Source organism: Marmota marmota, unplaced genomic scaffold (assembly GCF_001458135.2).
Source record: "Marmota marmota marmota unplaced genomic scaffold, marMar, whole genome shotgun sequence".
NCBI lineage: Eukaryota > Metazoa > Chordata > Mammalia > Rodentia > Sciuridae > Marmota > Marmota marmota.
This window is the reverse complement of record NW_026000108.1, coordinates 31,211,633-31,283,721: the sequence shown is the minus strand read 5'-3', so window position 1 is coordinate 31,283,721 and position 72,089 is coordinate 31,211,633. Positions and strand designations below refer to the sequence as shown.

Here is a 72,089-nt window from a genome sequence, read left to right as displayed (position 1 = left end):
AATTAATTAACAAATATAAAACAATCTGAGAATAAGATACAGGTGCCCAATGTTGTGGAATAGAGCAGTGTTTCTCAGTGTGTGGTCCGGGAGTCCCTGGGGCTCCCCAAGACTCTGAGGAAAACATGAGATCAAAAATCATATTCCTAATAATACAAAGATCTTTCCTGTCTATTTCACTTGTGTTCTTCACAAGTATACAGGGCTCAAAATTTGTTGAAATAGTTGAATATTCCACATTGCAACTAGCTTTAAAAAAAAACCATTAATATCAGCTTTTGGAATATCAAAGAGAAATACCCACAGATATCTGAGAATTATACCTCTCTTTGTTCTAACCGGATGTATGTTTGAAGATGGATTTTCTTTATATATCGAATCTAAAACAACAAATTGCAAATGGTATCATATTAACTACTGAGGTAGATATGAAATCCAACCACCATCTATTAAGTTAGAAATTAAAGCTAGTGCAAAAATATAAAACCCTTCTTACTTTTTTTTTTTCAGGAAAATAGTTGCTTGTATTCAAGAATGTGCTACTTATGTTAACATTTAATGGGTTTGTGATTGCTGTAAATGAAATAATAAATAGTTTATAATATATCCCGTGAAATTTTAATAAAATTCACAACTCACATCAACAAAAACTCTTTGCTTTGCAATGATTTTTAAGAGTATAAAATGGTCCTCAAAACAAAAAGTTTGAGAACAGCAGATACAAAACAAATTAGATTAAATTCAACTCACTGAGGACTTCATGAAAATAGATTCTAGACCCTGGCCCTCTAGAGCTGCAATAGAAGACTGAGAATTTGTATTTTATAATACAAATCCCCCCAGAATTCTGACTGTCATTGGTAGAAATAATAAATATGATAAAACTTTGGGAAATGCAGTATCAAAATGCACTGCCATTGTCAGAAAAGTCTTTGGTCATTAAACAAACATTTAGCAACACTGCAGTCATCCCTTGAAAGACCATTCCAGCCTCCAAGTATATCAGAATCTGCAGATGCTCAAATCTCTTATATAAAATGGCAAGGCATTTGCATATAACCTATGCACATCTCCCCGTATACTTTAAATCAACTGAAGATAAGATTATTTATAATGCCCAATACAATGTAAATGCTATATACATAGTTGTTAAACTATTGTTTCAGGAATAATGACCAAAAAAAAAAAAAAAAAGAATCTATCCATGCTCAATATAGAAGCCATTCTTTCTGAGTATTTCTGAATATCCAGAATCCATGTACATATAATCCAGGAAATGTAGGGCTCTCTATGACGTGGTCCAGATGCTACTGGAAACATTGGGCAGACACCAAGAAACGAGATGCAGCTCCCATCCTGAAATTCTCAAATCATTGGGAGAGATGGACAGGACAGAGAAGAGGACACACAGTAATGGGCCTGGGGTACAGGAAAGAGTGCTGTTGGACACAGGGGCAGAGAAGCCCACACAGAAGAGCTGGCCTCCGACCACAGGGAGGCTTCGAAAAACAAAGGAGAAAAGGTGATGAGGACCCAGGTGCGATGGCCGGGATGCCTGTGTGATGGGCAGCACTTTGACTGGCCTGGCTGGCGGGAAGGCCCGCTGGAGAGCAGAGCAAGGTCGGGTCAGGCAGGCTGGAGAGGAGTCCCCTAGAGCTTGGGGGAGACAAGATGAAAAGTCCTGCTTAGGGTATAACTCTGGAGACTCACCAAAGGTAGCAGGCCCTCAGGCTGAAGGATGGGAAGCCTGCTCCTTGGTAATTAGAATAAAATGATTTTGGAAGCCAGGGGCCAGGCAGGACAATAGCAAAAATGCTCAGGCCCCCTGGTGTAAAATAAATTAGATAACCTGCTAAAAATCAGACAGTGGGATAAAATAAATTTAATCAACTCTCCCTGAACTTCCTATGCCCTTTTCTTAGGGGATTTCATGCATCCTTTTATAGGAGCAGCTCTTGAAATTCTGGGGTCATGGACGCTTTTGAGAATCTGATGAAAACTTTAGATATTCTCATCAAGGGATAGAAATGAATTAAAGCAAAAAATTGTGTGGCTAGGCAGGATTTTGTTCACTTTTGTATTGCCTTACCTTATATTCTCTCTCTCTCTCTCTCTCTCTCTCTCTCTCTCTCTCTCTCTCTCTTCTTGTCCTTCTTCTTTCTGAAAGAGGTGTCATCTAATAAAAGAAGGGGGGGGCGATAAAAAAGGTGATTTTAGCAGAATTAAGCACTGGTGTCCTGTAAGAGGCAGAACATTAGCTGCAGAAACTTTGGAGGTAGAAATTTCCCTCTGAATTCCAAGAAGCCTCTTTCCAGGAAACCAAAAGGAACCAATGCAGAGGAGGAAAGAGGGACCGAGTCCAAATTTGGTGGAAAATGAGGGGGAGAGATAAACCAGATTATGTAGATTTTGATGGATGACTCAATGGAGAAAATAAAGATCTATGCTCAATGAGTAGGAGTGATTGCCTAGCAGGAAGGCTTTCTGGAAATGGACTGTACCTTCATACCCATCAGGTAGCCATATCAAGGGCAGCTTTGACTTCACTTATCTCAGTTCTTCATGAGCCCTCATCTTCCACAGCACTTGGGCCAGTCTTCCCCCAAGCCAGGACTGCTGGTCACAGTTGTGTAGGCTGCTCACTGAACGAGGTTCTAGGTGGAAGACACAGTAGACACTGAAACAGCCTGTCCTGAGCTTGCCAAGCTCTGAGGGCTGACACAGGGTGGAGTGCACACAGAACAAGTGCCATTTTCTAATTTTCACAAAGGTACTCTTCAGGCTATCAGCGCTCTACCACCTGCCGAATGCCCTGTTCTTTCTCCTCTCCTGCCTCCTCCTCTTCTCTTCACCACAGGGGCCATGGCAGAGAGTTGTGCTTGTGAGTGTCCACACTTACCGTGTAGGCCGGACTCCCCTCCCCCTCCTGTCCTTTCACGGCTCTGCCCTCTGTCTCCCTCCTCCCTGTCCACAGCCTCTGACACAGTGACTGCACTTCCTCAGAGAAACTAGACTGAGGCTGAAGGAGAACAATTACTACAAATGTGTTTCTACCAATCGCAGAAAGAAGAAAACAGACCTAGAGAGAACACAGCCCAAACCTCAAGCTCAAAGGACAGCCCTTGAGGTACCTGAGGATCAACCAGTCAAAACCACAGGAGGGCTCTGCCCTCCCCACAGCTGGCGCGGAGCAGGCTTGGCGGGCTTCCAGAGGGCACACCTGCTGCCGCCAGGTTCCCGCCAAGTCCTTCCTCCAGGAGGGGCCCCCAGCTCATTGTAGCTTCCTTCACCCTCAGCCTTTGGAGGAGCCAACTTTGAGAGTGTGGGAAACGTAAGCATCACTCCCCCCAAGGCCAGCGAGGCTGACCTTCCTGCAGTAGATACCCTCCCCACAGGGAATGGGCTCCTGTCACCATGGCCCCTCTCTGCACCTCATGGTGGGTCTGCTCCTTCTACTCTGCTGCCTGAGAGGACAGGCTGAGGTGCAGAGCTCCATCTGGAACTCCAGGAAGGAGCAGCAAACCTCTACCTTAGTGCTCTTAGGGTCCCAGCTGAACCCTGGAGTTGGGTTGACATAAGTCAGGGGAACGGGAGAAAAGCATTATCTACTTCATGCAAGGTGCATGTGGCACACTGAGTTGAACAAAGAGTACTAAGTTGTGAGGCAGCAACTAAATGACATGGGAAGGCCTAAAAGGTGACATAACAGGGACTTAGACGAGTTGCCTTTGCTCAAAGCCCTGACTGCTAGGCCTGCAGATGCCTGGCGGGTGACTGAAAGCAGGATAAAGCCTGGCATCTCTGCCTTCATTTTGAATTTGTCTTCAGGTCCTGTCAGCTGTGCACCTGGGCCATTTAGCCATTTAAGGAATGCTTATTGAAGTACCGTAAAAGGTTTATTAGCCCCAAATTTATCTAACCGTTAGGTAAATCATGAACACTGAGGAAAGATCTAGAGCATACTTTTTCAGACCCCTGGAGTGGTGTCCAGAAGTCTTCATTCATTGTCCTACACCTTCCAGGACCAGCAGGAGCAACTGAAACCAAGTTGTGAGATAAAACTAGATTCCCCACTTCTGCTGGTTGATGGGGTTTGGGCAGCTGCAGGCCTCACCAACTTCCTTCTGGGTTCTTGTCTCGCAAATGTGAAGAATAAAATTCGTGGACAATAACGAAAGGGAAGAGGAGTGAACAGAGTAAGATCTTTTGGAGAAGAGACAGAACTCCCACCATTTGGGAGGAGACTGATAGTGTTACAGGGCTGGGGACTTTCGGGAAATTGAGGCAGTGTGAAGAACCCCCCAATTCTTGCAATCAAGTCAGAAAGATTTCACACGTGTCACTCAGAGCAACAGGCATGAGTTTACTGAAAAGGAAAAGGGGTCACTCTGCAGAGAGAGAACGGGTCCTCTCAGAGAAGAGAAGGACAGTGTGCTTCTCCTGCACTCCAGTTTTATTGGGGATCCCAGATAAGTTTTCAGAGGGTCTCACCAAGGTCTACTTCTTGACTTTGACTGATAGCAGGGTGACATCAGACTTTTAAGTGCCCCAAAATTCTAGGCCCGTGCTGACCAGTTCTAATTGGATTCTTAACCGTACATTCTTACAGAGTTTATGGTTAGGAGGAATTATCCTTATCTCCCTGAGTCCCAGGAGCTGGTCTGTGAAAAGGATCACAAAAGTCCCCCCTTCAGGGTACCTTGGGTTCGTCTGATTAACATTATTTGAGGCCTGCATTTCTCCTGCTGATAACAGGTAGTTTGCTGAGGAATTTGGCATATCCTGTCCACTTAAGACAGGCAGGGCTGCAGGTAAATTGCTTCTTGAAAAAGAAATCATGTGAGGGTTAGCATAGTGGGCCTGTTATTTAAAATGATTCCCTTAACCTCCTGTTCTGTTCCAACCACTTACATTTGTCTGTCCCCACCACAAGCATGTCCTGGGAACGGAATTGCCGCCTTCCAGGATCACAGGTCTAATAGATAACATTCTGCATCTTGGGAAAGCCCCCTCAAGAGAAGCTCAAGATAAGGACTTCTTAAGCCACCTCACAGAACCAGACCACAGTATGACCAAGACTGCTGACTTGGCAGCCATCTCCCCCCTGCCCTGCTTCTCCCTCTGTTTAAACCTAAAGCTTCTGTCAACAGTGCAAGCTAGGGGGATGCTGAACCCACGCTGACTTCCCATATTGATTAAATTTTCCTTTCCTGCTTGGTCTTTGGGATGAGTGGTTGGACCTGGTTTGTTGGGTCCATGGGAGTCAGGTCTTGGGCTCTGGTAACAAGAGAATTACTTAAACAAGACCTAAATGGAATTCTCTGTTTCAACTTCTTGACCTTGAGAACAAGGATGTTGCATCTATCGATTGGGAATTTTATTTCCAGCTTTTAAGAAATTGCACTCGGGTCAGGGTGATCATCTCATGTGTGCTGTTTTTAAAAGCCTTTAATTTGAACAATCAATATGCTAGAGGGATATATTTTGGTGGCATATCCTGAGTCTCTTCAGAGACCAGGGACCCAGGGTACAGAAATATGTGCCTGGCACAGCACCCAGTACTTATAGCCTTTAATTCTCAGAACTACTTCCTGAAGTATTGCTGTCTCCAGTTCATAGATGAGAAAACAAGCTCCAAAATATTATAAAGCTTGCTTGGGGTCCATGTTCCCACTCACTCCTCCACCAACCCATCAGAGTGAACCATTCTGGGTCATGTTCTACTGCAGCTGTCCTTCACGGAAAGGGCCTCTGGGAGTCCATTTCAAAGAGTCACACTCGACAGGGTATTTTATAAGAAAAGGAATGGGCAGATTTTTGTTGTTAGATTAGATACAGAAAAAAAAAGAATGTCTGCTTAAAGGTCAAGCAGATGCGTTCTGACAGTCTGCTGGAAGAGGAGGAGGAGCCTGGTTTCCCAGAACAAGTCTTGATCCCATTATTGCCTGTCAGAAAATGGCTCAGGCATTTTATCAGGAGCACTGATTTTCTTCCCAGAATGAGGTTGAAAAATTACATTATATACAAAAAAAAAGGTCTGTCCCAAGACTAGGCCTAGGACAATTTTTCCTTTCAGTGCTATCATGGTGGACATCACCTGTGATTGATGAGTTACCTGGCTGTTGCAATTTAATTAGGTAATTAGGCCAATCATGGTGTCACAACAGTCACCGCAGGACAGAGAAAGTAGAGAATCCTCTATTGGTACTTACTGAATGTTGATTCAGTGACTCGAATGAACTTTCCTAAACAGAAAAGTGAGTGAATGAGATCACTGCTCAAAGTACAACCCACAGTCCAGGTGGGTTCTGCAAACTGGGACTGGGACCACAGAAGGTAAGCACAGAAACAGAGTACAATGCATTCAGAAAGTTTCGTAGCAATTAAACAATGTCTATGAAATCTATGACAATTTTTTTTTAAGAGAGGAGAGAGAAAGAGAGAGAGAGAGAGAGAGAGAATTTTAATATTTATTTATTTTTTTTAGTTCTCAGCGGACACAACATCTTTCTTTGTATGTGGTGCTGAGGATCTAACCCAGGCCACACACATGCCAGGGGAGTGCGCTACCACTTGAGCCACATCCCCAGCCCCTCTAATGACAATTTAAAAAAAAAAATCACTTTTTTTTAAACTAAAGTTTTTTTCTTTTTTTGGTATTGTGGATCGAACGGAGGGGGCACTTTGCCACTGAATTACATCCCCAGTCATAAATAAATACACATATTACACACACACATTATTTATGATATCTATATATAGATATATAGATATATAATTTTGAAACAGAATTTCACTAAATTGCCTAGCCTGGCCCTGAATTATTGGTCCTTCTACCTTCTGCTTAGCTGGGATTACCAGAGGGCACCACCAGACCAGGTCTTTGGTTTTTGTTTTGAGAGGGAGTCTCACTAAGCTGCCCAGGCTGGCCTTGAACTTGCTTGAACTTGGCGATTCTTCTGCCTCAGCCCACCCCCAAGCCCTCCAGCAGCTGTGATTACAGGCCTGCCACAGAACCTGGCACAGAACTTTTATATGTCCTTGTTTAGTCTGGTTTCCTCCTCCACCCCGGCCTCCCGTTTTCTTCTATTAATTCTTCGTTTTCTTATTCTCCTTTTCAGAATTCGTTGTGTTTTTCACGTATTGATCGCCATGGCTGGAGATCAAGAGGAAAAAGGTCCTTCGCTGTAGCCGATTAATCGGGCGATCACAAAGCCATTGGAAAGGCCAGACTTTGTCTCACGAGAAGAAGTTCCATTTCTAAGAAAACAGCCTCATAGAAAGCGCCCAGCATCGCTACACAACCCTCCGCGGTCCAGCCCAGGACAGCCCCCCTTAGAGGCCGGCCTGGGCGCAGGGCGGGCGGTCCGCGGTCCAGGGCTCCTGGGCTCGCTCACCTGGCCCCACCCCACCCGAGCTGCAGCAGCGGGGAGTATCAGAGAGACGTTGGCATCAAAGCAGAGCCAGATCGAGGCTCTGTGTTGTGGCAGGATGGGGTGTTCTTCCCCCCGGCCCCCCTTTCCTTCCTCCCCAGGGCCCCCTCCCAGCCCTTCCTGGAAGGAAGTCTGGTGAACTGGAGCCGTTCTGAGCGGTGTCAGCAAGAGAGGGGGCAGTTTCCCCGCTGTTTTGCTGGAGGGCATGAGCCTCCTGCAGGGCGAAGGGAATCTGAGACCGCCCTTCAGCGCCCCAGCCCGAGGGAGCGGAGCGAGGGAGCGGCCCACGAGGTGGAAGAGGAGGAACCGAAGAGAGAGAAGAGAGCAAGGTCATCCAGCTCGTCAAGAACCTCAGTGACTTGGCCAGAAGCTCAAGCAACCTCTGGACTCCACATCTATCAAACCGAGGTTTTTCTTCCTGGGACTGGATGTTCCCGGAAGGCTGTTCCAGTTTATGTAATGAACCAGGTGGTCAGGAGCCCAGGCTGGGGGCTAGATGGCCTGGATAGAGTCTTGATTCTGCCCCAGGCTAAGCTCCTGACCTTTTAAGTTTCCTCATCTGTAAAATGGGAAATGTAAAATCTTGATCTTGCCCAATTGCAGGAAGTACACACACACACACACACACACACACACACATATTTATGTATATATGTATATATATATATATATATATATATATATATATATATATACACATACATGTGTATATATATCATGATGATGAATATCTGTGGTTATTACTATGGCTCTAAACATATGTATAGATATAGACATGTATATGCATTATATATACACATGTATAAGCACACATACACAGGGCACACTTTCCACGTCAAAGTTCAATAGAAGCCATAGATGCAATTAACACACACGATACACACACTGCCATTACACAACAGTGTACATACTCCATTACACAACAAGGTAGGAGTATGTCCATTTATTAACACGCTGACATTGAAAGCTGTTCACAATGTAATAAGTGAAGAAAACAGAAGCAAGTCAAATTGCAGCACAAGATCCTATTTCTGTGAAAATACACACACGTGTGGATGAGAAAAGATCTGAAAGAGTGTAGAAAAAAAATGAGGTTAACAATGGTATTTGAAGTGAGTTTTAGTATTGTCTTTTTTGAGTGTCATTGCCTTTTTCATTTTTGGAAAAATCAGCGTGCAACTTGGATGGACAGATAGAGAAAACATCTGTATAAATAATCTTTGAGCTGGGTATGGTGGTGCACATCTGTAATCACAGCAACTCCAGAGGCAGAGGAAGGAGGATGGCAGGTTCAAGGTCAGCCTGGGCTACTTAGACCCTGTCTCAAAAAAAAAAAGGGCTGGAGATGTAGAGATGTTGGTGGTAAAGCGCCCCTGGTTTCAATTAAAAAAAGAAGAAAAAGAAGAAGATTCATTGTCCATTATGTTCCTTCACATTTTTCTAACAAGAATAGGCTGCTTTGGGGCAAAGTGGTAGGGAGCATCCCCCAGGTTCCCTGGAACCCTTGAAGTCCCAGCCTGAGTTGCTGCAGGCTCACAGTTCTGTGTTGAGCTTGTTAATAACAGACAAGGCAGTGCTGCTGGCTAGCATGTCCTTGTCCTGCTTCTCTTCTCTTGCTGGCTCCATGTGCTGGTCTTTGCATCTGACATTTCCATCCTCTTTTTTTAATCACCTGCCAATGCCCTTAACATTTTAAGCAAAGAGTAGACGTTTAAACTTCCATTATTGAAAGCTGAATTAAAAAGTCTCAGAGTCCAAAGCTCCAGGGTAGAGACCAGAAGGACCCAGGCCTGCAGGGAAGGCAAGAGCACCTGGGATCCAGGCCTGGCCTCAAGCCCAGCTTTGCCTGCATCCAGCTGAGTGGCCTGGGGCAATTAGAGAGTCAGCTTCTTCATCTGTAAAGTGACGAGGTTTAGGCTAAATCCTCCCTGACATACCTTCCAACTTAAAAAATGTGAATCTAGTAAATAACAGATAAGCAAAAGGAAATGTTCTGGCTGTGTTGATTTAGATACTAAATTCTTGATGGAAATATCTACATTAACAGAAGGAGAGAAGAAAGTGAGTATGGTTTTGCCTGCAGTGTCCAGAGAATTGGGGTAAATGTGGCTGAGGGCCTGGGTTTATAGATACTTTTTTTTCTTTCAGATTTTTACATTTGTTGAACAGAGATATAATCCATATCTGTTTAACTCAATGAGTTCTATCTTAGTCCATTGGGACAACTATAACATGGTATTTTAGACTGGGGGATTTAGAAGTAGTTATTTCTCACAGTTCTGGAGGCTGAGAAGTCCAAGATCAAGTTTCCAGCAGACTCAGTGTCTGATGAGGTCCTGATCCTCATAGATGTGCTTTCCTGCTGCATCCTCACGTGGTAGGAAGGGCAAGGAGACTCCTTTACTGCCTTTCCATAAGGATGCTAATCCCATTCTCCTGAAAGTCACATCCTTTAGTACTGTCATGTTTGGGACCTAACATGATTTGGAGAAACACCTTCATTCAGATCATAGCAAGTGCTTAGCAGACAACCCCATAGTAATGGCTTCAATTTTTCTCTAAGTGTTCCCATGATTAAAAATAATAGTGACCTCCAGGGCTGGGAATAGGTCAGTAACTTTTGGTCAGTAACTGCATCTGATTGGCTGAGCCGTATTATATTCCTATTATGTGCTGATTTAGATACTAAATGTCCTAGACTGTATTTCTTCCTCCACAGTCATCCTGAGCCTCAAATGAAAGCATGGTGGAGTGGAGAAAGAGGAATTTGGAGTCAAGAGATCTAAGTACAAGTCTTGATTCTCCAAGCATCTGTTACACGCATGTAGACAAGTCCGTTTGCCTTCCTGCATCTCAGCTTCCTGGTCTGGAAATTAGCTTGGGCTAATTTTAATAATAATAAACCACAACATTGTGGTAACATCATGGGAGACAGCATACACAAAGTACCGAAGGACCTGTAGCATGCTGGCCAAATATTGGCAATCATTACAATAAAACAGGGAAAAGCACTTTGTAAATTCTTGAAGTGCCATATAATGTGTGGGGATGATGATCATGAAGGTTATTCATGTATGAAATATGGTTCAGTGTGTACAATGGGCACAGCATAGTTTCAGATGCTGGAGCCATTAAAGATGGATAAGAGGGGTGCCTGGCTGCATAAAGAAGTAATGGAAGGAGGTGAAAGGGGAAGGGAAATGTATTACAGGAGTGCACAGATATGGTGATTTATCTGGGGCTCTCTGGAAACTTTTTAGAAAGGTATCTCCTATCCAGATCCTCAGGAACTCTTAAATGCCCTGAGACAAGAGGATCACCATGCAACAGCTACCCTCGGGTCACTTCTGGTGACTCACTTGAATTACACACTGTCAATTGCAATCAGTGTGAAAGTTCTACAGCGTATTGGAGTGCCTTGTTATGTTCTTTTTAAATATCACCGCCATGGGGGGGCAAGTGCATCTAGCTGTTTTGAGGGGTGCGCACTAGCGCCCTGTGACCTTGCTACTTCCCAAGCCCAGGCTGCCACGTGCTTGCACAGCCTGCAGATTCTTGCATTTTCTCTGCAATGCCCATCAGACAAGCTCTTGACTCTGAGCCCTATCTAGACCCTATTCTAGTCATTTCCTTCCTTTTGTTCAGAATCTGCTGGAAACCGCTTGGCTGTGTGAGCCCTCAGCCTTTGTGAATCCTGTCAGTTTTCTCTTCTGGGATATTTGCTAATCCAGCTGCTGAAGCAGCCCTCAGTCTGGGTAGGAGGTCAATAGACAGGATAGAATCCCCAGTGAAGGCTGCGCAATATCAAATACCAATCAGTGTGGAAACTGTCCCTTCCTGCCAAGAAGGAAGAATTGAAGCTTCTTTCTTTCTTTTTCTTTTCTTTTCTTTTTTTTTCTGAATCACTGAGCCCCATCACCGCCCCCTTTTTATTTTTTATTTTGAGACTGGATCTCACTAAGTTGCTTAGGACCTCAAAAAGCTGCCGAGGCTGGTTTTGAACTTGCGATCCTCCTGCCTCCCTCCCAAGCAACTGGGATTGCCGATGTGCACCGTCACACCTGACACTTGCTTCTTTTTCACAGGGATTATGTTAAAACCAGGCCATGGATGGGCTGTGTGAACCTCAACCAGGCTGTTGCTCTGTTAGGCCTCCCTCTCCTACTCAATACCAAATATTTTCTCTTCTTCCTTATTTATTATTTTATTCCTATTACCCATCATTCATCCCTGTTGATCTTTGCTTGTTTTTATGGTTACTGGCTGTACACTCAAGCCTAACTAGATCCTGAACCTCATGAGAGCAGGGATTTAGGCAATTAGCATAGTTTGAAGCAAAGAGGGTCCCGGTGCAGCAGGACACACAAGCACCAGGCTCTGTATACCCCAGTCATAAAGGTAAGCAGGGGTCATTCTCTCCAGTAATGACCTCTCTGCTTTTTCTAAATCAATCTCACAGAAAACCAAAGAGCTTGGAAACGCTGAACAAATAAAGAAGAGAATGGAGATCTGTTGCCACTTACAATAAGGAACTGAGCCTCTGTCAATCCCTCCTGTCACCAAAATTCACCTGACTGTGCTAAGAAGCAGTACTGGAAATGATGATGTATAAGAAACATGGATTCAACAGCAATTTATGAAAAGTGGACAAGTGAAAATCTCAAGTCCCTTTCTACTTATGATTCTTAGAGAAAAGAGCATCAAAAAAAAAAAAAAAAAAGGACCATAGGAAGAGCAAAGTGGTCCAGATCTGCCACCAACCCTTGAGGCTTTGGACAAGTCAGTTAACAGTCTCAAGACCCCAAGTGTCATCATCCATGAAACTGCAGGATCCTCCTAGCTCTGAGGAGCTGAAGATAACAATTGAATATTTGGCACCATTTATTAAGCACTTACTGTGTACCAGACATAATATAGCATCTACCTAAACTAGCTCTTTAAAGCTCCCTACTCTGATAATATTCTCTCCATTTTACACCAGAGGAAAGTGTCTAGAGTTTAATTAGCTTACACAAGGTTGAAAGGTCAATCTCACCATCTTGACTAAATTAGCAAGTATAATGAACACTAAATTAGTTAATAGTTTATATTATATATAATTTTTAACTAGTCAAGTTTAATTATACCAAAATCAGTAAAATTGGGACATTTCAAAAAGTAGTTGTAAAAGAATTCTCTCTCTCTCTCTCTCTCCCTCCCCCTACACACACACACACACACACACACACACACACACACACATATATGTATCTAAGTCAGTGTGTGACAGAGTTGGGATTCAAATTCAGACCATTAGATGGTAGAACCTGAATTTTAAAAAATGTTTTAAGTTATGAACTTCATTATACACTTAAAAATATATAAAATATATAAGAATGCTTTTGAGTAGTAAATAATAACAGAAAAAGTTGATGAACACCAATTACTGACTTCTCAAACTCAAGAAGTAGAACATTACCAATACCTGTCACAAGATTGGTGACCATGCCCATCACACTAACCCCACCCCAGAGAAGGTAACTACTCATTTGAATGCTGGACTTTTAATTGTTCCTGGACTTTTAAAACCTTTTTTAACCCTAAATATTATGCTTTAAGATTTGTTCACATTTGAACGTCACATAAACGGAATAAGACTAATGTATTATTTTTGCCACTTGCTTTTTTGTCCACAATATTATCTGTACTCATTCACATTGATTATGTATAGGTGTATTTTATTCATTTTCATTGTTACAAAGTTTGTGCAAAGACACCAAAATTCACTTAGCTATTCTGAATTAATTTTAGTTTATGGCATTACATCATTCCTAGTTTTTGCTATTATCTATAATGTTACAAAGAACATTCTCACCCATATCTCCCAGGAAATCTATGTAAGGGTATCTCTAGAGCATGAAATTCTGGGTCAGAGGTATAGAATAGTAAGTACTACTAAGTAACACTTAAATGTTATACCAATTTAAGCTCCCACAAGTAGTTTAATAAGAGTTCCTATTATGTCATATCCTTATTGATGCTTGGTATTGTCATACTTATTATTTCTTTTCCCAATATGGTCATTTGAAAATGATTAAACACATTGTGTGTGTGTGTGTGTGTGTGTTGTATTTGGGATTAAATCCAAGGGTGGGCTCTACCTCTGAGCTACATCATTAGTCCTTTTTATTTTTGAGACAGGGTCTCACTAAGTTATCCAAGCTAGGCTAGAACTTGCAATCCTCCTGCCTCAGCCTCCTGAGTCACTGGGATTATAGGAGTGCACCACCACATCCAGTTTAAACATAGTTTTTATTGTTCATTGGTCATGCATATTTTCTCTTCTTAGAAATATCCGTCTTAAAATTGGGCTTTTTTCTTGTTGATTTGTAGTCATTCTTTATATATTATGGATAACAACAGAGCTTCTTGAGTATAATTGTGTCATTAGAAGACGAAATTTTTGAACATTGCTATTCCGGAACATCTTTCACAATTATTATTATTAACAATACTTATAGAGTACCTATGTTTTAAGAAAAAGAATTTGAGACTGAAAGACATACAGCTCAGATTTTTTTTTTACCTCTAAATACATCTATTCTTTTGCTTATTCAGAATAGACTTAATCAACTCCTTCCTCCTTTTTCTTCCAAGAAAATAGTTGTAAAGAGTGATGATATTTCTTGGGTTTTGTGGCACAGGAAAGAGCAGTTACCCACACTGTTAACCCCAACACTTTCAATAGGGCTTAGTAATCCCTTAATGCCAAATCATATAGAAGACTTTTAATATGTATCGAGTGTATCACTCAGGAAGAAACCAAATTTGTTCTAGGTGGTTCAAATGAAGAGATCTGAATGAAAGCCCTACTTGTTGAGGTCTCCATTAAGGAGCTGTATCAGGGATGTTGCTGCATCAAAAACAAGCACCAGCTGGAGGTGTGGAATAGAAGCTGCCCAGCAGCAGCTGGAGTTGCAGAGAGACACATTGCCAAATCAGCACCAGAGCAGGAGAGGTGTAGGGAAAAACACTCCGCCATTCTTTGCTCCTATTTACCCACTTCTGGCCAGAGTGTCCCCTTAGCTATACCATGTGGATGCCAGGAAGAGATCCTGGGTCACTCAGTCCACAGGGTGAGCCTCTCAGGCACACAGGAGGGCAGCAAAGAGTGAACAAGGGAAATGGGGAGTGGAACAGCAAGCCAAAACCAGCCAAGACAACGGGATAGAACCACCTGAGACACTATTGTGAGAAGAATGACAAAAGGAAGGTCACACAGGAAGGCTGGCAAGCGCCATCCGTCACCCCGCCCTACAGTGTGCCCATCGTGCTAAATTAGCAAGTGTAATGAACACTAAATATAATTAATCATATAATTTTTAGCTGGCCGAGTTTAATTATACCAAAATTAGATAGCAAAACTGGGATCTTCAGTTTCTTACCAACAGAAAGAGAATCTCTACCTTGTCAGCCTGTTATGAACTCTGCATGAGGTGACTCTATAGAGCATCTAACACAGGGCTCAGAGCCAACAGGCATCAGAACATAATTTGTTGATATTTTTATTATCCTATGGGCCATCTCACTGTTAACAATGTTACAATAGAACTTGCTTCTGCTGGGTTTCCATCATGTGGCCCACAATTGGCCAGTTCTAGAAAGTTCCAACCTCATCTAGAATATTCAGCTTCTATTTCAGCATAGGAATCTAACAAAGACATAACACTCCTGGCTGCATGATAGTTTACAGATATAAAGTACTTTCACAATTGTTATTATTAACAATACTTATAGAGTACTTATGTTTTAAGAAAAAGAATTTGAGACTGAAAGACATACAGCTCAGATTTTTTTTTTTTACTCTAAATACATCATAATTGTCTGGCTTTATATCTATCATTAAGTTCCATGTCAGGACATATTTTAGAGTCTATCAAAAAGTTAATGCTGACTTTAGGCTTAATCAAGTTCTCTTCATGAACTCATATCACAAGTCATTTCCATGGCTCATTTTATCTTTTATTGAAAAAAAAAACAAACTGTTGAGATCTTGGCCAGTGATTGTTTCTTTGTTTTATCAGGAGAGATATAGTCTCAGGACAAATAAGTCTCAACCCAAAATACTGCATTCTCGGTTCTGGGGACACTCATGAATCCCCTGTCCCTTCTGTCATATCGTTACCCTGCAGATGTGCCAAACTGGAATCCTTCCATTGTGTCTCATTCTAGATAAAAGGACTTTCCTGGGCATGAAATTCTTGAAAGGAAAGAACCACACCCCCTCTTCTCCTCTGTTGCTCCCTCAAAGAAATTAAATGAAACCTGAGGGGTGGGGAAGTGAGATAAGAAAAAGCAAATATTTCCCAAGCTTTTTAAAGCATTAAATTATGGTGTATTTATCTCTGCCAATTCACACACCATCAATGTATGAATTTATACTGAAAAGCCAATGGTTGGAATAGGGGCCCTTGCAAATGATGGCGCTCTGTGACTTAGATGGCTCTTATTCTCACTACCAGAAAAAAAAGAAATAAAAGGGGACCAGACTTGGAATATGTATTGAAAGATAATGCTTTAGAGCTAGGCCTGTAGCTTGTCTAGGATGCGTGGGGCCCTAGGTTCAATTGCCAGCACTGCAGAAGTTAAAAATAATGTTTTAAATGCAGGCCCCTTGACTGGTGGGGCTGGAGCCTCAAGCAATGTGAGATAGGATGTGGCAAAGTCATTCAGTCAGGCTGCTCTGGGAGGAAGTGGGTTTTGAGCAAAGCTTTGGAGTCCACACAGACCTGATCGAGACTCCTGGTACTGCCACTCACCTGCAGTGTGGCTTAGATTTGTTTCATTAATATGCTGAGCCTCTGTTTCCTTGTATAAGAGGAGATTCATTATAATGTGAGCCATCTACACTCATGTGGTGTGATCATGATATTCAAATGTTAAACACAGCACCCAGCACATCCAAAGCAATCCAGAAACTTGAACTATTAGGATGCTCCCGGTTTTCTCATCACTCAGTCTAATTCCATGACACAAGATTCTACTGCCCCCATTTAACCAGTCAGTTATAAAGTAAGATATAATGGCATTGCTATGGATAGTATATTTATGTTCCCCCCAAATCCATGTGTGGAAGCCCAATCCCCAATGTGATAGCATTAGGAGGTGGATCCTTAGTGCTCTTATAAGAAGAGACAGGAAAGATGATCTCTCTCCTCTCCTTGTGGGAACACAGCAAGAAGATCACCATCTGCAAACCAGGAATATGGGCCTCACCAGAACCCAGCCATACTGGCACCTGATCTTGGACTCCCCACCTCCAAACTATAAGACAAAAACTTCTGTAGTTTAAGTCACACCACATGTGGTATTTCATGAGAGCAGCCCTGACTGAATGAGACAAGGATGAGTTTCTTGACCACTCAGATCAATTCTTTAATGTAAACAAGAGCATATTCAATTTTCTGATTTGGAATAGTAAAGAATAGACATAACAATAGTCTACAGAAAGGTACCACAAGTATTGAAGTGCAAGAAACATATGCCTTCATGCAGACCAGCAAAAATAAATATATGCTCATGTAGAACATACATTAACCTGGATTCCACCCAAATGAACTGTTTTCACCTCTCACCCCTTCGAGCTGGTGAGAGTCTGCTTCCTTCTCATAACTACTTTATAGTACAAAAGCCCAAATTCTGTGTTTCTCCAGTTCAATTCAACACAACTGTATTTAGCTCCTGTTCCTTCCCTGTGCTAGGCCTTGGGGACACAGAGATGATAGGAGGTGGCACTGCCTTCAAGAACATGTAACCCAGCAGGGACGACAGACACTGCCTGGCTCAACTTCTATCAGGTTCCCACTGAGGAGGGTTCAAGCCTAGAGTCTTCTCCAAGCAGTAGGCGCAGGCCTGGTCTGTGTGTCCTAGCCTAGATAACAGCAAAGCCATTTGTGCCCTCCCTAGCCTGCCTTTCCTCCTCTGCTGGAGGAACCACACAAAGGTGATGCAGAGGCAAGGATAAGCCGCAGGACTAGAGGGATGAGACATGGGTTGAAGGCAGATCCTTAATCCCAAAGAATCGAGGCGACCCTCCCACCAGAGACTAAGACGCAGGTCCCAGGCCTTTTACTGCATGTGGGTGAGAAGAGAGAGAGAGGGGAGAGAGAGGAGGAGAAAGCAGTGTGGGGTGAGAACAGATTTGATTTTCAACTCTGATTATAGCTATACAGAATTGGCCAAATAAGGCAACTGAATGCTATGCCAGCGTGACTATAATAATAGTCACTCACCCAGCTGCTGCCTTACCTGTTATGTGTAATAGCCTGTGGCACCATAATAATGAGCACATAAATAAGTACTACCCTAAATGTGGTTCAGGTGACTCTCAGTTTTATTTGATTGAGGCAGAAAACGACATATCTGGGTAGAGTAAATTATATATCTTCACAATTTATTCAAGTTACATAGAATTCTATTAAAAGTTTTAACAGATAAACAACATCATGCTTTTAAGCTATTAGATAGAATAGGGGTTTAGGGGTGTGTGTGTGTGTGTGTTCATCCCTATTTATTTAGTATTATCCCCAGTAACTCTTAACAAAGAGTAATTACCTGAGCAATTTCTTCACAGCTGTGCTTGGGATTTATTGGTTTTGATTTTTCATTCAAGAATTTATATTCATGAAATAGTAAAAGCTATGAATTCTACCTTTTCTCCTTGCACACACCTGTACAGGCACTTTCTCAATTATTCAGAATTAGATCCTAAAATTCATAAAGCATATTGTCATGCCAGGCAGTTTAGAGTTGGAAAACAAGTTTGTCAAATGAACCACCAAGCAGAACTTCATGCCTGCCTACTTTCACAAGACCTTCAGCCACTCAGAGCCACCATGTCAGAAGTGACAGGCAAAGAGCAGAGGTCCCTGAAGTGAGCATGAGCTCTCACTCCTGTTCCACGTCCTGCTGCCATTGTCTGAAGCAGTGTGATTCCCTGCCCGAAGCATTTCCCTTCCAAGGGACCTGGGGAACGGACGACTGAGGAAAACTTAGTGCACAACTGGGATTCTTTGGGTGGAAGGTAAGATGCCATATAAGAAATGCTTTTTTACAATTACAATGAAATACGGTGGTAACTGTGGAAAATCATTAGGCAAGTAGGGAAATATGTTTATGGAACCGTATTCTATATACAACCCTAAATAACAGGTAAGTGGAAAATGGATTGCAAGAATCAGTTAATGGTCATTTTAAAATTCGATTACCTAGGAAAATCCAGCAGGCAAGTGGTTTTGACAGAACTACTGATTCAGGTTATAGTGTTAAAAATAACACTATAAACATATGGCGAAGCCCCATGAGGTTATTTCATTCATACAGCAGTTTGTAAGTAAGTAGGAAAAGACTTCCCAAGTGTGAAAACTAATTATATACAAGAGCTGCATGGTTTGTTATTATTTAAATAAAGTGTGTCTTTAATTATGGAATGCTTGGAAAACTCACTTCATTGTCCAAAATTATGAAGGACATTTTAGTTTTTTTAATTGAAGATGAACTATCCATTACAGCTTCCCAAGGGGTTTGTTTCTCTGATCATATTGTGTGAGGTGTTCTTTGTAGTTAGTGAAAACATCCACTGGCCCAGTCTCAACAGCTGTATCCAACAGGAAGGGCTGCTGGGGGGTGCCTGGAATCAGCACCGACCTTCCCATCTTGCCTGCTTCCCCCCTTCCCATCGTTCTTTGGCATGTGTTCCTGAATGTTGGGTGAAGTGTCCTGGGGATTAGAAGATCTTGCACTCGATGGAGAAGAGCCTCCTTCTGTTTCGTCGCCTGGCCTGGTTGACGGCAGTCCGGACAGCACACTCAAACACCTGCTGCACTCCCCGGTTGCTGAGGGCTGAGCACTCCAGGTAGCCCTTGGCTCGCACATCCTGGGCCAGTTTCTTCCCTTCTATGGCATTGATGCAGGAGGCCCTGTGGGGCCCCACTTCCCGCTGGTCGGTCTGGGTGGCTACCACCAGCACTGGGGTACAGGGCAGGTTGCTCCTGATTTCACCAATCCATTTGTTCTTCAAGTTCAGGAACGAGTTATGGTTGGCCACGGAATAGCACATCAGCACCACGTCGGCCTGCTGGTAGGACAGGGGGCGGATGCTTCTGAAGGCATCGTTGCCAGCAGTGTCCCAGAGGCCCAGGCTGATCTGGATGCCATCCATGAAGACGTCCACACCCGTGTTCTCGTACACCGTGGGCTTATAGGCCTCAGGGAAGGTCTCGGAGGTGAAACGCACCAACAGGGAGGTTTTCCCCACAGCACTGTCACCCACCAACACGCACTTGATAGAACTGAGCATCTTCCCAGACTGGAGTCCCGTGCCCAAACCCTGAATCCGCAGGAAAGTAGCCCTCAGTGGGCTACCGCAGCGAATGCCATTCAGCAAGGGGACCAAAGACCAGGTGGGCTTGTGTTCTCAGGGTGTCTGGCAGCAATCTGCAGATGTTATTTCTCCCCGTCCATCCACGAGAGAGGCACCATCTACGTGGAAAACTTCCCAAGCCTAGTCTCCAACTAGAACAGAAAGAGAAGGAGGGAAATTGAGTCTTTTTGTGTGTTATGATGACCGGGAGCTTTCTGAATGGCAAGCTGATGGAATGGGGGGGGGGCTCATCTCAGGGCAACTTCCCAACCCCACCGTCCAACCCCACCATCCAACCCCACTTCCCCCTCAGCTAAGTCAGATAAGACCTGTTCTCCCTCTACACTGGCACCCACAAGGCCTCCTGATCAAGAAGCAGAAGCTGATTGTATCTTTAACATCAGCCTAGTGATGGAAGCCCAAGCAACTGCTCTGAGCACCACATGTAAAAGCCTCAGTAGCAACCTGGTGTGTGAATGCCGCGCTCCCAAGCGGGTGGCTGCTCCGCGCAGTGACCAAGGCAAGCACGCTCTCCCCGGCTTCGGTTTCTGGTGGATTCCAGACCCTTTGGGAACTGCAAGAAAGAGAACTGTGATGAGCAATGGACGCTAAGTGCATTTGTTTCATTGGTTAATCATCCAGTCCTTGGCTAGGTGGGAGTTCAAGCTGAGGCAAGAAAAAATAAATCACTAGAAGCCGGGTGTGGTGGCGTACACCTGTAATCCCAGCAGTTCCGGAGGCTGAGGCAGGAGTATTGCAAGTTCAAAGCCAGCCTCAGCAATTTAGTGAGGCCCTAAGCAACTTAGCAAGACCCTGTCCCCCCACCTCCACCCCCCAAAAAGGGTGGGGGGTGAGGATGTGGTTCAGTAGTTAAGTGCCCTGGGTTCAATCCCCAGTATCCACCCCCCCGCCCAAAAATCACTAGAAATCTAACAATTTGCTGTAGTTTTCCCCTTGAGACTTTCCCCAAAACTGGCTGCAGAGGGAATAAAATGTCACTGGAGTTTTCTGCACCAGAAATCAGGCTCCATTATCTCCACAAGGACATGGCTTTTTTAGCATGTTGCCTGAACTCTGAGCCTCAGTTTACACGTCTGTAAGAATGTGATAAATTTAGGAACCATTTTTCAGAGATGTTGTGAGAATTAAATTAGTTCTTTCTTCAACATTCTCATGTTTTCAGATTTCTACAGACTTTTCCCCACACATACACTCCAATCTTTCTGGATGGCCATTAGGAATTCTATGACGTCCCTGGTTAAACAAAATTACTTTATTTAGTGCCTGTCAAACAGGGCTGCAAAAGTGAAGGACACAATCTGAATTTTATGAAAGGACCAAATAAACTCTCATTTGCTTGCAGGTGAGAGAGCTCCTAGCAATGAGCTCAGTCTTGGAGACAGTGTCCCATCTGCCAGGCACATTATCACAAGGCCAGACCAGCATTTCAGACACAGGAAAGGTCTCACAGATCAAAATTCAGAGATAAGGTTGTTGTTGCAGTCTGGCCTTACAACCCTCCCCATCAGTCATCTTCACAGCAAGACAATATTCAAAAATCACTCCTCGAAACCCTGAAGTTCCCTTCCAAAATACTTTTATCCTTGTCAATTCAGTTTCTATCTATTTAATTATACATAATAGAATTTGCAAATGAGTTAGTCAATACATAATACACGTGATTTTCCTGAATTCATGTTTTTTTAAACTATTCATTTGAAATGTCAACTCTTGAATGGCCACAGCATAGGAGCTAGGATACCACATGTTCAGCTGGGCCCTTTCTGAAGACGTTCATGGGTGGCTTTTATGCACAGTGGTCCTGAATACCCATTTGCCACCAGACTTTTGAGGTATGGGTTCCAAGGTCTCAGACGTTAGCTCCTTAGACCTCAGAACAACTTAAATATACACATGTGACTTAGTCCAGAGCCAAGACATCTTTAGGGGCTGCGGATGTGGCTCAGTGGTACAGTGCTTGCCTAGCATGTGTGAGGCCCTGGGTTCTGTGACCAGCACTGAAAGGGGGGAGGGGGGACGCATTTTAAATTTTCCTTTGACCCCAATGCAGCAGACTGGAATTTTTTTTTTAAAACGTGCACGTGTCAAACTTCTGGTTATTTAAATAAAATCTTCTTAATAGATTAATTAAGCTAAAGCCAGATTTCCTGAGTGACTACCTGTGAAAGGATGTTAAGGAGGCATAATATTAATTATAGGGGCTTAAAAGTCAAGTAGCCTTGGAATTGAACCTGAGCTGCCACGTGTGTGGCAACCTCAGAAGAGTTTCCTAGCCTCGGTTTCCTCTTCTGTAAAAGCAGTGCAGAAATATCCACATCACAGGGTTGTCGAGAGTATTCAGCATGCCTAAAGGTATAATAAAATCTTAGTGCAGCATATCATGCAAACACCTGTGTGTACATAGTAAACACACAGCAAACGCTAAGTGTCATTATTAGTAACATTGTTAAATAATGATTACTAAATGTAAACAATTACTAATTAAAATGTGAAACTTGAAGCAGCACTAGAAATGCTTCTCCAGCAAAGGGTGCTCGGTGTACCTTCTTCCCAGACCTGGCTACAAAAGAGAGAGAAGTTTCTTCTTATAGCATACAAATAAAATACTATGGGAACCAAGAGATTCCTGTCTGAGCTTTGCCACCCAGAGACTCCAAAGCACCAAACGGGAAAAAGGGCTCTGTTCAGTCAAAGGGCCTTCACACATTAGCCTAGTGACACCGAGTGGCACACCGAGTCAGTTTTGAAGGCCTCAGTTTCCCACACTGTTAAGTCCTTTAGATGACATTAGCTTTCTTGGAGGTTCTATTAAGACTGAAGCCACAGAAGCCTTCCACGGTGACCATGAGAACTTAAGCCACTGCATTATTGGTTGCAGTAAGATGAATGCTAAACCTTGATGACCAGCACAGCCTTCAGCAGATGGCCAAACACGGAGCTGGGGGTCAGGGAGGACATTGCAGCTCACACTCAACACCCTACAGAGGCTTGGAATCTGCTCTTCAGAGCGTTATGAGTACCCTCAGGTGAGCCACTGCAGACCACACCATCAGTGTGAGGTCAAGGGGCTGGATCGAAGTGAACTCTCTCCTCAAGGGAGCAATTGTGCCTTCAGTAAGTGGTTTCTGGTGGTGTCTCACAAGCAGTCGCCTGGCAGAGCCCAGCCGTACCTCTCTCCACATGGCACTTATTGGGTGTGGATAGCATTAGAGTAGTACACAGAGTGGCCCTTTAGGCTGTTCGTCTCGGGGCTCCAGTCAGACTGGAATTAACGAACCTTGGACCCAAGCACCTCTGAGCCCTAAGGACTGGATTCTTGTTGCCCTTTCTCCTTTTTCCACCGTTTTCACAGAAAGGACACCTTCATCAGGCTAGATGGTTCAGACAGACACGGAAGGGGGGCTTTCCATTGCCAAACCAAGGCACGGGGCCCTCTGTCCACTCTGGCAAAGGGACAAAGACAGGCCAGAGGAAGGGCTTAGGGAATGAAGGGTCCCAGTCCACTTCCTCTGAGAACTATCCAGGAGGAAACTCTGACCTCACGTTAGCCTCAGTTCTCATCCTGTGCTGACAGACTCCACCCTTCCCCACAGCCACTCTGTGCTATTCACCAGAAAACCCCTGCACCCCATTCACCCCCAACTTCCACCCCTTCTCCAAAGTCTTCCTCTACCATCGTACTCCACTACGCCAGATGCCCCCACTGTGTCCCCATAATTCCCTGTGTGCCTTGGCATCAAAATCATCGCACTTGGGCTGGGGGTGTAGTTCAGAGACAGATCACTTGCCGAGTATGTGTGAAGTCCTAGGTTCAACCCCAGTACCTCATTTTTTAAAAAAGCATCAAAAACATCACACTCTGCTGAAACGGTTGGTCTTCTCCTGTTTAATTCTCACTTGTAAAACTGGAATAAGATCTGCCTACTCTTCACAGGGAGTTTGTTTTAGGAGAATTATAGAGCAAAATATATCATAGTTCAAAGTGAAAGTATGATTATTGCTACCATTATTACAGGTTTTAGGGTAACTGGTCGTCCATGGCGGTGGGGTTATTTTTGTTTTTGGGTTTTTTGTTTGTTTGTTTTTGTTTGCTTGTTTCAGCACTAAGGACTGAACTCAGGGCCTAAAGCATGCCAGATAAGAGCTCCACCACCAAGCCACATCTCCAGGCCCCTCGGGTATCCTTTTCAAAAAACATGAACCCACAGCAGCCATTAACCAAGGATGGCCTGTCAATTACAGAGAATACATCTAAATGGCACCTTCTTCAAAGAGCTTTGAACAAAGGACCCACGCTGACAGTAGCCAATTCATTCATTAAGGAAATTGATTCTGCAAGGAATCTAATCATCTTAGGTGACCAGGCAGTCAGCATGCTGTTCAGCAACTCATCTCCACCCTGTGTCCTTCATCGGTGGCCCACCACAGCCGAGCAGGGCCACTAAAGCTGCATCAGGCCTTGCCTGGAATGGGTGAACCCACAGGGAGCCCTTGGACCAGCAAGGGGTCTGGGTGCTTGGTTTTCATTTCTTTTCTTGAGAGAAAGGGAAGCGATTCAAAATGCCTTAAGCAGCTTAACAGAAAAAATAGTTTACTGTCTCTTAGATCAATGCCTGCTGGTGAGCCAGGGGGCTGCTGCCTGATGGCAAGGTTATCCCTAATTCAACAAGTGGGAAGGCAAGACAAGTGGCAGAAAGGAGTCTCGCCCGTCTACAATGTTGACATGAAACGCTGAGCTAGCAAAGTGTTCTTTTCTATGTTCTTTATAACAATAAAACTTTATCTAAGAAATCCCAGCTGCTTGGGAGGTCTGAGGCAGAAAGATCACAAGTTCCAGGCCAGCCTCAACAACTTAGTGAAACCTACACAACTTTGTGAGACCCTGTCTCAAAATAAAAAATAAAAAAAGACTGGGGATGTGGCTCGGTGGTGAAGTGTGCCTGGGTTCAACCCACAAGACTTTTCTTTAATCTTAATCTGACAGTAATGTTGATGTATTTATAAGTGAAATGAATATGATGGTGGGATGTGTTTGATATTATTAGAGAAAACAACAGCAGTAAGGGCAAAAGATGAATAAGATTGGGAAAGTGTGGAGCCCTGTTGAATTTGAGTGATGGGCACCCAGGAGCATGTTAGTCTGGTCTCTATTTTTGTGTATATTCAACACTTCTCATGTGAAAGGGGGTGGGGGTCTTTTATTTTCTATAACATTTTGTCCATGTTGGAGTTTTATTCTCACTCTCGAGTTGCAGAGAAAATGCAGACAAGTATTAGCAAAAGGAAAAGTAGATTTTATGCCATAGTGATTTCTTCAAGTATTTGAAGGAATGTCCTTAAGATTGAATGACAAGTGACAAAAGAATTGCCAGTGCATGTCTGACAGCCTGCCTCCTGGGGGAAGGCTATGGAGGACAAGACACAGCCACGGTTAAGAATCATAAAGGAAAACCTGGTGCTTCAAGTATACCCTACTTGCATTTCAATAAGAATTCACATTTATTCTCAGGGAGGAAGGACTAACCCCAGAATGTATTCTAGCCAAAGACGCTCTGAAAGTTACTTTGCAATTACCCAAACTCCTAACTTCCTAACTGTTCACTAATTCCCTTTGGCTTTTCTGCCCTAATTCTGCAGAACTGGCTGTTTGCAAAAGAGCAAAAAGTCATAGTGAAAATAACTTTAAAAGAGAAGAAACTCAAGAGTGAAAATGTATTAATCACTCAAAACCAGATGACAAATTAAAGTAACCCAGAGAGTAAAGGAGACCGTCTGCCCTAGGGGTCTTATTTGTCTGAAAATGTGAGGGGGCCATGAGGCTTTCTACTTTAGGATTTAATGTTTTCCTCTTGAACTTAAGGTAGCTTAAGATTAGTCCTTGTCTAATCTTTACTTATTGTAGAAATAAGAAATCTGGATAGATCTCTACCAAGTCCCAGCTCTAAAGAACCTTCTATGACTAAGAAAACCATCATAATGCAGGGGCTCCACATACCTCATCCCCAGTGGGGGTGAATATTTACAATTGATGTACATTAAAATTCCATCTGCTTTTATTGTTATTGTTGTTTGTGGTACTGGGAATTGAACCCAGGGGTGCTTTACCACTGAACCACACCCCCAGCCCATTTTATTTTATTTTTTTAAATTTTGAGACAGGTTCTCAAAGTTGCTTAGGGCCTCACTAAATTGCTCGAACTTGCCACCCTCCTGCATCAGCCTCGCGAGTCACTGGGATTACAGGCATGCGCGTCAGGCTCAATCTGTTTTTTGACAACCCGTATTTGTTTTTCTTTTTGTAAATCATATTTTTTATCTACTTTAATAACAAGGTAGTCATCATTTCTTAATGACTCTAACATCTTTTAGAGGTTAAAGATATGAATGAATCCCTTTTGGGGTTAAATGTGCTATAATTTCTTTTTTAACATGTACACTGTGCCCATGTGTTATGGGAATTCCCCTAATTCCGGGCACTCCCCGGTCACTGAGCAAGCCCTCAGTCGTCTTTACAGTAGCATGTCCGCAGCTGTGGAAAGAAACGGCAAGGTGAGATGCCCCAAAGGTCATCTCATTCAACCCACTCAACTCCTCCAGGAGGGAACCAAAGACTAGAGGTTTAGCAGCTGGGGGCCAACTGGGGGCCCAGAAATGCAACCAGCTGAGTCAGCAGTCCTCTTATTGTCTACACAGTAAATTTTTTTTAAGTTATAGATGGACAAAATACCTTTTTTAAACTTATTTTTATTTTATGTGATGCTAAGGATCAAACTCAGAGCCTCACACGTGCTAGGCAGGGGCTCTACCACTGAGCCCCAGCACCAGCCCAACAGTACTTTTTCAAATACGTCTTAAGTCTACATTTTTTATCATATACTTTATTGCTTTACTATTTGAAGTACAGGGCCCTTATAGCTAGCTACCTAGATATTCCAAATGATTCACATCGTAGCAACTGGTTCTTGCCTTTTTCCCAGAGAAAGAGGCTATTGTATGAGCTGGTGGCTTTTTATTCAAAAGTAGTTCCCAGTTTTAATATAAAAATGCTCTTCAAACAGCTGTTCCCTTTCTCATTGACTTCTTCCAGATATGTCATCTCTCTTTAGGGTCAATCATGAAGCTGTCCAACATTCTCTTAGAATTAAGATAAGCCCTTAGTTTACAAACTGTGTAAATGCTTAAAAAAAAAAATCAAGCTGATTTCATTCTGGATATTTAGCTTGATGGACTGACAGGAGTGAGTGATTTAGTTTCAATATGTAAGAGTATCGATTTGCAAAGAGTCCAGGTGTGGAGTTGGAATTCTCAGTTTGAGTCTCATCTCCCTCACTGATTAACAATATCATCTTGAGCAAGTGGTATAACTGGAAACGCAAAATGTGCATAATGTGCATAGTCCGTAAGCAATTTGGAAAGACTTGTCTCCTACACCTCGAGGAGTGCCTAACCCATGGTAAATAAGGAAAGTAATAAACACGTGTGCCAGACCTTGTTTTAAGTGCTTTACGAAAATTGTCTTATTTATTATGACCACAACACTATATAGTCAGTACCATTTTTGTCTTATTCTACAACTGGGGAAAATTAGGTATAGAGAGACAAAGTAACTTAGCCAAGATGACCAGCTAGTGAGGAGGGTGTGGTTGAAACTCTGGAGGACACCTGGGAGCCCATTGCCCATCTCTACTACCCAACTCCCTGCTCCCGTCCTCCCTGGGGGAAATGGGACTACCCTTGTAACCCAGATGAAACCAAGTGACCCTAAAATTCAGGCAGCAGTGAGAAGGCAGATCTGAAAAGACATTTCCCATCTGTTGGGCAATTTCTTTCAAGGCCTGATTAGAACAAGGCCTGATTTCTAAGAGTGTGGAAGATTTCTTCCTTCAATACTTCACACACTGTCAGTCAATGCACAAAAGACCGCCATCTTTGTAAAGGGCAACTGGACAGAATCCAATGACATATGTTTGACACCTGGAGTTGATCATTTTTAAACCTCCCTTCTTATATGAACAAATTATTTTCAGTAGCAATCATTATTTCTTTGACTCAATCTTTAGCTTTTAAAACAGACAAGTTACAATCCCCTAGAAAAATACATTTCGATTTTAAAAGTGTTATTTGTATTCAACAAAATATTTTATAGATGAACTAAAGTTTGCTTCTATGAATCAAAAACAAAAACACCTTGGACTTTTTACTCTGCTACACTGTTTTAAATTTAAATACAAAGCCAGGTATGGTGGGACACATATACAATCCCAGTGACTTTAGAAGCTGAGGTAGGAGGATCACAAGTTCAAAGTCAGCCTCAGCAACTTAGCAAGATCCTGATTCAAAAAAAAAAACATAAAAAGGACTGAAGATGTAGCTCAGTAGAGTGAGTGTCCTTGGGTTCAATCCCCAGTACTATAAAAAATCATTCATTCATTCATTCAAACTCCAAAAGGTCACACCGAATAATAGGATTAAAGTAATTGGAGTTCTGTTTCATGGTCTCTATGGTCATTGAGCTATCATTATTATCTTTCTAACCTACTATGCAAACTCAGGAATGTGTAAGGTTGGAGGTGTAATTTGCTCCCAAAGCTCTAGAAGAATCTGTACACACAATTAAGAACTTACTCCAATTTTATCACTGCCAGTGCATGGTAATAATAAAAGGTAGGCCTATATTGATTGTATTATTGTATTTAAATTCTCTACAAATGATAAATCCCCTTATTGCTTTGCATCACCCCATCCTTTATATCCTTGCCCATATCTACTGAAATTCTAATTACATACACTTTTTTTTTTTCAGTGCTGGGAATTAAACCCAAGGCCTTGCACTTCCTAGATAAGCGCTCAACCACTGAGCCACATGCCCAGCCCTATTTTGTATTTTATTTAGAGACAGGGTCTCACTGAGTTGCTTAGTGCCTTGACATTGCTGATGCTGGTTTTGAACTCATGATACTCCTGTTTTGCCCTCCACCCCAGCCGCTGGGATTACAAGCATGTGCCACGGTGCCCAACCTAGCGTATACTACTTAATCCACCAATTCCAATTCATTGAACACACTGTCCTGAGGTACCCATGCACGTAGTCAAGATGCCCAAGAATTTTCATTGTTGCAATATTCCTTACAGAAAAAAAGAAGAAGAAGAACTAGAAATAACTAAACGATCCATTAAGAGGCAGTGGTCAAATTAATTATGCCATATCCATACATGGAACCTGACACAGCACTAAAAATAATTAGGTCAGCCTATATGTATTGCCCAGGAAGGGTATGATATATTAATAATTGAAAAAAGCGAGCAATTGAATGGTTTAGAAAAGGACCCCATTTATATAGAAACATAAATATACAAAGCTAATCTGGTGCCCTTGGTGAGTGCGATCTCCCCTTGCCCAGAAGGGCATTAGTCCAGGCAAAGAAAAAGTGTCAGTCAGCACAGTGATGGACAACCCCAGGCTCCTCAGGGATTCTCAGATCCCCTTACCCAAGCCCCTCCACAGAGCAAAGTGCCCGAGGGAGGAACACAGTGGCTACTCCCTGAGTCATCTAAGGGAAAAAAGGAACAAAGAGGAATAAACTAAGAACACAAAGTTTGCACAAATTTTCAAAGACTTTTTAAATACACGTCTGGAATACAGACATATGTACTTTCTATAGAGATTATATGACAGAATATAAAATGCAGCTCTGAGATGAAATATTTCCCTAGATGCTCAGTTTCTGATTAAGTTCTTGATCAGAAAGATCAAGAAACTAGTAGAAACAAATTCATAATGTTCCTGAAACTCCAGAGTAACATTCTTTTTTAATGGTTTAATTCATTGCTTATGCATATATAATGTTCCATTAACATTAAATTACCAATTCATAGAAGTTTAGAGGAAAAAAAAAAAGAATAACTGCCTTTAATTGGCTTTAAACTAGGTCTACTTTTAAAGAGCCTGATGGGGACAGAAGATAATAAAGAAAATGTTAATAGAGTTTAGACTGGGCCTAGAGGTTTGAAAAAAAAATTTTTTTTTTAATTTGGTTAATAATGTCTCTGACCCTCACTTTCTTTTCCCCTCCTCTCTCTCTACAGAAGTGATTTCTTCTGATTACTTGTGGGGAGAAGGAACACAATGGCCACACAAAGGCTGTACTTCATCATAATAGGGTCCCATATAGTCAGAACCTTAGAGGAAAAAAAATCTTAAACAAGAGGAGAAGCAGCTTCTGCATATAAATGAGCTCCTTTTCAGCTTCATCCCACACAAAATTAAAATGTGAGTGGACAGTGCTCCAACAGAGGTGAATGCAAAATGCCAAGAGGACACTGAGGACCCAGGGCTGAACACGCTGAGCTGGTGGGGGTGGGGGGACAGAGAGCAGTGACCTTTGAACTAGGCCTTGGAGGAGAGAATAAGTTGGAGGGTGGGCCACATCCAGGCAGAGGAAGTGGCTGTGGCCAGATGTGGCGCAGGAAACCTCAGTGAATTGGGGTAGAGAGTTGGCTCTTGCAACTGAAGCACAGGTGGGGGTGACATTAGAAAGGGACACTGGGGCCAATTTGTAAAGGGCCCTTTGTGCCACATTAAGTATGAACTAACTTCCATCTAGCCTGTCCTTGCTCCTCTGCCCTGTCCATGCTACACCAAAAATGTGACCCCCCACCCCGCCTCGATGACCTTAATCTGCTGCTCTCATCTCCTGACTGGTGACCTTCCCTGCTCTTGCCACCTGACCAAGAGCCCATCCCAAGTACCACCTCTCACATGAGGCCTTCCAGAAACTGCCAGTTAACATTGCTTTTTCTACATTGTGGAAAAGTATTTAATGATGTAGAGAAAAGTATACAAAAACTCTGTTACAACAAAAAGCAAATTTAAAACAGCATGTGCCGCATGATCCTGGTTGTTGTTGGTTTTTTGTTTTCTGCTTTTTTTTTTTTGGTGTGTGTGTGTATGTGTGTGTGTGTGGTACTAGACATACGATCCTGATTTTCTTTATTTTAATAAAAAATAAGTAGAGAGAGGAAAAAAGTAAGGATTTGTATACCAAGATGTTGACAACTCTCATCCTGGTATGATTACAATTTTTTATGCTTATCAGAATTTTCTTCATAAACGTATACTACTTCTACTAAAATAAATAAAGAGTGGTTAAAAACAAAACAAAAAAAATTTGTATTCCTTTGTAAAAGAAAATGTAAATACATCCTGTAGTTCCCTCCTGAGAAGAAGTAACATTTGCTAGTATCACTGGATGGTCACTTTCAAGACAGTGTGGTAAAGGAGATAAACAAGTGCTCTCCAGGTCCCCACCCACTCCCCAACTCTCCCACTATAATTATCCCTTTTGTCATAGCAGGTTGGTCTCACTAGGTTTGTAAGTTTTCCCTCTTATTCAGTCTGGAACTCCTCCCAGCAGGGTTCTTTCAGACTCCACTTAAATTAACAAAACAAAACAAAAAACTCAGCAATTCAGGAGGCTGAAGCATGAGGATCTCAAGTTTGAGGCCAGCCTCCACGACTTAGTAAGGCCCTAAGCAGCTTAATGAGACCCTGTCTCAAAATAAAAAATAAAGGGCTGGGGTTGTAGCTCAGTGGTAGAGTGCTCACCTCAGCACCATTTAAAAATAAAATAAAGGTATTATGTCCAACTACAACTAATTATATATATATATATATATATATATATATATATATATATATATATATATATATAAAATAAATAAAAATAAAATTAAACTTAAAAGGGCTGGGGATGTGGCTCAGTGGTAAAGCACCCTATTTTAATCTCCATTCTAATAATAAATTAAAAACAGAATAAATAAATAAATAAAAATTACCTTGGAATATTCCAGTGATTTGGATTGTGCTCAGATCATCCTGCTCAGAATGCCCCCCCGCCAAAAAAAATAATTCTTGTGGGTACTAAGATCCTAGGAAAAAAGTTTCTTATGTGATGGGGATGGATCCCACGGTCAGCATCTGGTCACTGAGTACCAGGTGGCATGTTGGTTACAATCTTAAGGATCATCTATTTCTGTCTCCAAAGCTCCATCATTTAGCTACCATACTGGTCATTTTCGTACTGCCTCCGTACTGCTTGAACTATTATACACTTAAAAAATCAACTCTCAGTGAACTCACGCGGCCTGTCCTAAGCAATCAAATGTATGAAATCCTGTATTTGATTATCAATTATATTTTTCCTAAAAAAAAAACATTAAAAGAAATACATAAATATTTAAAATTTTCTTAAATGTTTGCCCTAAAATGTTCCTGCTTTCCACCATGGTGTATGCATGTGCTGGGGAGGGAGAGAGGGGATGCAGTTGAGAAAGCCAAGACCCAGAAAAGTGAACCTCTTCCCCAAGCCCTCGGCTTTGTGTGGGAAGGTCTTGTGTTTCTAGTCTTTGGTTGGTTGGTTCATTTTCTCTTTTGTATTTTGCACATTGGCCTCTCCAAAATAATAATTTAGCTAGGCAAGCAGACAAATAATTCCTGGAGTAGGCTAATCTGGTTCTCATTTGTTTTGTTTTGTTGCTTTTTTTCCCCATATTTTTCACTGGTGCATTATAGTGGTACATTCAGGTTCTCATTTGTTGATGGAGGAAAAACACAGGGAGGTGATTGTCATCTTCTGAGCTCTCCTGATGAGAGGAAGCAATGGGAGCAATGAGTCATGGTTTCATAAGGCAGCGTTCTGCTGAGTTGTGGCCCTTGGTGTAGTCATCATTTAGTCAAGTAAGGCACTTTCATGCCTTATTTCCACTGCATGTTTAATATTTACCTATATTTGGAATAAATAAAAACTTTACTGAAGAAACTTGAAACGATCCATCTCATTAATCTTTAAAAATCCCACCAACATGGCTCATGGACATTTTCTTTCTTATTTAGTAAGAAATAACAGAACTATTTGATTCCAGGGCCATTTTGGTAGCAATAAACTAGCCTATCATCTAGCTAAGAAAAGATGACTCTAACTAAATTTATACAAAATCAGGTTTAAAGAACTTCTTAAAGTTTTTATTAGGTAAGACTCAAAGTGACCAGCTCAGACTAGCAAGAGAGATACACACACACATTTTCCCCCACTCTTCTTTCTGAAGAAAATGAAAACCTAAAAATGCTGTTGGAAACGTAAGAGCCACCTTCTCAAGAGTGTCAAAAAAACTGAAAACATAGCAAGGAGCTGTCACACTAAGAGGAGCATTCAGGCAAGTGACATTTGTAAGATGGAAGAAACAGATGAAAAGTGACCACCGTGCTGATGGCCTCTTGGGGCAGGGGTGATGAAGTCAAGGGGCAGAGCCTCCTGAGGTGGAGAAACAAATGCCCGCCACCCGAACTTGAACTTTTCTTTTCAGCTGGAACCTCCAAGGGCACAAACCTGGGAAAATGAACCAGAGTAAACCTGCCCCTCCTCCACCCTGAGGAACCCCAGCAGAGAGGAAGGAAGGTGTACTTGAAAGAGGTGCTCCATGCCATTCGTTCGTTACCCCACAGAGTTTCCTAATCCTCTCTGAGGAAAAATACTTCCATCCTAGGCTTGGGAAATCCACACAAATAACTTTTCAAGGGCAGCATGGAATGCACAGAACCACCATTTTAATCATCTTAAGGCAACTGTAGGTCACCAGCTAAAGTAGGAGTGACCAAAGTAGAAGGGGATTTTTTGGGACCAGTGGTGCACTCCTGTAATCCCAGCCACTGGGGAGACTGAAGCAAGAGGATCACAGCAAGTTGGAGGCCAGCCTCAGCAATTTTGTAAGACCCTGTCTCAAAATCTAACAAAACGAAACAAAACTGGGGACAGAGCTGATTGGTAGAGTGCCCCTAGGGTTTCCATTTTTATAAAATATATAGCCTCAGGTATTTTGTTATAGCACCAGAAAACAGACTATTAAGTGCCACATATACCACAGCCCACTGTCCAAACATCCAATGAAATTAAAGAACTTGCATCATACCAACCAACCTTCCACATTATCCCACGTTGTACATTTGACTTTTAAAACAAAGGAACTAGAGGAAGGGACATTACAACAGAGAGGTGTAGGGGCAGTTGTAGAGGGCAGTTGTTCCAACCTTACATAGCTGAAAGCAATTGTTCTTCCCAGGTATCATCTGAATTCTTGCCACCTCTCTGATCAGTGTGATTCTTTGGAACTATGCCTTGACATGTTATTGTTCCTTCAATCAGATCCCAACAAGGGTTTATTTACTTTAGAGAATTTTTGTTATGTTTTGTATTAATAAATCTTACCCAGTAATATTTTTAAAGAGAGAGAATTTTTTAATATTTATTTTTTAGTTTTTGGTAGACACAACATCTTCATCTTATTTGTATGTGGTGCTGAGGATCAAACCCAGCCCCTCGCGCATGCCAGGCGAGCGCGCTACCGCTTGAGCCACATCCCCAGCCCCTTACCCAGTAATATTATCTTTGAAAATCTCACAGATTTTCTGCTGTGGTCCATTTTCCAAGGAGCTTTACTAACCTGGTCCATGGTGTGTGTGTGTGTGTGTCTCTGTGTGTGTGTGTGTGTGTGTGTGTGTGTGTGTAAGAGACAGATAGAGAGTGAGAAGGAGTGAAATCAGAAATTAAAAGAGTGAGACACACATTTGGCATTTTTCTAAAACAAGAAAACAAGGTGCAATGAAACTTCACGGGGTCAAATATGTAGGTAAACTGCACCCCATCCTCTTTATACATTGTGCACATGATTTCTCCCCACAGACTCTCCCCCCACCTTGGCTACTAAGGATTGAACTCAGTAGTTTCATCACTGAGCAATATCCCTAGTTCATTTTAATAGATTATTTTGAGATGGGGTCTTGCTTAGTTGCTAAGGCTGACCTCAAGCCCCTGATCCTCCTGTCTGAGCATCCCAAGTCTCTGGGATTAAAGGTGTGCACCACCAGGCTGTGCATGGTTTCCTGAGGGCTTCTGTTCTGCATCACATGAAAAGTCTGTTATCTCTTCTCCTTTTCATGAGCTGCTCCTGGCTGAATTCCAGTGTCTTTTCATCTGAGTCATCACTGCAGTTTGAGCAGTGTTCCTGACCGCTTGTTTTGAAGACAGTCAGAAACCCTTGATAAGATCCCCACAGCAGGCTTCTTGGTCTGGGATTGTTAAGAGGCCCAGTATGGGGGATGCTACCAAGGACAGAGGGCAGAGGAAGGAGCCCCCATTCTAGCAGCAGTAGCTGCCACCCCATGGCTAAAGCTCAAGAAAGTCTCATTCTCAGGGTTTGGAGCCAGTGTGGCAGGGGCAGCCTTATCAGAAGGTACATGCCTCCCTGGAGCAACATCCAGGGCAATAAGAAGGCCCCTCCCTACCAAATATGCTTTCTATTACTGTACAGCGCTTCTCTCTCTCTCTCTCTCTCTCTCTCTCTCTCTCTCGATGCAAATATCTTTAGAAGGTCACAGGGTTTTTGTTTGTGTTTGTGTTTTACCATTTCGACATTTACATGAATGTGCTTCCAGTCCCCTTCTCTCCTCAAAGCTACTTTTGATTGAAGAATAAATTAGTTTCAAAATCAATCAAACAAAAACACACACAAAAAAACCACCTGTATACAAAAGTGAGGCATCAGATGACATATTTTATTGGGTATTGATCCCATTCTCTGGGCTATCCAGTTAAGTCTGGGGTCCTCCTGAATAAGAATAGTCACATGTGGATTGATCCTCTGAAATGCCACTAATCTGAACTCTCAATAGAATCAACCATGTGCTTCATTCTTCAGAGGTGTTCTGCACTCTGATGATGTGCTGGGCAAAACCCTAGGCATCACACAGAGGGCAAGAATTGAAGAATTCTAATCCGCTCTGGAGTCCAGGGCCCAATCCATGGATGAGGGAGAGTTTTCATGATACTGACCATAAATAAGGTGTGCAGGAAGCATTTGGCAGTTTATTCACTGCATGCTTTCCCAATCCACAGCCCTGGAAGTGTGATTACTCACACTTAGAGGGGTGAGGTCAGGGTCCCCACATTTGATCATCAAAGTTCTGTTGGCTCAGAAGGGAGAGTCAGGTGGGAGAGACGATGCTGATACTCAGCCAAGGTATTTCTCCTGGGACCACCATAATCTCAGAAGTAAGGATCATTGCATCATTGTCCTCATTTTACCAATGAAACAGCGTAGGCACAGAAAAAGGAATCTGGCCAAAAATCAAATAAAAACCTTTTATCTCTATTTTCTTTCCTTTTCAATGGGACTATCAGAACCGTTGATTTCATGAACAAGCATTTATGACTCCGCCATTTGCAAAATGTCTTTGCAAAACTTTTTTGGTCTTTGTACCATCTATATAGACTTTTGGGCAGCAGGGATGTTGGATAAACTGAATAGACTGTAAAAAGGCATTTTTGAGACAATCAGGGAAATATGACTCTGGAGTGGATATTAGAAGATTCCAGAGAAGTACTGCTAGTTTTGTTAGGTAGGCTAGCAGCATCGGGGTAGTGTAAGAAAAATATGCTTGTCTTTAGAGATGCAGAGTGAAGGACACTTGAGCAAGGGGGCAAAAGAAAGGTGAAACAAACGTGCAATATCTTGACAACTGCCGATGGGCACATAGGGAAAGACCCACTTTACTACTTGCTTTTCTTTTGGATGTGTTCAAATTTTTTTTCATTTCCCCCAAGTGGCAATTTTTCCATTTAAAGGTGAGTTCTCGATGTCTGTTGAAACAGTTTGCCAATAGCATCATTGCACATTCAGTAGCCCCTATACATTTATTCATTTTTCTAATTTATTCTCCAAACAAGTATTATTTTTCATTAACTAACGGCCATGGAACGTACTTGTTCTAAAAACTTACTTGTTGTTTATCTGAAATTCAAAATTTAACTGGCGCCTGGTGTTTTCGTGAGATCCAACAGCCCTTCACTCTACTCAGGATATTTATTAAAGCTTTTTAAATTAAATATATTATTATTATTATTATTATTATTATTATTATTATTATTATTACAACTATTTGGATTTTTCATCTCTGTCACTGGCTTTGTAACCAGGAGCAAGTTACTCACTTCCTCTGGGCCTTAACTTTATTGTCCATAAAACAATTACAACTAACAATGCTATGAAATGTGAATATCACTCTTATTGCAATTCCTTCTATAGAAATACATTTGTGTGCTGTATCGTGATATTTCAGTCAATGACAGGTCACACATACAACAGTGGTTCCATAATACTGTATCTCCTGGTGATGGTACAGGTGTCCCCACTGTGAAAGGGTAGCTAATGATGTTTGCACAGCAATGAAATCACCTAAGTGATGCACTTCTTAGAACTTATCCCTGCCATTAAGTGATGCACAACTGTGCCTTTCAAACAAGAACGCCTAGGAGACCTCCTTTCTCCAAGGGACTGTTTTAAGGCACACTCCGTGAAACAAAAGGACTTTGCCCCCAAAACATCAGGCAGATAAGCCAAGGCACTGCGACACGACTTACCGAGGTGTTGGGTATATTGAGTGAAAACATAGAAACCATGGGCTTTAGAACTGCAAAGAAAAGAGAATTTCCAACAACTTGTTGGCTCTCATTTCTCTATTGCTATTTCTCCATTTTGTCTATTATTTAAACCGCTTTTATTAATTACTTCCTATGCACACTGGGCAGTGTGGGAGAGTCCAGCTCTCCTAGGATTTACTCTGGAGGCAAGATGCGAATGCTAAAACCAGGGAAGTGACAAATGACAACACTGGGTACACTAATTACTTCATCAGGTACACCCAAAAAACAAAATAGACTGGAAACAGAATAGGATTTAAAGAGGAAAGGGATGCGCACAGGCTGGGGCCCCTGTAAAGAGCCTGTTGAGGAAGGAGGACTTCAGCCAGGCTGTGAAGGGAAGGACTCGAAAAGGTTGGGGAGGAGGCAAGGAGTATTCCAGGTGTTGGAACCACTTAAGAAAACCCCACAGAGGAAGTGACACCAAACAGAATCTGGAGGGAAAAAGGAGTTTGACAGCAAGAAGAGGGGACCCCCTGCCCAGTGCTCAGCACAGAGGACTAGAGCAAGACGTGTTTCCCTCCATGTGCCCACACCCGACACCGCCTGAGGAAATGGTGGGAAAGGAGACGGGGATGCTGGGCCTTGGACCTGGTGTCTGCAGGTACTGGAAGCTGCCGAAGGCTTTTGGGTAGGGGAATATGTGTAGATTGAGATTAGGAGATGGTTCGTCAAGCTGTAAAATGTATGTTCGATAAAATGTTGTTTGTTCTATTCAACCTACAAAACACACTTATTGAGGGCCCGGGACACTAATACACAATCATAATAAGTCCAGAGAAGACATAGTTCCTCTTCTTAAGAAGTTTGCAGTCCCGTGAGGTGGCCAACAATGAGAAGGTAGTATCACCTGTCCATTAATTAATAAGGTGATCCACGGCAAGAATTGTTAGTTTTCTGTTCAAAATCTGAGTCTCTCCCCCTGTCTCTCTCTCTTTCTCTCTCTCTCTCTCTCTCTCTCTAAATAAAATACAATTTTGTTTGTAAGAAAACATGCAAAGCTGAGGGAGGTGGTATAGCCTATGATCCCAGCTAAGTGGGAGGCTGAAGAAAGAGGATCGCAAGTTCAAGGCAAACCTTGGCAACTTAGAGAGACCCTGTCTCAAAATAAAAAAAGGACTGGTAATCCCCTGGGTTCAGTCCTCAGTACTGAGAGGGAGAGGGGGACAGAGAGAGAGAGAGAATGCAAAGCCTTGAACAGTGGGTTATATTTGATCTAAGTTAGTTCTTACTATTTTTTTTCGTTATCTCTCCCTAAATTAATGGAAATTTAACACCAAAGATATACTATACATCTTTTGTGTATTTCTATGCTTTATATGTATAAAGGGTAAGATATTTTTTTTCTGTCTTTCTCATCCCACAAAAAACAATGATGAGAGCCAGGCGTGGTGGTGCAGGCCTATAATCCAGGATTCCAAGATCAAGGACAACTTCAGCAACTTAGCAAGACCCTGTCTCAAAATCTAAAAATAAAAATAAAAAGGGTTGGGGATGTGGTTCAGTGGTTAAGCACCCCTGGGTTCAACCTCTGGTACAAAAAAAAAAAAAAAAAGATGATGATGATGATGATGATGATAGGGATTATGTCAACAACACTGCCCATTTCACCCCTCCACTTCCCCCACCCTCATTGTGTCCTTCACCTACCTCCCCGTGAAGAACACATGGTCTAAGGGAATTATAACAAGCCCATTCCCTGGTTCTCCTCTTCCAGGAATTTGGGAGAGGCTCTGTCACCATTCTGGCCAGTGACACAGCAGCTGAGATATTTGGAGAACATTCTTTGAACTCTGGGGAAATTCTTTCCCTGGCAAAAGAGACAGCCACTGCCAACTCACCCTCCTTTCCATCCCCATGCAGTCTTAAACCTCTAGAATGGAGGCAAATGCTCAAGAGACAGAGCTCATCTTGCAGCCGTGAGGAAAGATGAGGGAATGGCAGAAACGGTCTCAAGGAGTCCAGAAACCAAGGCCAAAAATGCAGCCTCTGGACCTCTTGTCCCGTGGAGGAATGAATCCTGGTTGTTTTAAGCTACTGGTATTGAGTCAGGTATTATAAAACTTGTAGTCAAAAAGCATTGCTAACTGATACATGGTGTGTCTCTCAAATAATAGCTGTTCCAAGGTGACATGAATTACTATTAAACCAAAGCATCAATTGATAATACTGCACAAGTGAAACCCGAGATTTGTGTTTAAATGGAAACTCCCTCCTTTGCTAAACGAATCAACTTTTCAAAGAATTTTATAATATTCTAATTAATATTTAGCATTTGACATGAGCAAACTTTTAGATATTTGATATCACTGTGTAGAAAAATGGCCATGAAAAGATACAAGGTAATTTTCCTACTTCATACCGAAATGGATATTTTTTATGATTCATCTAGTAGGTCTTTGAAAGAGTATTTGAAAGACAATTATTCCCAAACTGAATATTTAAGATGCATAAAGAAAATGTGCTTCTTAGAGGATCCCTTTGAGAATCTCTTTATATATTAAAAATTTAGAAATATCTATACTCATCAATGTTTTATGTTTTGCCTATATTCTACAACCAGCTATAAAGCTAATTCTCTCATATTTTAAAAGCATAAACCACACACAAACTTATTTAATAACTCCAACAGCTCTCATTAAAAGTGGTTTCTGGGGTGGGGATGTAGCTCAGTAGTAAAGCACTTGCCTAGCATGTATGGGGCCAAGTACCAAAAAATTAAAATTTCTGTGCTTATCAAGGTTTGAGAACTAAGAAATCTGAAACCCCCTAAATCTAAAGATCCTCTCAATTTTAAAGGATAAAATATAGTTATATTCTGGGTCTTCAAAATATTAGGTTTCCTTCAACATATCAAAACAATTCTCATGTCAGAATCATTTTATTGGTTTCATTCTTAATCTCACACCAAATACTGACTTTCTTTTAATAATGGTCATTAAATTTTCTGGGTTTGTTTTATTTGTGATATGGGGATCAAGCGCACAGCCTTGGCATGCTGGGTAAATACTCTGCCACCGAGATACATGCCCAGCCTTTTTAAATTTTTCTTTTCTTTTAATTTTTATTTTTTTATTTTGAGACAGATTCTTACTAGTTGCCCAGTCTAGTCTCAAAGCTGTGACCCTCCTGCAGCAGCTTCCTGAGTCTCTGGGATTAAAGGCTTGTGCCAACGTGTCTTGAGAATCATTGGTCTCTTTGTATAAAAATAATACATGCTAAACTCAGAAAAGACAGGAAAAAATGAAGAATATTTTAAAGTCATGTGTATCCATATCACGCACTAGACAATAACTTTTAATATATTGGTTTATTTATCTCCATATTCTGAATTCATGAGTAAAAATATGCATATAGGTCTTTTTAGAAATACAAAATATATAATTTCATATTCTAAAATTTTTCAAAAAATATCATAATGAATGTTTAATAGAATAAAAGATTATTTAGCCATATCTTTCTACTGAATATTTTTGGTTCTTTTTAGTTTTCTCTATTATTTTAAAAAATTATATTGAGAAGTTTTGATTTTTTTAATAAATTTCTGATTATTTTCTTAGGAATAATTCTCAGAAGTGGTCAAAGGCTATCAATATTTAAAGATGAATCATTTATAATGCCCAACTTATAATTTTTCTGAGAAGAGGCTTTCTCCTTTTTTTTTTGTTTTTTGTTTTTTGTTTTTTTCCTGTGTATGTATAGTGCTCAGGTTGAACCCAGGGCTTGTGCATGTGAGGCAAGCACTCTACCAACTGAGCCATAGCCCCAACCCTGAGAAGAGGCTTTCTAAAGCCACCTAAAATAATTCCAAATCATAATTCAGGACAGGGCACATGGAGTGGAGAGAAGAAGGGATCATTTGACTCTCTTCCTCAACTGACTGATAATATTATTTATATATTGTACTTGTGCCAATATTTTATACGAAAAGGAAAAATTCCGTAATAATCTAAAGGTTTTAAAACCTTAAAGTCTTAAAGGAGACTAAACTTATTTATTCTGCATTTTGCCCCGGTCATTTGCTGTGTTAATGATACAGTATATAAAAGTCCTTAAGCACTCTCACAATTGGCAAAAAAGACAAAAAATAATTACAAATGGTGAGAAAAATGATAAAATGAACTAAATACCCGTTGAGAAATAAAACCAACCATTATCAATTTATAAAAGAAGGAGCACGAACATGTAAACTCCAAATAGCATGAATGAATGTACAAAAATTGGGAAAGTATGATCATTTCAGTCCACCAAAGAAAGGAACAGTAAATCAGATGGAGCTTTAAGATACTACAACTTCTATAAGATTAACTGGCACAGGTTTAAAAAAAAAAAAAAAACAATAATAAAAAAAAAAACATGAACTTCAGCTGAAAACTCTTTTCCCGCCTCCTGAGTACAGTTGCACAATCTATCTTTAAAACTGAAACCACAGGCATCTAACCCTGTTGGAAGAGAAACTAATTTTTCCTGCCCTATATGTGCGATGGTTCTTTCCTGTATGACATGTCAAATGGGTGGCCCTTGGGGAAATCCAAAACTACTAGTTTGGTTTTTGAGTTTTTGAGACAAGGTTTACATAGGTTTACCCTGCTGCTGCCATGTGAAAATTATCCATGTATTTTCATGCATCTAAAATTTAATAGAAATATTACCACAATCTACATTTTAATTGCTTTCCCTGAGATGTAGAGGATGAAAAGAAAGGTTAGAGACTCAGCAAGATTACCTTCATTGCCCTTTGTTAATTCAAATGATCCTTTTAAGCATTAGTTGTATTTCTATTACATTAAGATACAACGTTCAAGCTTTTTTGTTATAGATTTCATACATCTTAAAGGAAAAACACCGGAATTATGGCACTTTGAATAAATGAAAACTTAAAGACTTACAAATAAAACAACAACAAAAAAAGTGTACTTAAGATAAAAGACAGGGGGCTGGGGCTGTAGCTCAGTGGTAGAGCGCTTGCCTAGCATGCGTGAGGCACTGGGTTTGATCTCCCATACCACATTAAAAAAATAAAATAAAATAAAATGAAGGTATTTTGTCCATCTACAATTTTTAAAAATTAAAAAAAAAAGACAGGTTAGGGTTATGGCTCAGTGGTAGAGCACTTGCCTAGCATGTATGTGGCACTGGGTTCAATCCTCACCACCACATAAAAATAAATAAATTAAATAAAGGTGTAAAAAAAGACACATTTGCTATAATAAACATGCATTATACATATATAATATATTTTTTAATTAAATAAGTGAGATTCAAATTACTAAAAAATTAAATGAGATTCATACCATTAAACTAATATACATTTTGCATATATAATTTATTATGTATATCCACACTATTGTTTTGTTTTGTATTTTTATTATTTTATTTTTGCAGTGCTGGGGATTTAACAGGGTCTTGTTAAGTTGCCAAGACTGGCCTCAAACTTGCCATCCTCCTTCCTCAGCCTCCCATGTAGCTGGGATTATAGGTGTGCATCACTAAAACCAACTACTATTATATTTTTAAAGTTAACATTATTTCAGAAACTTCTTTGACACTTCCAGATAGTGTGTGTACTGGAATATAGTGACAAATATTGTTTTAGCAGATGTAGGAAATTGTACTGCCAATATGTAAGGTTTTTCTGGCCTTTCCCCTCCTATTTCCTGTATATACCTCCAACACCCTCTTCTACTCCTTCATCACAACCAGAGGAAGAGGAAGAGAAAGAGAAAAGCCATCAATATAAGTCTGAACAAGTTACTACCTGAAGATATTGGAGCTTAAGGAAAATCAGGTTTTATCAAGAGAAAGTGTGCCAAAGGAGAGTTGTAGACCTCTTCCAGGTTTTTGCAGCTGATAGCAGTAGCTTCACATCACTTAAATTTGAATCTAAATATATGGCTTTCTTTTTTCTTACTAGAAGGAATAATCACAAGCATCCTTATACTTGGTTGGGATCATTTTCAGCTCAACTAGAACAAACATCAGTAGAAATTTTTGTGGCAACTGAGAAAAAAGTATAAGAAAGGAAAGAAAAGGTTCATGGTGAGGGATGTGTATTTGGAATTTCTGCAAAAGGTGGGAGCTGGACCAGGAATTGGGGGACACAGAGGAAAAGTAGGAATCCCACCTGAAAGAAGTAAAAGCATCAAGGTGAGAATGTTCCAGTCAGTTGCTTGCATCAGCAACTAGGATGCTGGGCATCATGACAAAGCAGGGGAAGCCACCTCTAGGAGGTAACAGGGGTACAAGTTTGCAGCTGACCTTTAATGGACACAGAAAACAGATGCTCCTTGACTTAGAAAAGATTATATCCCATAAACCTATTCCAAATTGAAAATTCATTTAAAACACTTAACCTACTGAACATCACAGCTTAGCCTACCCTACCTCAAAAGGTGCTCAGAACACTTGCATTAACATAGAGTTGGAGGAAATTATCTAATACAAAGCCTATTTTTAACAAAGTATTGAATACCTCATGTAATTTATTGAATACTGCACTGAAAGAAACAAAGGGCTGTATAGACACTATCATGAAGTCAAAAACGATAAGTCAAACCATCATAAATTAAGGAACATTCGTATGTGTTTGCTGCTGTTATTGTTTTGTTTCATTTTTGCTTTGGGTTTTGGATTTTTTGTTTTTTTATTAGCCATGCTGGGGATCAAACCCAGGATTTGTACACACTAGGCAAATTACACCCCCCACTCCTTTATTTGTCTTTTGAGGGCTGTAACTAGGGGTTATATGATGCCATATGATTTGAATATTAAAGTTGGCAAGAAACCTAACAATGGTTGTGCAATAATTTAAGTGGTTATAAAAAAATGAAGTATATTTACTAAATGAGTATATGTTATAAATTTTCATTTTCTACCCCAAAGACAGATGTACGATTATCATTTATCCCTCATAGATAATCCAGACTTGTATTTCATAAATGGTTGGCCAATTTCATAGACTTTATCTTGGAGGACTAGAGATGGGTGCGTTGCCCTCCCCACCCTGGGTCAACCCCCTCTGTAACCATGACATAATAACATAGTTTTCATCTCATCACCTTCAGCAGAATTGGCTTACTGAAACAAAGGGTTTGGAGTAAGTCTCCATACCCTGCCTGATATCACAGGCCAAGTGGATGTGAGATTACCAAAGGCATGAGCTTTCACCCCAAACATACAATTCCCCAAATGGCAAGTCAGTTCCCCACTAACAGAAGATGGCCAACTGGGTTTCAGTGGTCAAAAGTCCACACTGCAAAAAGAGTATCTCCAAAGTTATCAGGGCCCCACCAGATGTTCAGCTTCAGACAGGAAAAGCTACAACTTAGAAGTAAGCACATTATATACCAGTTAGTGGCTTCACTCGGAAAGCAGCCTGGCTAGGTGTCCAGGAAGCTATCAGTTGGTCCCTCACCACTCACTGCACTCTGGGGTTGGCCAGCCTCGTATTTACAGCCTGCCTGCATCTCTTGTGCTGTCCAAGATCACATATGACAGTAAGTAGGATCCTAACGCTAGACTTGAGAAACTGCTTCCCAAATGAGAGCTGATCTTGGCTTCCCATAAAAGAATTCAGGGCTTAGAATGGAGGGCTTAGAACACTAATCCTATATTCTCTGAAAGGAACCAACTTGAGCCCCCTGTACTACTTGATTTAAGAATCCAATGCTCGAAAACTATACGCATATCCGCCATCTTGTCCTCCTTTCAGCCATTAACTGGAGAGGCAGCATTTATGCCTTAATCTGACATTGCGTACCCAGAGGTTTGATTTTCTCAGCTTCTGTAAGGCTCCCTCCCCTGCACTAATAACTTCTGAGGCAGCAATTATTAATGTGAAGGCTCTGGATCACTGGGAGTCCAGAGATGGGCTTCAGCAGGTTCCTAAATCCCCTGAAACCCTATGGCAAATGTGTATACCTACCTGAATTTTTGCTTTTTCTCAAAGGTCTTTGGTTCTCATCAAAGCTCAAAGGAATTTGTGACCAAACGAGTGATTAAGAAACAACTCTCTACAATGAAAAACCCAGTTACATAGGGACCAAGGTGGCTGTCAGGTGCTTGTGAAGGAGGGCTCCAGAGGTCAGACCCTCACACATCCAATAGGCCCTGAAATGGGCCTCCAACTTTGTGAAGATGGGCTCTTGATTTACCACAGAGATTAGAAGCTTGATAATGTGGAGCACAAATAAAGTAAAAGAATAATTTTCAGTGTAAGAAGAACAGAAAACATTAAAGGCTATTTGTGAGTTATGACAATCACTAAAGTTCCCAAGTAGGTGATCTTAGTATCACGACCTCTGCTACGGCCACTCGGATATTCTGAGCCTCCACAGAACAGCCTCACCTGCAAAACCCACAAACACACAGAGTCACGCACACGTGTGCACACAGATACATTCCCCGGACCAAACCAGACTATTTCCTTCAGTCTGTTAGTGTTTTCTCAAAGCCTGACCTGCAGACCATTCACATCCAAAGACTTGCTAAAAATGCACATTCCTGCCAGCTCCCACACCAACTGTATCAGAATGCTTAGAGGTAGCCCCTCAGATACTGCATTCTTTAACACCTTCCTCACCCATCCAAGTGATTCTTTTTTTTTCTTTTTAATATTTTTTTAGTTATTGTTGGACCCTTATTTTATGATTTATATGTGGTGCTGAGAATCAAACCTAATGCCCTTACATGCCACGCAAGCATTCTACCATTGAGCCAACCCCAACTCCAGGTGATTCTTGAGCCTATTAAAATTTGAGAACCCATGATTTAGAAGAATTGTATGCTTTCTGGTCTGAGTCCTCTTTTTATTTTTATTTTTTCCCCTGATTAATAGGGAGCTATTCACATACATCTTGTTTACTTCTGAGATCAGCATCTCTTTGTCCCTTACTGAGAAATGTTCTCTTCTTGCTCCCTCTGGCCTTTGAGGGTAGCTTTTCTCTGGGCTATTTCTCAGAGAGCTGTGTCCAGAAAACCCCTGGCCCTAGTGTATGTGTGAGGACACTGGTCTCTATTCCTGCCGTCTACTTTTGCAAGTCCTCAAGGCCCAGGCACTTCCTCTCCTTTCTCAGCTGCTCTATGGAACCCCCTTAGCATCTTCCACTCTGGGCTGCTTGGACTGAAACTCCCTTTAAAATACCCTGCCCAGCCGTGCCCTGTGGTGCACACCTGTAATCCCAGTGTCTCAGGTGGCTGAGGCAGGGGGATCTCAAGTTCAAAGCCAGCCTCAGCAACTTAGCAAGATCCTGAGCAACTCAGCGAGACCCCGTCTCTCAATAAAATATAAAAGGGGCTGGGGATGTGGCTCAGTGGTTAAGCACCCCTGGGTTCAATCCCTGGTACAAAAAAAAAAAAAAAAAAATCCTGCCCAGGGATTAATAGCAAACATCTTCATCTTGTCTACAAAACCCTCTTAAATATTCAAACTACTCAAGGCCACTTCTTTACAGATCTTCTCCAAAATTTTTAAATGCACATACACCACTACTACAGTAAATGAAGTAAAAAGCAAATTCAGCAATTTCACCATTCTAACACAGAATGTTTTCATTTTTTTAATTAAATGGCTCATATTTAATTTTCATCATCATAAAATTAGATGTAAGTAAAAATATTAATCCTGCTTTTCTAACTTAACATTTCATCAAACATATTTTCATAACTAATTTTAACTAGGACTTTTAATGACTACAAAATATTCCATGGAGCTAAAGCTGCCAAAACCCCTGTTGCTTAGTGTTTAGCAGATTTCACTGTTATAAATGATAATACAGTGCATGTGTTCCTGCATGGTGTTTCTTCCTTCTTTGAATTGTTTGTTTGGAATAAATTTCCAGGGATGGAATGAATGGATAAAGCATATGAACATCTTGACATGTACTGTCAAATTGCCATATTTGCATTTTCCACAGTTCCTTGGTGGTATGCTGCAAAATATTTTAAAGCAGGGTCTTGGGTGGCGGGGGAAGGTGGAGAGCCTGATTTATTGTGTTTTCTGATTTCTGTGGCATAAATACTTCTATTTCAGCCAATTTGTAGTTTACAACATGATCTCACTGAATGAAGAAGGAAGAGAGATAATCAAGCACACTATCATAAAGTATTTTGACTACACGGAGAAATAGAAGTAAACACTGGCTTGCAAAATGTACAAAAATATTACAATCATTTCTTCCAAGCAAGTGCAGGCTGGGTTCTGGAATACCACTGTCTTCTGTCACTTGATATTTTGCAATAGCATTTTTTTTTCCACTGAAACTACTGAAAATTCATCTTATTCCCAAATGATGACCATGCTTTTAGGGATATTATACAAATAATGAATAATAATGATGCAGGAAAAAAAAGAGGTGGGAAGTCTATCTCATATCTTGGTCAATTACGTGTCTACCCATCCCCCATGCATTTATTTTACAGTGCTTTATCCCCATGAGGTCATGCATACAAACTACTCAGTCATTTATTTATTTTAACAGTAAGCCAAATAGGTTATGTGGCCAATATGATGAGAATCATCCTGCATATTACTTCACCGCCTTGGTTCCTTGGCTTTCTTTTCTATGAAATGGGGAAGAGGTCACTGCTGACATCCGTTTTACGAGAAACTAAGTGCACAGATAAGACTGTTCCAATTTAAGCTCCAAGAAGTCATTGAACATTCAGCAATTCTCTGGAAATTTCTTCCAAAAGCAATTCATTTGTATTCTATTTTGTCAGAGAAGTGATTTGGCACTTTCTCCCTTAAAAGCCAACTTCTTTCTCTGAGATCAGAATAACAACATATAGCCTGTGCATGTTTTTAAAGAAGTGGCGCTCTATGTTTACATATTAAAATGTAAATATGATTAAGCTAAGTATGTTCACACTCTTGACCAAGTCATCCCACTCCCATGAACTCATTCCAAGGAATAAATTCAAATAAAAGAAAATGCTTTCTGTGTGAAGATATCCATCACACGAGAGAGAAGATAGTTTGGCTCATTTGAGCACTTACTCAATGTACCATCTCAGTGTGTATGGCCCTGGTGGGAAGGTTCTGGATTAATGACTCCCAAACCCCCATCCATAAAATCACTGCTTCCAAGTCAAATTAGAGCTTGGTTTATGGGGTTTTGGGGTTTTGTTTTGTTTTTTGGTATTGGAGATTGAACCCAGGGGTGCTTTACTACTGAACTATATCCTTAGTCCTATTTTTTTTTTTTTTTTTTTTGAGGCAGGGCCTCACTAAATTGCTGAGGGTCTCACTAAGTTGCTGAGACTGGCCTCAAATTTGCAATCCTGCCTCAAGCCTCCCAAATTGCTGGGATTACAGGTGTGCACCACTGCTCCTGAGAATTTCTAATTCTTAAAAGCTTTTCCTGTGGTTTTGATGTCCAGTCAGCCTTAGGAACAACTATTCCAGCCTAGAATCAGACAAATCTCTGAGAATAGCTGGACAATATTTTATGCAAGTCATTAAGAAGTTGCTCAGGGCATTCACACAGCTGCTGGAATCAAATGACTGAACCATGAAAGGGCTGTGTGCTTCTGAACCCCGCCTTTCCCTCTGTTCACCCCTTCCTTCTCTGACACCCTGCTTCTCTCATTGCCCACCCCTCCCCCCCTACTGTCATACTGTCTTCCAGCCTCCACGGGGCACCCCATCCTGACTCCTGACCATCCCTTTCCACACATGAAGGCCCAGATTTCCTCCCTATGTTCTCACTAGAAAGAAAACAATATTACTCTTTGACTAAAGTAATCTACACACATATTTGAGAATCTCTTGCATAATTAACATACCAGCTATACTTGCATTTTTAGGGGCTTTCTAATCCAAGAAAATCTCTAATCTAGGGAGTAGAAGGGGAAACAGGATCTTTTTCATCCTGTCTGGCCTTCACCCAGACCCAAGCATCTAGAGCCCAAATAAGTACTTTCAACACTTGCTCTCAAAATGGTCCCAAGTCCTGAAATTGAAATATTGTAAAAATTAAAAATTAATCTAATCTGGCCAAGGAAGAAATGTCTCTCACTCTGCCTCTGACTCCGAGCACCTCGATAATTCCACCCAAAGCATTCAGAGAGCAACATCAACCACAGATGCCCACAAATGAGGCAGTGCATAGTCAGAGGAGCCTGAGAAAGTGATAGAGAAAGACTTGAAAAATCAGTCTCTAATCTGATTTTCTTTTTTTCATGTATCTTTATAAAACACCCAACTCCTGTGTCTAGTTTGTACTTGGTGCCTAAAAAAAATGTCAATTCTCAGTCTCTGCCACCAATTTCCTTTGAAAGGAATATTGGTATTTAAAAAGCTAGTCGGCAGGTAGCTTTCTCCCAAGATGGGTCATATTGTTGTCATTTGTCCATATCCAAGTTTTTATAAGAATCATAACAGCTACATCTTTGAGTGTGTATTTAATGTTGGGTACTAGATTCAGTGATACACACATATATACATATACACATTATATTATATATAACACCATTTTATTATATATATGATATATGTATATAATAATCATTTTATGACCACAACAACCCTCTGAGGTAGGTATCTTCAGTTATTATTACCATTAGAGCCATTTTACAGATTTTTTAAAAATAGGAACATCAAAGAATTTAAGTAATTTGTCTGAGGTTCCTATAGACCAAAAATGATAGAACCAAGATTTAGCACAAGCCAATATGGCTCCAGTGTCAGGGTTCTTATTCACCATACTATAAGTTTTTTATTATATGGATTCAGATATTTCATGGTCCAAGAATCATGATATACTTACTCCCTAAAGGAACAGCAGAGTATCCATAACATCTCATTCCAATATGTAAGGGAACACATAGTTCACGGAACTTTTGGACTGGTGTTTTATTATTTTTATTATTTTAATTTTTAGTTGTAGATGGATACAATACCTTTGTTTATTTATTTATTTTTATGTGGCACTAAGGATCGAACCGAGTGCCTCACACGTGCTAGGCAAGTGCTCTACCACTGAGCCCAGCCCCAACCCAGGACTGGTCTTTGAGAGCCAGAGACAAGCCTATCCATCCACCAGTCGCTCTCCCATGAAGAAGGCCACTTCAATTACCAGAGCCCTGAAGGACCTCCTGAGAATGTTGAAACGGGAGATGGAGGTCACCCCAATCCACACAATCCCTTCTCTGCATAAATGACGTTCTAAGGGGAAGACGGTAGGGGACAAATGGAGGACCACAGACAGATGCAGGGACAAGAAAGCAAACCTAAGGATGGCGAGAAGATCACCGAATTCCACTCAAGTGGAATTCCGTTAGAGCAGAGAGAACTGATAGGCGGAACCTTGCGCCATAAGAAGACTCCTTCCAATGGAGTCTGTGCTCCTTAGTTTCCCCTTAAGGTCCCTCCGGAGCTTTCTAATCCTATTTTCTGTAATGTGCAAAACAAACTTTCTTGTCTTCTTGGGCCGTCTCTTCAACTGGGGTCATCTCCAAGTCAGTCTCACACTTGTGCAAAGACCCATGCCGTCCTCCCTGTCTAAAATAACCTTCCCCTTCTCCATCTGCTCCAACTTCACATCCTTCCCAAGCCCTTACCTTCCCAACTCCTCCAGTTTACTCCCAGAGCCCCTCCTTGGAACTCCTGTAACTGTGACAGCCCATGCCACCCCCTTTGTCACTTAAGCCCCACCTTGCACTGCTTCCTGGGTTTTATGTCTCATTGCAACTACTAGACTATGGGGTCCTTCAAAGGAAATATTTCTTTATATTTCTCTCATCTCCTCCGAAGCACCAGCATAGAACCCATAAGTGAACGTTGGTTACTGGTTGCTTGTTTGAATTCTTCACTGGCAGCTGTGACTTAATAACGCAACTAAAACTGGTGATTTCCCAGACTTTCTTATTTACAACCCAGGCAACTAATTGGTACTTCACAACTTGTCTCCAAATGAAACCATCTCAAAAGCCAATTTTAACTTCAAAACATAGACATTATATACCACTTTTAGAAAGTCGATAGTAGCGTTGTCAATAGGGGAAACAAACCAGCTAAAAACACTGGATCCAAATCTACATCATTTTGATTTTGGTTCTGTTTCCAAGTTAGAAAAATTTTAAATTGATATTATACTCATTAGAGGATCTTTAGATTTACTTCATCACACACGGGGTGATATTCAAACCACCTAGCTCGTTGAGCTCAGTCCTAGTCAATTACAAACAGTGCATTTTCTAGGAGAACATCTGGAAAACCAAAAAGCGGCGTATTATCACGTTTAATGTTTTCAAAAAATGAGATGCATTTTGTTAGGACTTTGGAGGGGAGAGGAGAGCAGAACCACTCTCCCTCCTTCTATCAAGTGAAACAAGGGAACCACGATGCTCAGCCTAAACTAAAGCTAAATAGAATGAGAAAGATTCCCGTAGACGCTGAAGAAATATTTTTAAAGAAACAAACCCTTACCTGTCGAAGAAGACGCCAAGATGACTGACTCCGGAAATCAAATTTACTGGGCACAGGTCTGTCAAAACAAAAGCAAGCGAAGCCTCATCAGCCTGGTGATTTACTTCGAGGATTGGTGTTTCTCTCCTCCCCAAGATTACGACTGCTTCATGTTGGAAGAACTTAAAACATGAAGTTGGGCTGATAGAGAATCCAACCCGAGCTGGTCGGGCTCAGCGCGCAGAGGTGACTGAGGGAGCAGGGACAATCTGAATGTGACAAAAGCGATTAGCAAGTTCCTGTGCTCAAGTCAATTTCCTGTGGCCCGCTTCTCCGCAGAGGGGGTTTCGTTTGTGTGGGTTTGGGGGTGTACACGTGCACTTTTCTCCATGAGACGGTGAAACCTCCCAGCCAAGAGGCAGAGGGAGGCCCCTACTGCACAGCTGGGTCTGTGTTTCATTGATCCCTCCCTGGACCACCTCTCCCCCCATGCCTCTATTTTCCTTCAAAGAATCAATCACCACATGCAACTGGAGAAAGGAGGCGTGAGAAACCAAGATGATTCCTTAAGGAAGTGAAATAAAGTGCACACACACACACACACACAAATCCCCCACATGGACTGGTCTTGGTTAATTTAAACTTAGGGAAAAACACCTTAGAGCTTACACACGGTCAGCTTGATAGTATGAAGACAGGAGGTGAGCTATCTGCTTTGCTTTAGTAACTACCAAATAATAATTTGGAAAGAACAGACACAGCCATAGCAAAAGCTCCTGTGGCCCCATGCAGTGGCCCTGCTTGGGTGGCCCTGCACCTGTGAAGGGAGGTACTGGACTCTGAGTTGTTTTCAGAATCCTCCGAGTTTCGTTATTTGCCTAAAAACATATGTTTGCTTTTCTTGTCTCTCTCTGCAATCCAGGTGTGGAGGCCATCTGTAATTATTCAGATTATGGCTGAATTACCTAAACCAACTTTTTAACTTGCATGATGTGGTCACAACCCAAAACATACCCCAAATCCCCAAATAACTGTCAATCTTATTGCTGAGGGTGATACCTTGGTTGAAAACTACCTGCCATAAGAATAAAGTCCATTCAAGTATGCAAGGATTTATGCAGTCCCTGTGTCTGTCACGAGACAGTATATAGTGACAGGAAGGGCCTAGGGACACAGGCAGATTCAGAACCCTGTAACGGGCCTGATACCATGTACAGAAAAAAGACCAGGACAGATAAACTTCCGGCCTCCCAGCACCTAAATCCTGGGGAAGAATGGGGGACACAAACAAATAGTCAAACACAGGTAACAAAAACAAATTATGGTGACCATTACAAAGGAATCAGAAAACGTGCTGCACAGATGGCAAGAACATAATAACTATATTCTAGAGGTGGTCAAAGATGGCGTCTTTGAGCAGCTGACATTTAAGCTGAGACTCAAAATTGTGTTTCTCACCCTGGCTGAAAATTAGAATCGTCTGAGAAGATTTTCAGAAAATATCAATGCCTGGGCCCCACCCACAAAGACTGTAATTGAATTGAGCTGCCAAAGGACATGGACAGCAATTTTGTTTTAAACTCCCCAGTTATTCTGGTTAGAGCACAGGCCACTGTGCTCTAATGAATGAGAAGCAGATAGCTTGGGAGAGGAGAAGAACAATTTAAGCAGAGATAAATAGTACGTGCAGAGGCCCTGAAGTAGGAAAGAGCTTGGAATGTTCGAGGACGTGAAAGAAGAATAATGTGCCTGGGGTAGAGATGAAGGAAATAATTGGTTCAAAGATGAACTTTCTTGTAGATGGACACACAGTTATCAAACTCACAAGAGCCTCTTACAGGAACTCAAGTATCAGCTTATTAAAATGCAGCAGGAACTCAAACTGCCATCTAAGACCTGGGAGCCTTCTGATGGGCACATTATCTCCTTCCAGAACACTCTCAGTGGACTGTCAGATTACCATTGTGATGTTAGTACAGGAGCAGAGCATACGACTTGTTGGACATTTTCTTTGCCTCTGGCTTTATCAGAGGATTTAGGGCAGATGATAAAGATACAGCACCTTAGTCAGTACAGCAAGTTAAAAACAAAAAAGAATCTAAAAACAAAGCCAGAGAAATGAAGACAAAAATCAAGCTAAAACGAGAGGTGAGGCTAATACAAAAAATGTCTGCTATGTAGTTCTAAGCTTTTCGGAAACCAAGCAGGAAACAAACCGCATAGAAAATTCAGTGCTCACTGGACAGAAACAAACTTGTCACCAGGGTACTAGAGTCTTCCTAGCTCTCCAGTGCTGACACGAAAGAGAAGCATTGTCACTGCGGTCCCATGGAGAGGACACCATGGTCAGCAACAAGATTTGTGAAGTGGTTCCTTATTTTTTTTTTCCTCAATGTTAAACTGATTTCCTCTCACCAAAAAGCTTACTGAAAGCAAATCTAGAAAGGGCCTAGGGCAAAGTGTGGCGGGGTGTTAATATAGTGTGTGCCGCACCACAATGGGGCTCCTTCATTCCAGTTCAACCCAGAGATGACGGTTGACTTCAGATGTGTGTCAGAAAATTCAGCATAAAATGTTTCTCACTCAAGCTTCTAAAAGACCCCAAAGTAGGTCATAGCAGAGCAAAGTGGCCCACGCGAATAATCCCAGCAATTTGGGGGTCTGAGGCAGGAGGATCATAAGTTTGAGGCCAGCCTGAGCAATTTAGCAAGACCCTGTCTCAAAATTTTACAAAATTTAAAAATTAAAAAAAAAAAAAAGAATTTTAAAAGGCTGAGGATGTAGCTCAGTGGTGGAGCACTCCTGGGTCCAATCGCCAACAAGGGGGTGGGGGGATGTCATACTTCTAGCAAGAGATCCAGTGTTTTTTTTGTTTTTTTTTTTTTCTTTTTTCTTCTTTTCAGGGTCCCAGGTGGATACTGCCTTCCTTTGGAAAAGCATAGGAATTGAACCAGGGCAGCTGCCTACATGGACTCTGCCCCTGCACATTTTCTGCACAAAAGGGTGGACATACTCTGGGGTCAGGATGTCCACAGGCCCGGGTACTCCCACCCCATCCTGGAAGGACATTGCCACCTTCACTGCAAGACTCCTCTCCCTGCCCCGCTCCCTGGCTGACCACCCTCCTCGGCTGAAGGACCCGCTCTTGCTCTGGGTGTGGAAGTGTGGGTTTCCGACGGTCTCAGACGGCCAGGCTTCGTGCTTCCTCCTGCTCCTGGCTGTGAGAAAGTTTTCCCAGCCGTCTCTCACGTTCTTCTAATCTTCACGTATAGTTGAATCTCAGAGGGGGCTTCTTAGGAGGAGGGGAAGAAACAACTACGCCTCTTCCTTTCCTGAAAATGCCTTTTTTTTTCTAGTGTGCTTGTGTGTTCTCACTCTTTCTCCTTTTTATCCCTCCTTTCCTCTCTCACATTTTTTTTTTCTTTATAAATTGAACTCAAGGCCTTGCACAGCTAGGTAAGTGCTCTGTCACTGGGAGCCCCCTCTCAGTCTCTTAACAGGGTTTAAAAGGGGTAGCGACAGAGGAAAGAAGCAAAGGACTTAAAATACATTCACGCACTAACACAACTTCTCAGTGTGTCCCTTCTGATACTCTGTAGTCCAGCCTTGGGACAGAGATGGGGGGAATCTCAGGACTTCAGAGTGGCAGAGAGGAAGGAATTTATGGGTATAACATATGTAGTGGGAATCAGACCCTCCTTAAGAACCATAATCCACCCATCAATCAGCCCTGCAAAGTGCCCTCAGAGGCCCTGGAGGCTGGAGGCCCAGCTTTTCCCACTCAGGTAGCCCAGGCATGAATATTCCCTGAAAAACCACTTACTGATGAACAGACTGATTCTCCCATCTGATCCTCCCAACTGTCCTATGTGGTAAACATTTTAAAACCTATTTTAACCGCTGAGGAAAGAGAGAACTCAGCTGGGTAAATGATTTGCATGAAATTGTAAGACCTGTGAAAAACAGAAGCAAGGTTCCCCCCTCCATCTGTCCTGACTTTTCACCCCACTGCCTCCAGGGGAAGGGAACAGGGCCACTGTGGGGAAGCACAGGCTGTCAGAGGCCCCAGGCCAATGGTGTGTCTTTTCTGAAGAGCCCTTCTCTGAGATTCCCACAAACGCAATCAACAGGACAAGGTTAAAAGGCAAAGGCTTTCTCAAAACACATTCTTTTGAAATGCTAAATGATATGGCCAAAGAAGAGCTCAATTTTCCTCTCAGGACCTCTATTATGGAAGATTTTTAAACAATCTGCTGACTTATGAACCCTGAACTCATGCAGAAGTGGTGAGTTGGAAAGGTTCTCTGCCACTTAGGCCAGAGAGAACTCTTAATGACAATTGTAAATTTGTAATGAAGGATTAATCTTTGTAATCCCGAGACAAGACTTGTTCACTACATTGTTTCTACCCTGGGTTTGTACAATACTTTTCCTCTTCTTCTCACTTTTATCATATTAACCAAAATGATTTAGATTTAGGGCAGCTTTGAATGTTTACAGAGGCCTTCATTTGTAATATGCCACCTAATAAAACATTTTCAGTGGTTTCAGAAGATGGGAAATATGTACTAAAATCTGGTCTGAATGCTTTGAGTTTCATACTCAGATCATTAAAACATATTGCAATTATTCTTACCCAGCTCCCCTCTAAATGATAAAAGACTATTAAAACACCAATGCCTTCTGATTGAGAGATTTCATGATGGGGATTATAAAATGTTAACTCTTCTTAAGAGAAATATCTTAATTCTGATGTGTCACTTTCAGTGTAAAGTGACATTCATACAAAGTTCACTTTAAAATTCTAAATATTGAAATATCTTAGAAAGGCCACAGACTAAACATATCATGACTGACTTCCTCCTTGTGCCTCTAATTCATTATAAACAACAGGCTCCCTAACCAGATAACAATATCATTTCAAACATCTCCTAGTTTCCCTCTTAGAGCCAGAACCATAAAAACATCATTCACTCCACCCCACCCCACCCCACCCCACCTGCCGCTTTTCTCATTGTCTATTTAGTTTTTAGTGTAGCTCGGCATATTACTTTTTGTTCCTGTGAATATTAGGTTCTCAGGATGCTGAGGTGCCATTGTCATCCTGGTTTCTTTGCCTTGTAGAACCATGTTTACTGAGCAAACCTTCACATCCTGGTTCTTTTTATTGCAGAACTACAATTCATAACAATGCAGACAGAGTCTTATTGCAGAAGGTGATAGCACCCGAAGTCATAATTCAAGACTGGACTCTATAGTTAGGGTTCAACATCTTCTTAAAGACCTCAGACAGAGCTGATGTAGTCAAGTGACCGTTACCCTTCAAAGCAGACCCTTGGCGGCTGATGTGCTTTTCCAACATTGCAGACATTCGTTAAAGCACTTTTAGAAGCTCTTGACAAAGTCCTTCAGAGACCGTTTAATAAACTACAAGACAAAATCAGTATCACTGCACCCTATTCCCGGCTTACTTATGACTCAAAATATTATCCAGCTTGTTCACCCACCTTATTCACGGGATGTAGCTCCAAAGGGCTGTCTCCTAAATCAAATGCACTCTACAAAGACATAGATTGGCCAGCATTGATTTTTTTTTTCTTTTTTCTTTTAAGAAGGTGAGGCAGCCTCTGAGAACAAAAGCAGAAGAGTTTGAATTGGGTCAAGTGCACTAGCTCCTGGGTCACTACTGTGAAGCACTCAACTTTCACACCGATGCTGACAGTCTGGTTTGTTTAAAAAAGAAGAGAATGAGGAAAGCCATTGCAGCTTCTTCTCACAGTTACGGTTTGCTCGTTGTCTTGATATGGATCTTCAGTCTGGGTACAGACATCACAGGGTAACTGCAACCCAGCACATCTGCTCAGAGCAGGCGTTGCAAACATTTCAGTTTTAAGGCCCATGGGCGCTAACTTGACATCTTTTCAAATTAACAGGTCTCTTGCACAGTTCTGGAGGGAGCAGGTTGAAGCTTACATACAAACGCAAGCTGAACCCTTGGAGAAAGTAGAAGTCTGGATTCAGACAAAGCAAGATTCAAATCCCTGCTCTACTTATTCCTAAGAATGAGGCCCTGCTCAAGCGGTAGCGCACTCGCCTGGCATGCTTGCGGCCCGGGTTCCATCCTCAGCACCACATACAAACAAAGATGCTGTGTCCGCCGAAAAAAAAAGAAAACTAAAAATAAATATTAAAACACACTCTCTCTTAAAAAAAAAAAAAAAAGAATGAGGCCCTGATCTTCCTATCTGCAAAATAGGTATAATAATATCTATCTTGGAAGAGTTTTATGAGGAAAAAAAGAAAAGAACAAAAGGCTCTATAGTTACCTCAGATGTAGTAGACATTTCATGTATTTATTGTCACTGATGTTTTAGCTTTTGACTTCTGGAATTTTTCTCCTCTATCTCTTTCCCTTCTTTAAATAACAACAGTTGAACTGGAAGATTTGAGAAGCTTTTTCCAGTTTCTAAATTCTGGGGAAACAAAGTTTAAACACCATGCACTGGATTCTAATGTTATATGCTGTCTCAATGGGTTAAAAGGATCCAGAATTTTTTAAGTCAAATTGTTTTGTTTTGTTTTTTTTAAACATTTCTCTCCCATCTTATAAATGCTTTATTTATTTTCTTCTTTTCCTTTACCGTGTATATGTTTTATAATTTGATGACATTGTACTTATCAATTCTTGGTTTTATTTCTTAAGCTTTAGGAGTCTTATTAAGGAAGTTGATGTCATTGCTGATATGTTGAAGTCTTTTTTTTTTTAAGAGAGAGAGAGAGAGAGAATTTCTTCAATATTTATTTTTTAGTTTTCGGCGGACACAACATCTTTGTATGTGGTGCTGAGGATCGAACCCAGGCTGCACGCATGCCAGGCGAGCGCGCTACCGCTTGAGCCACCTCCCCAGCCCTTAAGTCAAATTGTTAATGACACTATTTCTTATGCATAATCTGAGCACCACATAAACTTCAGAAATGCCTCCTGAGCTCATCTACTACCACACTATAAATACCTTAAGATAACTGAGAATTTATCCTTTCTTTTCATTTTGCAAATATTAAACAGTTACAATACTATTTACTAAGCATTGTGGTAGGTACTAAAAGATAGCAGGCAAAACAAGAACAAGAAGAGTCTACTTTTATTAGTTTGCACTTACCAGGAGGATAAGAAACATGCGCAATTTAGTAATGCATTGTGTTCCAATGTGCTCAAGGAAAATAAAGCAGAGAAGGGAGATAGGAAGCTTGAAGATGTACATGTTTAAATAGGGTGGTCATGCTGGGCATGCTGGTGCACACCTGTAATCCCAGCAGTTCTGGAGGCTGAGGCAGGAGGATCGGGAGTTCAAAGCCAGCCTCAGCAAATTAATGAGGTCTTAAGCAACTCAGCAAGACCCTGTCTCTAAATAAAATATTAAAAAGGGATGAGGGTGTGGCTCAGTGGTTAAGCACCCCTGAGTTCAATCTTCAGTACCAAAATAAAAATAATTTTTAAATAATAAACAAGGTCTTGGTGGAAAAAAGAGGTAAGGTCTTTTTAAATCATCCAATGATCATCTTAAAGGTTAATGGTTCTTACCATTGGCATGAATCCCTAGGTTTCATGATCACGTTCATCACCATGATCGGCCTTCCCTTGGGTCATGGGAGCCCTGCCTCCTCTCTGGATGTACCTAGAAGGGAGAGATGCGGACCACACAGCTCTGTATGGTAGCTCTTCCCCAATGGGCAGGGGACCAAGTTCATGCTCACCTCTCAACCCCATACCTCCACTGAACTGCTTACCCCTTCACTTTTCTGGTCCTTTGGGTCTCTCCTCCAAATCCCTGTACCTGTTTTCATATTGGATTGCTAACTGACACCTAGAGAAAAATACGGCCAGAGCTCAGGGACTGAGTGGAAAATTCCCCCTAGTTCCACAGTGCTGCTTTCTTCCTCAGTTTGCTGGTCTCTGCTCTGTTCATCTTTTTAACCAAATTCTAAGAATAACTTAATAATAATGGTCAGACTGCTTTACCATTTATTGTAAACCTAACATGTGTCAGTTAAGCAGTGTCTAGGCATTTCCTCACTTAATGATCCCCCAAATTATGAGGAAGGTACCAGATCAGACTTATCTCTCTTTGCAAAGAAGGAAATTGGGGCGTAGAGAGCTTAAATATTATGCTTAGGGCTACAAACACAACAAATGGCACAGCCTGATTCCATAGTACCTCTTTATGCTTTTTTCTAGCCAGTTGAATTTAACTAGTATTTTTGGTACCCTTGAATATAGGATAGATCTAAACCATTTAAATATTATTTGCAAGTACTCTCACACAGGTGGGTAGTCAACCTCTCAAGTTGTTTTCCTCCATCCTGATTCCAAATGGCTTATTTGGTGAAGATCTATTTTAAACTTCAAAAATTACCACTATTGGGGCTGGGGTTGTAGCTCAATGGTAGAGAGTTTGTTTAGCATGTGTGAGGCACTGGGTTCAATCCTCAGCACCACATAAAAAATAAATAAATAAAGTTATTGTGTCCATCTACAACTAAAAATTATTTTTTTAAAAAAATTATCATTTTTCTCATCAAGAAAAGAGAAGCATTTTCCTTTGCTCTCTCTCTCTGTTCCTTGCACTTTTAAAGAATAGTTCTTTGCCTCTTTTCATATTGTTTATTTTCCTAAGAAGCCTCTCGTTCCCTGCTTTGGTATCTAGGGCACAACTTTCAGTCACATTCATTTTTAGACACCGTATTTTATTAATTATTACCATGATATAAATAAACATGTACTACTAAACAGTTCTGCTGGCAATGAGAAGGACTTGTGAAAATAAATTTTATTTGCTCTCCTGAAAAAGCTCTGGAACTGCTACAGACACGCATTGATTCATGGGTTAGGTGTGTCACTCTCGTCTGAAAGCCACACAACTCTAGATAGAATTACTATGGATTGTCAGTTCATGATTTGAACAGAAAGGTCTCTTAAGTGAATAAAATGCATCTTATGGAAACATAAAACCAGCACAAGGAAATCAGGGTACATTCTGAGTTGAAAATAGAAAGACCAATGGTTTTAATTACATGTAGCTCTTTAAAAAAAAAAATTTTTTTTTTACCCAAATGCCCAGAATATTTATAGATTTTTGGCTTTGAATGGATGCAGATTTTGCTTGTTTTAAAAATTCCTTTTATAGTGTTAAAAATGGTTGAAAAGGGCTGGGGTTGTAGTTCAGTGGGAGTGTATTTACATAGCATGTGCAAGGCCCTGGGTTTAGTCACTAGTCCCCCCAAAAATTTAAAAAGCAAAAAGTAAACATTTTAAAACACTGCATCAAATCAAATAAAAAACAGCAACAATAACAAATTGTTTACCAGATCGGGTGTGGTGGCGCACACCTGTAATCCTAGAGGCTTGCGGAGGCAGAAGAATTGCGAGTTCAAAGCCAGCCTCAGCGAAAGCAAAGTGCTAAGCAACTCAGTGAGACCCTGTCTCTAACTAGAATACAAAATAGGGCTGGGATGTGGCTCAGTGGTTGAGTGCCACTGAGTTCAATCCCCAAACCCACCTCCCCCCCAAAAAAAATGGTTTACCAAAAAGTAGCAAGCTTTCTTCACTTCAAGAGGTAATTTATATCTTACCTTTTGGTAAATCTGCAACAATTTGGCTAGAGCTTTGGGAAGTATTCCCCCTTCTTTTTTATAAATTAACTTTTTGTCTTGGAAATATTCCCTTATTCAATATAAGTGAAAAATGTCAGATCATCTAAGTAAAAATATGAATTCCATTCACTTTATCACTGAAGCAAATTTCATGGAAACTATCAGTTTGAAATACCTGTTTGAAAGTTTGTGTTTATTTGTAAATTCTAATTAAGCCCATAGATAGAATAAGAAAATAGATAATAAAAAATATCATGTCATCCAGCTGAGACCTGGTGCCATTTGGCATTGCATATCAGAAACAGTTATGGACTCAATGGAAAAGATATAGGTGTGGGCAGTAGAGGCCACCACTGTTCTCTAAGAGGCCCAACTCTCTACTGCTGGTGGCTCAGTCCTAAGAAGCAGACATATTGGCTCTCACTATAAATCAAAGAATCCTCGATGACACAGGAGTATGTTTACAATTTGCTATTAAGTGGGGGTAGGGAGAAGCCTGTTATAAAGCTTGAATTTGGCTGGGAATTGTGGTGCATAATAACAGCTATTACAGAGGCCGAAACAGGAGGATCAGAAGTTTTAGGCCGGCCCAGGCAGCTTTAGCAAGATCTTGTCTCAAAATAAAATAAGAAGGGCTGGGGATATAGCTCAGTGGTAGAGAACTCTTGGATTCAACCCCCAGTAGCACAAAACATATGTGCATATATAACATACATACCTAAATAAATAAATAAAAACAAAATTTGAATTTAAGTTGTTATTACATACAAGTATCCCTATGTGCCAGGTCATAAGTGATTTTTATGTTTTTCTTTCTGTTTTTCTGTATTTCCCCAATTTTTTTTTTATTATACCATCTATTATTTATCTGAACCAGATGAAAAAATTCATTGTTCTTTTTTTTTTTCCTTCTAACTGCATTGAGCAAGTTTACCTAAGTTTTCTCTATAAAGCTTAGTCATTGCTTCAGTTGCAACATTTTACATAACAACCAGTGATTTATAGCACTTCTCAGAGGAGACTCACTGGACCACAGCCAAGTACAGCAAAACTATCTTCCTCATTATTCAGCCTCTACAGGGTCACATGTAGATGATCCCAACCAGGCGCAAATTCCAACCTCTGTAAAGACTCCTAAAACAGGGATTCCACAGGTTTTTGCATTAGACCACATAGAAGACCTGTCTTAACTTTCCCTTAAAATAGAAATCATAGCTGGAAAAGATATCCCGTACTAGCTGAATCTTCTCAGGGGAAGATAAAGAAGTATTCAGAAATAAGGCAGTGAGGTTTCTGTGAAATTAATTCAGTGTCTGAACTCAAAAAGAAAGAGGTAGTGGGAAATGCTTGATGCTTATTTGAAGAAAACATGTTTGCGACAAGTGCAGCCAACGATTACAAGATCTGGTTTCAAACTAAACCTGCTGTTTTCTTCTTATTGTTATTACCTAAATTATTGTGCCTGGGCATATTTTTAATCATTTAGAAGAAAAGGAAGTAGTCTTGTGTATTCTCTTTAATGAGCACTTTCTGCTTAAATTCATTTAAAATTATACATAAAATTTCAATATTAGGGGCTCAGTGGTAGAGCATTCGCCTAGTACGTGAGAGGCCCTGGGTTTGATCCTCAGCACCACATAAAAATAAATAAAATAAAGGCATTATGTTCAACTACAACTAAAAAATAAATATTTTTTAAAAGATAAATAAATTCAATATTAGTTATAAACAAATGTATGTTCTTTTTACTGTTTTACCACACAAATCTTTTAAAAAGCAAAATTCCTATTAAGACACTTTTTTCTAAATAAAATTTTGATTTCTCATGTTTATCAAAAACATCAATTTTTACAATTTTGAGCAAACCTATCTCTACAGAAAATATTTGTTATGCAAAATATAGAATTTTTGCTCCCTAATTCCTGTCTTTTAAATTAGTCTTCTAAATACAAAATGCTTTGAAATTTTTAAAAATATTTTGAAAGAATGTTAACATTACTAAGTTTTATTTTAACTTTGAATTTATATTCAATTTTAAAATTTGATGTCCAAAAGATCACTATAACATAGCAAAACTTATTATTATTATTATTATTATTATTATTATTATTATCAGAATCTTCATTTTATAAATGAAACTCCAAAATTTGAACAACTTATATAAGGGCACAAAGCTAATGAATGAGAGAACTCTCTGGATCAGTGTACTTCTGTAGCATTTTTCCTCCCAGGAAACAAATGACTTTTCAAATTAATTATTTGTAGTTCAAGAATTACATATAGAATGAAAGAGGGAGATGTAAAAAAGTGGAGAAAATGTCTTACTTTTTTTTTTTTTTCTTAATCCTCTGGACATTTTTTTTTTACATGTTGATGGACTTTTATTTTACTCATTTATTTATATATGGTGCTGAGAATCAAACCCAGTGCCTCACACATGCTAGGCAAGTGCTCTACCACTGAGCCACAACCCCAGCCCAATGCCTTACTTTTAAATAACCATAGACTTATTAGTAGTATTAAGGATAAGTTATAAAACTAAACTGCTTATACAGTAAAATCCCAATTTTATGTGAAAAAATAATCATATCTGAAAGACCAAAAATAATTATCCCAAACAGTAACAATGTCTTTGAATAGTGTAGTAGAAAATATATTTTTCATTTAATGTTTTTACTAAGCAGATTTTTGATAGTCAATAAAAATTAACTCTGTAATCAGAAGGATAAACATTATAATCAGTGTTGGTTGTTTTTTATTTTGTTCTGTTTCTTTTTTTTTTAAGTACAGGTTTACTAAGTTTAATTCAACTGACAATTTGTGTTTTTAAAAGTATTTAAGTGTTTTATATGCTCAGCTTATTCTCTATTTTCTTCTGTGATTCTCTAATGCATTTGGTTTCACTTCAGGTTTTTGGTTTTTTTTTGGTTTACTGGGAATTTTTTTTTTTTTAATATAACAAAAAGGCTGATGTGGTTTCAGTGTTTAAAAAGCAATGTGGAATCACAGTGCTGTATTTGGGGGGCCTGTTTCTCCATTCTGGCCCATGCAGCATGTAGGGCAGGCTTTGAGAACTCAACCTAAAAACCCATTTCTGTGGTTTTTACATGTCTCCTCAATAAGTCTCTAGGTTTAATATAAATAACTACCTGCATAATAGTCATTTCTTCTTCTTCTTTTGCTAAAAGAACATCTATTTGGAGATGGACAAAATGTCCTGTACCAGAGGATGAATCATGATGTCTGGTGGAAGACAGAGATAAAGAATCTTCTGTTTCTTGGCTTCCTACCTTCCCCTGCAGCTGTGAATGGCCGTGGGGCCCAGGCACAAACTCCAGCCTTCCCTTCCTGCTTTGCTCTGGGGGCTTCCAGCAGCTACCTCAGGAAGAACACCAAGAAAACTGCAGAGACAAAGCCAGAAGCCCAACCGTGCTGACCCACCTCCACCTCAATTTTAGTATTTTAGTGAGATAATAAAATGCCTTCATTATCTAAGTCACAATTCATTGTTCTAAAACTTGAAACTGAGGGGTTTTTAATGATGCAGCAACGAATAATGAAAATCTGAAGCCAAAGCTATCAACATCTTGTGCAATATAAAAGAACTTCATTAACCCACCACCTAAATGGCCAGCAATGTAGAATGATATATAGAAATGACTGATAGATTATTTTATTGGGAAATTTCACAGGCATTTAAAAAATAACATCTAGGAAGATCCTGTGGCCATAAGAGCAGATACCAATGATGTAAGGAAAAAAAGGAAAAGAAGAACAGAACTTAGGATGGTGTACACTACAATGACATCCATGCCAAGCCCCAAACAGGAACTGTCTTAGGCGACAGGATGGTCCATGGGTGCTTTAATCCTTTCCTCTCTTTTCTAAATCTTAGCCTTTGTGAGTTACCATTTTTATATTACAAAAAATATCTAACAGCAGGGCATAGTGGGGGGCACATACCTGTAATGGCAGTGACTAGGGAAGCTAAGGCAGAAAAATCTCAAGTTCGAGGCCAGCCTGGAAATTTAGTGAGACTCTGTGTCAAAATAAGAGCTGGGGATGTAGTTCCATGGTAGGGTGCTTGCCTAGCATACACAGGCCTTGGGTTCAATCCCCAGCACTATAACACCAAACAAAAAATCAAAGTAGCTCAAATAGGCCATCAGCTTAAATCTCTGGAAGAGTGTGTATCAAATATAAGAATACATTTGGCTTCCTACTGCCTACATGGCAAAATCACATTTCTTAGACCGACATTCAGAGCCTTCCTAACATGGCCTCTGCCTGTCTTTTCAGGCTCCTCTCCCACCACATACCTCACTGTAAACAGTGAACATTCTTGTGTCTCTGTGTGTGTTCTTGCCACAACTTAAAAAGCCTAACCTTATCTGCAAAACTCAAAAGCTAGAAGGGATTTTGAAATTTTTCACCATAAAGAAATGATAGCCAGGCACAATGGTTCATGCTTGTGATCCCACTAATGGAGGGCATGGGGTGCTGAGGCAGGGGGATCACAAGCTCAAGGCCAGCCTCAGCAACTTAGTGAAACTCCATCTAAAAATAAAAAATACAAAGGGTTGGGGATGTCGCTGTAGAGCGCCTCTGGGTTCAATCCCCAGCATGGAGAAAAAGAAAAGAGAAGAAATAATAAATGTTATCACAAAAGGACGGAGCCAGGCACAAACTTCACAGATCAGCAAAAGCCTTTATTCACCAACAGAATCACTCCATTTTCCTGGTAGAAAAGTAGCCACTGGCCAAAGGGGGAGTCTGTGCTTATGTAGGTCACACTGAAAGGTGACTTAATTAATGAGCGTGTCAGTTTGGGCACACAGGAATTTGGGGTCTGTTTTCCCAGGCCAGATGGAGGGTCTGGGGTCAGCAGTCAGTATCTGGAAAAGGATTTGTTTGGGGAAGGAGCAATGCTTTGGCCTCTTCCCAGAGACTGTCATTCCAGACTTGATGGATATCTCCTCCCCAGGGCCTATCTTGTCACTGGGAAAGAATGTATTGGGAAAGGGATCAATGCTATCAATGTATTGCCTTCTTTCTCACTCCCTCTCCCCAGGCCACACTTAGGGTTTGTCATTTTCCATATCCATCAATAAAGTCTTGAGAAAATGAACATGTGGAACACAATGTATACCTGTATTGAAACATTACCACATTAATATGTACAATTGAAGTTAAAAAATAAAAACAAATTATTTTGAAAAGTTAGAAAACATAGTTTGAGGCTGGGTGAGATGGCACATGCATGTGATCCCAGTGGCTGGGGAGGCTGATCCAGGAGGATCAAGAGTTCAAAGCCAGCCTCAGCAAAAGCAAGGCACTAAACAACTCAGTGAGACCCTGTCTCTGAATGAAATACAAAATAGAACCGTGGATGTGGCTTAGTGATGAGGTGCCTCTGAGTTCCATCCCCAGTACTCAAAAAAAAAAGAAAGAAAGAAAGAAAGAAAGAAAACATAATTTGATATGGTGGAGATGCTAAGTTATGCCCCCAAATCCCACTCCTTAGACATAACACATATTTTTTAACTAGTACATGGTAGCTCAGAATAAGGCTATTTTTTTTTTCCCATCTTCCTTTCAGCTAGCTGTTACCCTATGGCTGAGTTCTGGCTAATGGGATATAAAGCAAAACCCCCAGCACCCTTCAGGAGTGTTCCTGATGAGAGCAGTTGCTCTTTCCTTTGTCTCTCCTTCTTGATGCTCAAGTCTGAGCAGCCATCTTGAACCATGAAGTAAAAGCCATGAGTTCAGCTTAGAGGAACAAGAAAGAAGAACAGAGAGCCCCTGATGCTGGTGTTGCTGCCATACCCACCTTGGACATCTACCTCTGGGCTCCATTTGCATAGAGAAGAGAAATCAGCTTCCTGCTTGCTTGGCCCACCATTGGTTTGGGGTATATGTTACACACAATGCAGTCCTAATTGAAATATTAGTTTACTAGATGAACTAATAGCAAAAATGCTTTTAGAAGAGGGGTAACAACCGTATCCCTGAACTGCTATTGAGGAGAAATGAACTAGCCTTGGGACTAGCTTGCAAAGGAATACAGAGGCTGAAGAGGAAGGGCTGGCAACGCAGTGAGAAGCCAGGGCCCGGAGGAGTATTGGAGGATTGGAGGATGGAGGCAAAGATTTGTCAGAGGATTTTTAAGAATGAGAAAGCTAGGGCTAGGGTTGTGGTTCAGTGGTAGAGCACTCTCCTAGCACGTGTGAGGCCTTGGCTTCAATTCTCAGCACCACATATAAATAAATAAAATAAGCGTATGGTGTCTACCTACAACTAATAAATAAACATTTAAAAAAAAAAGAATGAGAAGGCTAATGTTAAATATTCTGATCTGTTGAACTCTACTACAGTGTAATTCCCTAGTTTATCCTCAAGTTCCCAGCAGAACTCTAGTACACACAGTCGTCTGGCTAGGGTGAGTGGGAAAATGAAGGAAAAGACAGAGTGAAACAATAAGAGAAGTGAAACATAAAAAAGCTGCACATTTTGGGGAAGCAGGAAATCACAGCTTCTAATAAACAAGAGCTTCCCTGAAAGCACATGGAAGGGAATACAAAAAGAAAAAGAAAAATGAGGCAGAGCTCATGGACCAGTGATGCTTTATTCAGCACTGGAGGGGCACATCTTTAGGGGCAAAATGGCGGCGGGACACCACAAAGGTCTGGGTTTTACAGCAGAACAAGGTCATGGGAGGAGTTAGTGACTTTGGTGGGCCCTTTTGATGGGCAGGGGACAGAGCCAGGTCATGGGAGGGGTTTTGGTGGCCGGATCATTTAGGGTAGGGGAGGAGGCCAGGTAGGGGAACAGGAATGTAATCTCTTTGGGGCCTATTGTCCGAAAATTCTTCATTTCCCACAATCTCTAGAGGAAAAAAAATGGGTAGAAATGCAATATTGGCCACTCAAGATGAAATGCAGTTCAGAGTCAGTATGTTACATATATTTGCATTTTTTGATAATATGTTTACATATGCTATGCCCTAGTTTGTAATGGTAGAGGTTGCTTAGAAAGAACTTACCTCTCCAAAATGCAAACAATATTTTCCTACAATTATGTTTTATCATTCTTTCAAAATTACCCAGCAATGACACAACAGTTTAGATTCTAGTCTCTGGTATCAATTTGCCTGCTTTCAAATTAGGAATCTAAGAATTTGCTTTTGGAAATAATGAGAAATAAGGATAGATGTTCATCATATTATCAGTGATGAAGACTGATCAGCCTGAATGTCCAACAATAGAAAAACAAATCATATGTTACATATTACGGAGTATGTTTGTAACAATTATAATTAATTTTAAACACATGTAAAATATGATCCCACCTCTATTAATTTTGAAGGACATGGAGAATAAGCCCAAGGGCATTTCCCCTATCTGCAGCTACTCTCCCACCCACCTTCCTGCCACTTGTGTGGAGATGTCTATTGTGAAGGATACAGAAAATAACATCCCCCAAGAAAGAGGAACAGCACCCAGGGAGAAAAGGAGGACAGTGTGATCCGGAGGGAAGGAGGGGAAGGCAAACAACAGGCCCTGGCTCTGGCCTTTCATCCAGTAACAATGGGTTTCAAGCTTTTACAACTGTTTTCCTGAGTTAGATTTTTAACGTGCACAACTAGTTTCCTAATGGCCCAACTGGCACTTTGTCCTCAGTCTCTAATGATTAAGTCACACTAAACATTCGGCTATGATTAACTCTCATTAAGACCTAGGAAAAACAGACTCCTCTTGTAACCAGTCACCAATTTCCCCCCTGAAGATGTGCCCTTCCACCGCTCACTAATAAAGACAGCCTGCCTCAGCCAGAGAGAAGGCAGGAAGGGAAAATGGGGAGAAGACAAAAGCAACTCACTCCTGACTGAACTGACTGTCCCCACTGCAATAGGCCCCAGAAAACTTCCCTACCTGTCCTCCTCTCCCACCCTAAATGAGCACGCCAAAAGTAGCTGACCAACTCGTTCCATGACATGGCTCTGCTAAATCCTATAAAACTCAGACCCTTGTCGTAGCCCATCGCCATTTTCGCTCCTGAAAATATACCTTTTCCTTGCTTAATAAAAAGCATAGCTGACCCGTTGAAGTTGGCCTCCATTTTAATTATTTTTGCTTTCAAGTTTTATATATACAGAAAGGCTGGACAGGAAAATTACCAAAATGTCAACTCATAAACATGCCATAGATTAGCTCTTTAGCTTCATCCTATAATATCTATTGCTTTGCATCCTTTAGTCTGTATCTCCCTATTCCCTCCCCATCCCTCCCTCAACTCATCCTAATAACAGTTTAATTCTTCATCTCTATAAACTTAATTTTTTTCTTTTTCTTTTTTTTTTAATAAATTTCACATATAGGCAATATCATGCAGTATTTTTCTTTCTGTATCTGGTTTATTTCACTTAGCATAAGGACCTCCAGGCTCATCCCGGTTGTAACAAATGGCGGAGTCTCTGTTTTTAAATGCCATATAATATTCCATGGTATATACACAACACACCATCGTTTCTTTATGCACTTGCCTGTTGAAGATTATTTCTGTGTCTTGGCTATCGTACAGAACACTGCAGTGAACGTGGGGGTGCAGAGATTTTTATGAAGTAGTGATTTCATTTCCTTTGGGCAAATCCTCAGAAGAGGGTCCCTGAGGCATCCATTAGTAATGAGTGTAATTTCTCTAGGAGCCTCCAGAAGTCTTCTGTTGTTGCTGCACCAACCTAAACGCCCTCCGGCAGGTGCACAGTTGGTCTCTTCTCCACACCCTCCTCAACTCTTGTCACCCCTTGTTTCTTGATAATAACTTGACTTGTTTTGAATGAGGTTAATGAAGACTTCTTTTCTTCTTCTTTTTATTTTAGTTGCAGTTGGACACAATACCTTTATTTTATTTATTTTATGTGGTTCTGAGGATCGAACCCAGCGCATCATACATGCTAGGCAAGCTATCTACCACTGAGCCACAACCCCAGCCCACTTCTTCTTTATACTTCTTTTTGTATTTTCAGTGTTTTCTCACAAGCATTGTTTTTATCATCAGAAATAAGTCAAGGAAAGTTTTGGTTCAAAACCTAAAATCCAAACTCTCTGTTCTTGTTGAAGGATATAGAAAATGACAAACCCCAGGACAGGGAAATGACAACAACCCCCCACACACACACACACACACACACACTGAAACTGTCTGACCTGGAGGAAGATGGAGGAGAAAGGAAATCATGAATCCTCTCCCAGTAAATCCTTTCCCAGAAAAATGGCCTCCAGGGGGAAAAGCAAACTTTCATCCTTTCCTGGGGTTCATCCCCAGAATTTCCACCAAAAGCAACATCCATCCCTTCCTAACCACAATGGGTCCTAACGGGAGGAGGTGGATAATGAAATGCTGGGCTCTGAACTTTTACCCTTTCTTCCCATTGCAGATGAGTCCTGGAAGGAGAATAGCAAATAGTGAAGCTCTGGGTAACAATGGGTCCCAGACGAAGGAGATAGTAATGAACATTGAGTTCTGAGCTTTTCCCAGGGACAATGAGTTTCAGACTTTTTACAACATTTTTCCTGACTGCTCAAACCAATACATTCTGCCTCAATAACTAATTCACCCTCATTGTAAACTATAACACTCAGGCCCCTTCTGTAATCGGGGGCCATTTTCCACTCCAAAAATGAGCCCCACAGCGTCAGATTGATTGACTCCGCTGCTGATCCATTGAGGTCTGTTTCCATCTCGGTTATTTGTGTTTTCATAATGGTACCAAAATTGTATTGGTTATTTTTTCTTACACTTGTACTTACTTCTGGAGACAGAAAAAAAAACGAGAGAAGAAAAAAGATAGGGAAGAGAGGAGAGGATAGGTGAGGAGAGAGAGAGTTACAATGCAAAGAAAACAAATATAGCTGGTTTGCCAGCAGGGGCAACACACAAACTAATTAATTGACCAGCCCAGGCTCCACGCAGCAAACACACAGTGGAAATGTGACCAGCTGGTTGACTCGCCCTGGTGTATCCCCACCAATGTCAGCCTGCTTGTTTCCAGGCTTCCTGTGTTAAGGAGAATGCTAGTGGGAATATCTGGACCACAGCTTTACGTTTTCTGTACACTGTCTCCTTCCACAGGGTACATTTCCCTCTATCTCCTTCCATAATTTTTCACTGTGAAGTCTTTCCTGGCTGCCCCAGTCAAAACCGTCTTCTTCCTGTTTCCCCCACATCTCTACTATAGGATTTATCATCAATGCTGTCTCGTAGGATAGCCATGTATGTTCTTTGTCTCTGCTGCTGTTGCATATGTCCTGGAGGGCAGGGACTGTGTCCTCCACACGGCAGAGTTTCACACTGAAATCCTCATCCAGAGTACTCTTTGTCATTGTAGGGTGCTTTCCAGAAAGCCCCTGGGGTTAGGGCAGTCAGTTGGCTTTTGCAACTTTGAGTTGCCAGTTAGCTCACAGTTCTGCGCAATGGAGTGAGGTGTGAAAACAGAGGTTTCCTAACCCAGCTCCTCGGTGGAGACAGAGGTTCTAGGAGAAGTTGGCCTGATGTGCATGCAATGCCCTCTACTGCTGGCAGGAGTAGAGTTAGATGTAGGTAAAGACTTTCCTTTTTTTCTGGGCTGGAGGATGGGAGGATGAGGA

At 41.1% G+C, this 72,089-nt stretch overlaps 1 protein-coding gene and 1 long non-coding RNA gene across 3 annotated transcripts in view; both read right to left on the bottom strand.

Moving 5' to 3' along the window:
- The window catches only part of LOC125610959, a 13,789-nt gene extending 10,792 nt beyond the window's left edge, over nt 1-2,997 (bottom strand). Inside the window, exons 1-2 of the long non-coding RNA XR_007341066.1 lie at nt 2,502-2,997; nt 2,090-2,176 (exon numbers count right to left, since the gene is read on the bottom strand). This is a non-coding gene — a long non-coding RNA (uncharacterized LOC125610959). The remainder of the gene's footprint in view (nt 1-2,089; nt 2,177-2,501) is intronic.
- Nucleotides 2,998-17,782: 14,785 nt separating this feature from the next.
- Rhoh (ras homolog family member H) lies at nt 17,783-57,418 on the bottom strand. Of its 2 annotated transcripts, none has more exons than XM_048784366.1 (4): nt 57,300-57,418; nt 51,814-51,871; nt 20,299-20,407; nt 17,783-19,985 (listed from the first exon to the last, which is right to left on the bottom strand). In XM_048784366.1, exon 4 carries the CDS (start codon nt 19,768-19,770, stop codon nt 19,198-19,200), a length of 573 nt encoding a protein of 190 aa, XP_048640323.1. In that variant the 5' UTR covers nt 19,771-19,985; nt 20,299-20,407; nt 51,814-51,871; nt 57,300-57,418; the 3' UTR covers nt 17,783-19,197. The 2 variants fall into 2 exon arrangements, with proteins under 2 accessions (XP_048640323.1, XP_015337540.1); XM_015482054.2 differs by lacking the exon at nt 57,300-57,418 and adding an exon at nt 52,011-52,084.
- Nucleotides 57,419-72,089: the final 14,671 nt, after the last annotated feature.

Bases quoted from the DNA above. Each gene is read 5' to 3' on its own strand.
- Rhoh (XM_048784366.1), bottom strand. From the start codon at position 19,770: ATGCTCAGTTCTATCAAGTGCGTGTTGGTGGGTGACAGTGCTGTGGGG.